At 36.2% G+C, this 72,089-nt stretch overlaps 1 long non-coding RNA gene across 1 annotated transcript; it reads left to right on the forward strand.

Moving 5' to 3' along the window:
* The first annotated feature begins 7,498 nt into the window (after positions 1 to 7,498).
* LOC138833445 (uncharacterized) lies at positions 7,499 to 46,734 on the forward strand. Its single transcript, XR_011373916.1, has 4 exons — positions 7,499 to 7,541; positions 11,407 to 11,454; positions 44,648 to 44,725; positions 46,677 to 46,734. It is a non-coding gene; the product is annotated as an uncharacterized lncRNA (long non-coding RNA).
* Positions 46,735 to 72,089: the final 25,355 nt, after the last annotated feature.

Below are 72,089 nucleotides of genomic sequence, written 5' to 3' on the forward strand. Positions count from 1 at the left end.
TCAAAACTTTATGCTAATAAGTTTGAGAACTTGACAGAAATGGACCTTTTCCTAGCAAATATTGACATGGCAAAACTAAACCAAGGTGAGTTAAACAGGCTTAACAGGCCCATATCAAGCATTGAAATAGAAACAGCAATAAGAGACCTTCCAACTATGTAAAGTCAAGGACCAGATGGTTTTACAGCGGAAATCTTCAAGGACTTCGAAGCAGAGCTCACACCAATACTCCTCCAACTCTTCAATGAAATTGAAATAGAAAGTTCACAACGGAACACATTCTATGAAGCCATCATCACCCTGATCCCAAAACCAGGCAGGCACTCATCAAAGAAAGGGAACTATAGACCCATTTCTTTGATGAACATTGATGCAAAACTTCTCAACAAAATTTTGGCCAACCGACTCCAACAATTCATCCAAAAAGTCAAACACCATGATCAAACAGGATTCATTTCGGGAATGCAAAGCTGGTTCAATATACCCAAATCAATTAATATTATTCATCACATCACCAGGAGCAAGAATAAGAACCACATGGTTATCTCAATATATGCAGAAAAAGCATTCGACAAGATCCAACACCCATTAGGATGAAGGTTTTGGAAAAATTAGGAATCCATAGAACATTCCTCAATAGAATGAAGGCTGTATATGACAAACCTACAGCCAGCATTATACTTAATGGTGAAAAATTAAAGCCATTTCCTCTCAACTCAGGAACAAGACAAGGATGTCCACTCTCTCCACTTCTCTTCAATCTAGTATTAGAATGGCTAGCTAAAGCAATGACAAGATCCAGACATAAAGGGGATCCAAATAGGGAAAGAAGAAATAAAACTATCCCTCTTTGCAGATGACATGATCTTGTATCTAAAGAATCCCATAGACTCCAGTCCCAAATGACTCAAGCTGATTCAAAACTTTGGCAAAGTAGCAGGTTATAAAATTAACCTCCAATATCAATGGCTTTTCTGTATGCCAACAATGAGAAACGTGTGGCTGAAATTAGGAAAGCAATTCCATTTGTAATAGCCCCACAAAAAATAAAATACCTCGATATTAACTTAACCAAAGAAGTGAAGGACCTCTATGATGAAAAATTTAAAATCCTGAAAAAGAAAATCAACACAGAACTTAAAAAATGGCAAAACCTCCCATGCTTCTAGATTGGAATATTAACATCGTGAAAATGGCCATATTTCCCAAAGCTATCTACAAATTCAACGTGACACCTATCAAAATCCCACCCTCATTCTTCAAGGAAATAGAAGAGGCAATCCAAAAATTCATAAGGAACAATAAAAGACCCCAAATAGCAAAAACGCTCCTCAACGCTAAGAACACTACTGGAGGAATATCAATACCAAATTTCAAACTCTACTATAAAGCCCTAGTAATCAAAACAGCTTGGTATTGGCACAAGAACAGACCTCAGGACCAATGGAATAGAATTGAAAACCCAGAAATGAACCTACAGACCTATAGCCATCTAATCTTAGATAAGGGTGCTAAAAAAATAGAAAGGAACAAAGACAACCTCTTCAGTAAATGGTGATGGCAAAATTGGTTATCTACTTGTAGAAAACTAAAGCTAGATCCTTATATATAGCCCTGCACCAGAAACAACTCCAAATGGATCAAAAACCTCGAAGTCAAAGCAGACACTCTGAAAACATTATGGGATGGAATAGCAGAAACCCTAGGTCTCCTTGTCTCACGCCAAAATTTTCTGAATAGAGACCCGGAAACACAACAAATCAAAGAAAGGTTTGAAAAATGGGATTGCATAAAGTTGCAGAGCTTCTGCATGGCATAGGACATAGCTAGCAAGATTAATAGAAAGCCACGGATTGGGAGAAAATCTTTAATAGCCATACAAAGGACAAGAGTCTCATATCTAAAATATACTTGGAACTCAAAAAATTAAACCCCCAACAACAAATCCTCAAAGAAACAACTGCCCAATAAATAACTCGGAGAAAGACTTAATGAGAAACTTCTCTGAAGAAGAAAGAAGGATGGCCAATAGACACATGAAGAAATGCTCAACATCCTTAGCCATAAAAGAAATGCAAATCAAAACAACATTGAGATACCACCTCATTCCAGTTAGGATGGCAAAAATCAAGAACTCTATCAACAACAGATGCTGGAGGGGATGTGGACAGAAGGGAACCTTACTTCATTGTTGGTGGGAATGTAAACTTGTTCAACCACTTTGGAAAGCATTATGGAGGTTCCTCAAAATACTTCACATAAAGCTCCCCTATGACCCAGCAATCCCACTTTTCAGCATTTACCCAAATGCTTACAAAGAAGACCGCACTAAAGCTTCCAGCTCAACTATGCTTATTGCAGCATTATTTACCATAGCTAAGATATGGAACCAACCCAGATGCCCCTCAATTAATGAATGGATCTTGAAAATGTGGTATATATACACAATGGAATTCTATGCCTCCATCAGAAAGAATGACATTGCCCCATTTGTTAGGAAATGGATAAACTTGGAAAAAATTATATCAAGTGAAGTAAGCCAGGCCCAAAGAAACACAGGCTCCATGGTTTCCCTTATTTGCAATATTTAGTATTTGTATGAGTCAAGCGGAAAAGGTCAGATAATGTAATGTTAGGAAAATGAACCCTTAGATATGTATTTTAATGTTTTTTTTTTTCTCTCATGCATGTGTTTCTAACGCATTTATAAGATTATTTCTTTGTTGGTTTGTATGCCCTTCCCCACAGTATAACCCCTGCTTTCACTATATTTTATGTCCGTATAATTTGTGGAGGAGATGGGGAAAAACAAGTCGTTTAAGGATACAGGTGGACCTGTTGTAACAATGAGAAGTACAAGTTATCATGTCCAAAACGAGCTTTACAATGTCGGTTTTGGGGGAGAAGAAGGATTGGGATTGGGGAGGGAGGGGGGAGGCTGGGAAAGGATGTCTAGGGTAAACAAAGGAGGAGGCTGCAATATTTGGTATGAAATGTACGCATTATCCTGCCCATGTAATTGTAACCCCTCCATACAATATGTTCACAAATAAAATAAATAAAATTTAAATAAAAATAAAAAAATAAAAAGGTGCGTTTGCTATTTTGTTCAGTCCTGGGGCTTTAAATCAGGCCCTGTACCAGGCCTGACATTATAGTCTTCAAGGATGGTGAGCTTCCCCTTCCCCCTCAGTGCAAAAGAGCTATCGAAACCTGAGTTCAAATCCCGTCACTCACAAAAATATTCATCCTGATGTCAGAAGCCAGTTGTTTTAAATGTTTTCATCTCCTGTGTAAGTCCTGAGTCTCAACTAGGAAGGGGAATTCATAGGCAACCCTATAACCATGGGAACAGGTTGTCCTCCATGTCAGCACAGTTAAACCTGTCACCTTACTTAGTAAAATACACAATACCTCCATAAAGTAGAAACAAAATAAGGAGAAATTCACCGAACACAAGATGTTGTACACACACTATGTCAATATAGATCGTATGTTTAAATTATGAATTCATGACTGTAGTGGACCACCCTGGTGATCACTGTCAGATCCTGGGAATGGCCTAGCTCATTAGTAGCTCACAGGTTAGTGTGTTCACCTTGACCTATTGGCCAATTGGTTCTACTAGGCCCTGAGTTAAGATCCCAGCACTACCAACAAGTGAATCGTGGAGTAAGAAGCGAAGTGTAAAACTTGTTTTCCTTTTCTCTGAATATCCTTGGTGATCCTGAGAATCCTGGAATGATGGAGAACATTTCTATAAATCTATATGCTCTGTGAAAGGATGTCATCAATGTAATACATGGAAGGGGTTTCATCATAGTACAATCAATGGTAAATAAATGAATATAACAAAAGATACAAGAACAACCACACCAAACATGTATGGTTGAACATCTATAGGTAAGTAAATATCCTATCTTTACAATGTATATAAATAGTATGTTTCCAGGGCTGGGGCTTGAATTCAGTACTAGTGAACAGGCCTGACTTTTTTATCTTCATCCCCATTGCTGCAGGTTTACCCAGATCCTGAGTTCGAATCCAAAGCCTGGAAGAATAAACAGCATGAATTGCAAGCCAGGGAGCTAATTTTTTTATTTTACTTTTCTCAATACGGCGCTTGAACTCAGGTTATGGCAACTCTGCCTCAGCTTTGATAACCCTAGGCTGGGGTACAGCCACTAGATCTATAGCTCCTCCTGGGATCCTAGACCCCCAGGCCTTGCAGGGAAATCAATGCACAAAAATGGCCATTTTACGTTTTCTTCCTTTGCATGGTGACCATCATGGGTCTGAATGACACTGTTGCAAAGGGTACTTCACCTTGCATTGCTGAAGGCTGCCAGACTATCAGGATTAACAATGGAATGTTGTCAATGTCAGGGTTGAATGAATTGATCATGGATGATGCTTTATAAAATTAGACAGCATCATTTCAGGAGGCTGATTGATTTGATTTAATATTTATGAAGCATTGAAAGAATATTATTACTTAAAGGAATGCAATAAATTTAGGACATTGATTTCATTAATAGTTTAAGAATGGAAACAATTTATTAATTACATTACATTAATTACATTAACTACATTGAGGCACAATTAATACCCAGGAATTGGTAAGAATGTAGTTTATATAACATCTTTGACACTCTATAAAGATATATATTTATTAGCGTACTGCCATCTGCATGTCAATCTTTTCTTATTTTGGTAACCCCTGGGGCTTGATCTGAGGTCCTGGGAACACCCTATCAGCTCAATTTGCCCCAGGATGGCATGCTAACACTCACCCATTCATGAATTGGGCCTTGTAGGCTTGTAGGCCTTGAGTTAAGATGCCAGCACTACCTAAAATGAATCGTGGAGGAAGAAGATGATGGTGACACATGTTTTCCTTTTCTCTGAAAGTTCTGGGTGTAAGGTATGAAGTGGAATACATATGCAGACCTATATCCTGTGTAATCAATGTAATCAATGTTTTATGTTCCATAATAGTCAATAAAATAAATGGTCAATACATGAATAAAACAAAAAATAAAATAACTATACTGAATGCAATATGGAGTCAACCAATGTATATAAATATAAATCATATATGTAAATTCTACATGAATAGGATATTTTCTAGTGGTGAGGATCTATTTTAGGCATAAGGAACAGACCGGAATTTCTTGATTTCAAGGAGGCCAGCTTCCCATTCCCACACAGTGCAACAGAGTTACTAAGACCATGAATTTCAAACCCAGACCTGGCAGAAAAATGGCACCTTTGTAGTATGTGAGGCCCAATTCTTATGTATTTTATTATGTCTAAATTTTATGAATGTGATTGTTTAAATGCTTAATAAAGAATTAACTAAAATCGATCAGTGTCCTATAATATATTGTATATAATTTTATCCTAGAATCATTCAAGAACTGCCCATTCAATCAGGACATACATCACATTCCATTGGTATTCATATGGAAAGGAATGAGTTCCTTAGAATCTCCTGCCATTTGGAGGTGGCAGGACCAGGATTCCAACTGTGGGCTCCAGCTCCCAACACTTCAACCTGGGGATAGGGTACGCACCGGTCTGTCCAAGAATATCAGCAAGACCAATGATTAGGCAGGCACCAGTGGCTCTCAACAGTCCTCCTTGATTCTTACAAGGCTATAATGGGAGGATCATGGTCAAAGTCATCCTAGGAAGGAAAGTCCTTGAGACCTCTGTCCAACTTCAGTTCCAACAAAGCCAGAAGCCCAGGGCTCCAGTGTGGAAGGCGAGCCTTGAGCAAAAGCAGCTCACAGACTGTTCCCAGATCCTGAGTTCAAGGTCCGGGTCTGGTAACAAACAGACATACACAACAATCTGTGCAGCCATCCAGCTAAAGCAGGTCACCCTCTTGTCTCCAACTGAATTGGTCCCTGGGAAAAGGGCTGCGGGAGCTGCTGTCTTTTTGACTCCACCCATGCTGCTTGCATCACAGAAATCCAGCCACACCCCCATTATTTCATGGTTCTTTCTTACCAATGGGATACAAGAATGGTGACCACGCCCACATTCTGTGATGCCCAGTAGCACCTGGATTCCCTCTGTTAGTTTACAACATTACCAGCAGTTGAGGAAGGTAGAGGTGGCTGAGTGGTGAGGAAGAGACTCAAGCGACTTTGGATTATAGTAGGAAATTGAGAAGCCTGCCCACACCCTGGCTCCCTCCCCCCTTCCCCAGGTGCAGGATTTCAAACCTCAGGTAAAGGTGCCTACCAGCCCTCCTAAAGCACTGACCTGGTCCCTGGCCCTGGTTCTTTGCTCATGGCCCATCTGTTTGCTATGCCACTGCCATTGATGCTTGCCCCACCTGGAGCAGCCTCCAGCAGCTTTTCCCAGCAGCACAGGTGAGTGGCTGCCCCCAAATCACCACTACCCGAGGTCAGACACCCCTCTGGGGGCACCATGACCCCCTGCTTGTTTCCTCATGCTGGCTCTGAGGAGCCACCTTTCTGTCTTGTGCATTTCTGAAACAGAGACTCAATATATGATTCTGGTTGGACTGGATTGAGGTCCTCCTATCTGGGACAGGTATGCTCTACCGCTCCACCAGACCTGGTCCTCTGTAGTTGGGATGGTAGACATGTAGCACCATGCTCAGTCATCGATTTAGATGGATTATCCCAAACATTTAGTCCACAGCAGCCGATTCTTGACCACAGGTGAAGCTCTGGGTAGGGCCACAACCATCAGACCTCATTCTCTTCACAGGACAGTTTTGAGGAAACAAGGGATTTATACAGAGAGAATCTCTGGAGCATGACTTGGCATGGAGGGAGTGGCCTTTTGAGAAGGTTCTCGGCTATTCTGTTAGCAAATGACAGGAAGATACCTGAAAAGGGCTCAGGTGGGGTCAGTTATTAATCATGCAACAGGTGGGGATTTTGAAACAAAACATGGCTCTCTTTCATCATTACCCTATCCCCATGAGTAAGGGGATGCTTCACTGTGTTGAGTTTTGCATCTGGGGAAACCGAGGCACAGAGAAGTCAGGTGATCTCCTTATCATTTTAACTTCACAGGAAACTCGTCCTGACTTCATTACCATCCTCCCAAGGACAATGGGTGCTATTCAATCCACTTCTTGTGGTAGGAAGTCCACTTCTTGTCAGTTGTGGGGCTTGAACCCTAGGCATGGGCGCTGTTCCTGAGCTCCTCAGCAAAAGGCTAGTGCTCTACCACTTAAGCCCACAGCACCACTTCTGGTTTTCTGGTGGTTCTTTGGAAATAAGAGTCTCAGAGAGGTTCCGGCCGGGGCTGGCTATGAACCATGATCCTCATATATCAGCCTTCTGTGTAGTTAGGATTAGAGTTCTGAGCCACCGCCACCCGACTTAATTGTAATTCTGACTTTTCTCTCTCTTTTCACAAAAACTGGTTGAATGGGTTCTGGAGGAGGGGCCCAGCATTCCCATATGGCTGGAATCCAAGGTGACCCTCTCATTCTGGAGGTGGGCTCTGGGTCACGAGCTGTCTCGCTTAGCCTGTTGAAACAGCTCCCTGAGGTAAGACCCACTGGGCCCTGGCTAGACTGTGAAATTCATTGTCCATCCAGCCTTACTGGACTTATTATATTGTATTGCTTTCTGCATCATTTTCTAGCACCTGGACAAACTTATGATACATACTTACGGAATGAAAATGTAATGCCTTCTTAAGAAATTCTCTTAGGGCTTGGGAATGTGGCTTCATGGTATGGTGATTGCCTAGCATGAATGAAACCCTGGGTTCAATTCCTCTGTAACACATAAAAAAGAAAAACACTGAAAGGAATGCTGTGCCTCAAGTGGTAGAGTGCTAGCCTTGAGAAAAAAAAAAGCTCAGGAATAATTCCCTACCACAGAGTTTAAGCCCCTGAACTGGCAAAAAAATAGTAATTGGAAAATAAAGAAACCATACTTGAAATATATAATTGCTCCTTTCATACTGACACCTGACAATAGCCCCTAATTCATGTATTTTACTTATGTTAGGATACTGTGTTGAAAAAAGGTTTGTTCATTAAGTCACAGCAATTAATGCCAGGAATGTGCTTAGATGTTAGGTGAAGATTAATTCTGGAAATTCAACGATTCCAGGATTTTGTGTCATCACTGCTAATCACAAAGTGAAAATAGTCTAAGTGTGATTTTGAAAACTTTCTGGTCAGTTTTGGCACCAAAAAGGCAGAAGTTAATTAATAGTTGTGACAGAAAATAAGGAATAACTCCAGTTGGAAGGAAAAAATGATAGTAACTAAGTTTACCAGAAACTGGTCTAGAGAACCATTTTTGGTTACTGAAGATCTAGTTGTCAAGTAGGCTTTTCCTCATTGCCTTTAGCATTCTAAATCTCTTAGGCTAGTTCTTAATCTCTGCATGATAAATGTATCTCCTTCTATGCTGTTCTTTCATACCTTATCTCCTTTGTTTTCTAAAAATCTCATTCTTTCTACATTTCTCTATGAACATTTCCTGATACTAAATACACCTATACAGATGTCACAGGATGCTAATGTAAGGGTCCCATAGCTCATGAGTCATTAATGTAACAAAATGGAAAAGGAGGACATATTTACTGCTACCTCAATTTTTCTGAAAATCTACTATGTTATCATTTGGTTAAAAATTCCATTCTTTGTCTACACAGTGTCATTCAGTGCACATATATGCAAATATGAGCTGGGTGTTGGTGGTTTACACCTGTAATCCTAGCTACTCAGGAGGTTAAGACCAGAGGATTGTGGTTCAAAGCAAGCCTTGTCAGGAAAGTCCACGAGACCCTTATCTTCAATTAACCACCAGAAACCCGGAAGTGGTGCTGTAGCTAAAGTGGTAGTGCGCTCAACTTGAACTGAAGAGCTGAGGGACAGTGCCCAGGATCAGAATTCAAGCCACACAACCAACAAAAAGTGAAATATGACTTTAAGTTTTCCCAAAAGGAACGACAAGATCAATAATCTTCCCAAGCAAAAAAATTAATTCCAAAATGATTCAGTGCACCTACTTTTGCTGAGTTATGTTATAGAATCTTTGCTGGACATATTCTCTAAAAACAAATCGTTTAGGGATACAGGTGGACCCATTGCAACAATGAGATGTATAAGTCATTATGTTGAAAAACGAACTTTACAACTTTGGTGGGGGGGGAGGATAGGGTGAGGGGAGAGGGGGTATGGGAATGGAAGGGAAGGGGAAACAAAGAAGAGGCAACAATGCTTGATAAGAAATGTGCTCGTTATCTTGCCTGTGTAATTGTAACTCCTGTGTACGGTATTCTCACAATAAAAAAAAGTCAAATACTAGCTTTCCAATAAACATCTAATATTTCTTCTTTGAAGAGACGTCTATACAGTTGATGTCACTTAGCATTACTCCTATGTGGAACACGAAGTATGAGGCCACTCCCTTTCTAAATCATGCTTGCTAATCACGCAACTTTGTAGACAGTAGAATGGAAGCATAATTCTGTTTCCAATGCAAATCAGATATAAGAGCATGGACTTAATTGGAAAAAAAGTCCATCCTGAGAGAGCAGGGATTATACTAGCCATCAACTGGTGGATAAGATCACATTTATTTTCTTTCCTTTACTTATATATTTTTTGTTGGTGGTGGTCTTGGCACTTGAACACAGGGCTGGGATCTGTCCCTCTGCTATTCAGCTCAAGCCTAATGCTCTATACTTGAGCCACAGTGCCACTTTTAATTTTCTTGTAGTTAATTGGAAAAAGAGTCTCTGGGACTTTCCTGTCCAGGCTGGCTTTTAACCCTATCCGAAGATCTCACCACCACCAAGCTTAGGATCACATTTCTAACAGTGTACACTCAGCATATGTAATGTGCATGTTCATCTATCTTTATATAAATTCTTTTTTTTTAATTTAATTTTATTTTATTTGAGAACATACTGTACAGAGGGGCTACAATTACATGGGCAGGATAATGCATACATTTCTTACCAAGCATTGCAGCCTCCTCCTTTTTTTACCCTTCACCTCCCTTCCCCGCCTCCCCCCTCCCCCCACCCAATTATACCTCCCTCCCCCCCCACACCGACATTGTAAAGCTGGTTTTGACATGACATTTTGTACTTCTCATTGTTGCAACAGGTCCACCTGAATCCTTAAACGACTTGTTTGTCCCCATCTCCTCCACATGTTATACTGACATCAAATACAGTGAAAGCGGGGGTTACACTGTGGGGGAGGGACATACAAAGCAACAAAGAAAGAATCTTATAAATGCGTTAGAAACACATGCATGAAAGAAACGAAAACATTAAAATACATATTTAAGGGTTCATTTTCCTAACATCACATTATCTGACCTTTTCCGCTTGACTCATACCTATACTATATATTGCAAATAAGGGAAACCATGGGACCTATGCTTCTTTGGGCCTGGCTTACTTCACTTAATATAATTTTTTCCAAACCTTTCCATTTGTTAAAAATCTATGTTACACCTTAGCCTTTACACTCACAAAATATTTGTAATTTAAAATTTGATACTACTGGAGCAATACAACCTAAGAATGTAAAGTAGTCTGGGAAGTTCAGTTTGCATCCAGCCTGGGCAGAACAGTCTTTGAGAAACTATATATAATTAACCAGCCAAAAGTTGGATTGGAAGAATGGCTCAACTATTGGAATACCAGTCATGAGCAAGGTTGCTGAATAAGATGTTGAGGCTTTACATACATACATGCAATCATACACATATATACAGAGGCACTTATATGTGCACAAATACACATATGAAGCAACTCTCAGAATATGTGGAAAAGTTAGAAAACAATAGAAAATATGTCCTGAGTAAGACTAGAATCAATTGATAATTTTTAATGTTAGAAAATCCTCAAGTGAACTTTCTTCAAAAAAGTTTAAGAATACTACATAGATAGGGACCAGAGATAGTAAGAGAGTCAAGTATTCATTATTAAAGGGATCAGATCCATGGAGGAATGAATCAGAGACTCCTGCAGGTTCATCTGAAAATATTCATATCCTGTGTCAAATGTTAGAACATCTTTGAAGAGTACATGAACACTCTCAGCAGTGCAGTGGATAATATTACTGGAGAAGTTCAGAATTGCTAGTCTGTATCTAGATTAAATAAACCAAGAATATATGGAGGGGCAATGTGATACAAGGCTAGAATTCTAGCACTGAGATTAAGATAGGAGATTAGATAGTGGAATTACACAGTGATACCTTCCCTGGACCAGGTAGTATACTTTTGTCTTAATAAAATAAACCAAACAAGAAAGGAATACAAAGTTGGACGTTTGGGCTAATTTTGTCATTATGTTTTGAGAAGTCAAGTTTCCTATTGAAGTGCAACTCATATATAATCCTCAGTTGTGTTTTAAATGCACTCTTCATTACAGAACCTTAGATGCAAAATGGATCATGATTCCCATCCAAAATTTGAAAAAGTAAGTAATCATCACTCTGTTTGATTCCAAGGAAAGGATGAAGGATTACAAAAACTTAAGCCTGGGGAAATAGCAAAGTTAATCTAATTAAGGACTATGTAGATCTTGCTAAATTGGAGTTTAGATTTAAAATAAATACTTCGGTTTTGTTTGTAATTTCATATTCTATAATATACTTACAAAATTCTTTTTAAGTACAGTGTTTAATTGACAAATTTACAAATGTTTCTTGCATTCTATTTGCCTAGAATATTCTTTCATAAGAGTTATAATTAGAACTCAGCTAATAGATAATTACAACACTTCATGTATAAAATGATAATGTGAATAATGTAGAGAGAGTTGCCAACAAATGGATGATATTAATTTATAAATTTAGAAAAAGGGCAATGTTTTTTTTGGTCCGGTAGTGGGGCCTGATCTCTGGGCCTGGGTGCTATCCCTCAGCTCTTCAGCTCAAGGCTAGCCCTCTACCACTTGAGCCACAGCACCACTTCCGGTATTTTTCATTTCCCTTATGTGGTGCTGAGGAATTGAACCCAGGGCCTCAGGCATGCAAGGCAAGCGCTCTGCCACTGAGCCACCTTCCCAGCCCGAAAAAGGGCAATTTTTTGAGGCTTTGGTATAACATGGTATGAAGAGAATAATTGTGTGACATCTTCTTTCTTCTAACTGTATGTAACACAGGAAGAAATTTCCCTTAATTACTTCCTCTGTATACAGTGAGAAAAATGCTAGGTTTGGGATTTGTTTTTATTTTTGTTTTTGTTTTATTGGTTTGTCCTAGGGCTTGAACTCTGGGACTGGACACTCTCTCTGAGCCTGTTTATTCTCAAGGCGTGTGCCCTACTATTTCAACCTCAGCTCACTTGTGTCTGTCTTTTGCTGAGAAGTTTATTGGAGATAAGAATCTAGGGAACCTTCCTGCCTGAGTGGGCTTTTGTCAACATCTATTGCGTTGGGGTCCCTGGGTAAGGGTAACGAAATCACCAAGACATAAGGGATGCAGAGTGCAAACAGCAATTGCCACTGAATGCTGTGCTTTATTGTCAGTGGTATTTAAAGACAAGCAAGCATGATCTTTGCCAAGATTTGGTCAGAAGACATTCACACAAAAATTTCAACAGATACATTTTTACTTGACCTATGAGACAATGTCTTGGTATTTTATTATCTAACCTATTTTAGAGCAAGCTCAAACCACTTCTTCAAGATCAGGAAAATGCTTGACCAGCTGATTATCTATGCTTAAGCAAGCAGAAGAGCTACTTCCTCAGCTCCCAGGAGTCTGTGACATGTGTTTTGAGACAGGGAGAGAGAAAATTTTCCCTCTCTAGCCCGGCATCCAAGAGGTTTCTTAATACTCAAACACAGCCCTCGGATAATCCTGAGGCCAGAGCCTGCATCATTCTGCCCCTTTAACATAGACCCTGAGTCTTCACAACTTGATTCTTTTCTCTTTTTTTTTTTTAAAGAATAGCTTTCCACAGCGTTATCATAGACGCTTGCATTGGTTTCATAAAAATCAAATATAAGAGTACAAGTGCAAACAAAATAAAAACAATCATGATTCCCATACTACTAGTAGTATTTAAAATGCTATGTTGTATTTCTTTCGGATCCAACCCTTCCGATTGTTTAATAAATGCATCAGCAATATTAGAAGCATCATCATTTGTAAATTGTTTACCAAAAATATCATGTACATTAAATTATAACTGAGCAATCAATTGAGCAGCTGTAGAATTTCCAGATAAATACTACTGTATTACATTCTAATCATGTATAGATTTATTATATTTTATATTAGTAATGCAAAAGGTAGTAAAATTCCAATCACATTTTAATAATAACTGTTTTTCCACAACCAATAACATTTTTCCTAACCATCCCACTGTCTGTTTAAGAATATTAATCTGGGGCTGGGAAGGTGGCTCAGTGGTAGAGCGCTTGCCTTGCATGCTCGAGGCCCTGGGTTCGATTCCTCAGCACCACATAAGCAAAATGAAAAAAGCCGGAAGTGGCACTGTGGCTCAAGTGGTAGAGCGCTAGCCTTGAGCTGAAGAGCTGAGGGACAGTGCCCAGGCCCAGAGTTCAGGCCGCACGACCGGACCCAAAAAAAAAAAAAAAAGAATATTAATCTGTGTTTATATTAGAGCATCAATTTCTACCTGTGAGACCCACAATTCATGTGAATCCCAGTGCCATTCTTCCACAAAGTGCTTAGTTTGTAAGGAAGTGTATAGGGCAATTCCAGACACTGCAGCAACAGTGGTAATAGCAATTAAGTTTAAGATCACATATAATGGCTCCAATCATACGCTTTGTACGTTTTAGTAGTTTGGTAAAAAAATTCACTAACAACACTATCCAAAGGATTTTGGGACCATTCTCTTCCTAATTTAACAGGTAGCCAAATATGAGTTCTTTGTTGTAATATCATAGTACTATTACTGTCATTAAAATTAAGAGAGGAATTAATGCAAGAATACAGGCGACAAGCTACAGCAATAAGACAAGATGCAGAAAGAAAGGGGATCCAAATAGGGAAAGAAGTAAAAAAACTCTCCCTCTTTGCAGATGACATGATCTTGTATTTAAAGAATCCCATAGACTCCAGTCCCAAATGACACAAGCTGATTCAAAACTTTGGCAAAGTAGCAGGTTATAAAGTTAACCCCCCAAAATCAATGGCTTTTCTGTATGCCAACAATGAGAAAAGTGTGGCTGAAATTAGGAAAGCAACTCCATTTGTAATAGCCCCATAAAAAATAAAATACCTAGGAATTAACTTAACCAAAGAAGTGAAGGACCTCTATGATGAAAACTTTAAAATCTTGAAAAAGGAAATCAACACAGAACTTAAAAAATGGCAAAACCTCCCATGCTCCTGGATTAGAAAGATTAACATCGTGATAATGGCAATACTTCCCAAGGCTATCTACAAATTCAATGCACTAACTATCAAAATTCCACCCTCATTCTTCAAGGAAATAGAAGAGGCAATCCAAAAATTCATATGGAACAAAAAAAGACCCCGAATAGCAAAAACGCTCCTCAACGGAAAGAACACTTCTGGAGGAATATCAATACCAAATTTCAAACTCTACTATAAAGCCATAGTAATCAAAACAGCTTGGTATTGGCATAAGAACAGACCTCAGGACCAATGGAATAGAATTGGAATCCCAGAAATGAACCTACAGACCTATAGCCATCTAATCTTAGATAAGGGAGCTAAAACAATAGAATGGAAGAAAGACAGCCCTTCAGTAAATGGTGCTGGCAAAATTGGTTAACTACATGTAGAAAACTAAAGCTAGATCCTTATATATCACCCTGCACCAGAATCAACTCCAAATGGATCAAAGAACTTGAAGTCAAAGCAGACACTCTGAAAACATTACAGGACGGAATAGGAGAAACCCTAGGTCTCCCTGGCTCAGGCTGAAATTTTCTTAATAAAGACCTGGAAACACAACAAATCAAAGAAAGTTTGGACAAATGGAATTGCATAAAGTTGAGGAGCTTCTGCAGAGCAAATGACATAGCTAGCAAGGTCAATAGAAAGCCCACGGATTGGGAGAAGATCTTTACTAGCCATAGAACGGACAAGGGTCTCATATCTAAAATATACTTGGAACTCAAAAAATTAAACCACCCAACAACAAATCCTCAAAGAAACAACTGCCCAATAAATAAGTGGGCGAAAGACTTAAAGAGAAACTTCTCTGAAGAAGAAAGAAGGATGGCCAATAGACACATGAAGAAATGTTCAACATCCTTAGCCATAAAAGAAATGCAAATCAAAACAACATTGAGATATCACCTCACTCCAGTTAGAACGGCAAAAAATCAAGAACTCTAACAACAACAGATGCTGGAGGGGATGTGGACAGAAAGGAACCTTACTTCATTGTTGGTGGGAATGTAAACTTGTTCAACCACTTTGGAAATCAGTATGGAGGTTCCTCAAAATACTTCACATAAAGCTCCCCTATGACCCAGCAATCCCACTTTTGGGCATTTACCCAAATGTTTACAAACAAGACCACACTAAAGCTACCAGCACAACTATGCTTGTTGCAGCATTATTTACCATAGCTAAGATATGGAACCAACCCAGATTCCCCTCAGTAGATGAATGGATCAAGAAAATGTGGTATATATACACAATGGAATTCTATGCCTCCATCAGAAAGAATGACATTGCCCCATTTGTTATGAAATGGATAAACTTGGAAAAAATTATATTAAGTGAAGTAAGCCAGGCCCAAAGAAACATAGGTCCGATGGTTTCCCTTATTTGCAATATCTAGTATATTTATGAGTCAAGCAGATAATGTGATGTCAGGAAAATGAACCCTTATATATGTATTTTAATTTTTTTTTCTTTCATGCATGTGTTTCTAATGCATTTAGAAGATTATCTCTTTGTTGCTTTGTATGTCCCTCCCCCACAGTATAACCCCTGCTTTCACTATATTTGATGTCAGTATAACTTGTGGAGGAGATGGGGAAAACCCAGTTTTTTAAGGATACAGGTGGACCTGTTGCAACAATGAGAAGTACAAGTTGTCATGTCCAAAATGAGCTTTACAACATCGGTGCAGGGGGGGGGGGGAGAGGGGAAAGAGAAGGATTAGGATGGGGGGGAGGGGAGGCTGGGAAGTGATGTGAAGGGTAAACAAAGGAGGAGGCTGCAATGCTTGGTAAGAAATATATGCATTATCCTGCTCATGCAATTGTAACCCCTCTGTACAGTATGTTCACAAATAAAATAAAATAAAATTATAAAAAAAAGAATACAGGCGACAATTAAAACAAAAAATAGTAGGAGAAAATGTAAAATTTACCACTAAAAATACATAAGGCAGAGGTACACAAGCAGTAACATCATAAGATTTGTACAAAGTAAAATTATAAGTGGATGCAGAGTTCGACGTCCCTGAAAACTATCCATTTGATAGCATCACGGGTTTCAGCACTGCTCTGACCTTCCAAATTGAGTCTGAAAACAGTGAGTACAGCCATGAAACCCAGCATGCATCTGCAATGCCTCCATCTCCCTAGGCCATCAGTCAATCTCCAGTAAGTGATCCATTAATGGCTTCCAGCATCCTAGTAACATTTGATAAATCACATCTGGTACTATTCCATTCTGAACATGTGTTAATAAACTGTCCAAAAGGTCCCTAATTAATAAAATTATTGAACACTTTTCCAAATGTCCCTCTACACTCTTGCCACACAAAAGGCTGATATTATAAATCAATATAAGTAAAATCAGGACACATAGGTAAGGATAACTTGCCATCAAAGGTGACACTTTCCCAGCTACTATTTATGGACCAAGTAGTTAATCGCTTCAGCTGTGTTCTAGAATTGGAAGTGCATTTCCCAGGTAAAACCCAATGTTGCCAATTCATAACTAAACATGGAGGAGGCCCCAGACAAACAGGCAAGGGATGAGTATAGTAAGTTAAATTTAAAAAGCTACCATCATCCTTATTGCAAAATATCAAATTATTCCAAGGAGAGATTAAACAGCAGGAACATTATAGATGGTTATATCCATGTCTCCCCAAACAACAGGTTCCAATAAAGGAGGGTTAGGAACAAAAGCCCGAATAACTTACATTAGCATTAGCATGGACAGGGTTTACAGCAAGCAGGGCACACATGGCCAGAACAAGTTCTCAGCCACGACAGGTTTACCAGTGCATTGTAACATCTTTTGTCCTTCTCCAGTCAACTTTTTTACCTGTCCCCAGGTGGGCAGTGGGGATTTCTTCTTCCTCAACTGGTGGGGGATTCCTTGCAGGATATGGGGCTGTCCTCACTGGGCCGCGTCTGTATCCATTGTGCAGGAAGACAGTATTGTTTGCCATCCTGTGTAGACACAAAACTCTATCCTCATCCCTTATGTAATGTTCCTAGTTGCCATTCTGCTTTCAATGTAATCTTAATCTATGTGGGAGCATTTAAATAAGGTTTTTGTGATATTTGTTCAAAATGGCGCTCAGCTCTAGGTAAAATATCTCCTTGTGGTAAGTTAAAAACGTTAAGAACAAAAAGAGCTTGATGTAAAATTATTTTAGGATTTTGCATGGAAACCCACAAAATATCCATACCTTAATCCAACCTTTTCCTCCTTTTTAATTTTTTGATTTGTTGTTTTAGTGTGCAATGAACTCGTTCAATAATGCATTGTCTTGGGAGTTATATTCTATTCCGGTAATATGTACCACATCATAAAGTTCACAAAATCTTTTAAATTTGATACTTTTATAGGCTGATCCAATATCAGTCTTTATTTGGCAGGCACTCCCATAATGGCAAAAACTTCCAATAAGTGTTCTATTACATGGTTAACAGTTTCTCCCGTAAGGGCAAAAGCCCAAATTTGGAATAAGTATCTATTGTAACATGTATAAAGGAAAAATGGCCAAAGGCTTGTACATGGATTATGTCCATTTGCCAGAGCTCCTTAGGTTGTAATCCTGAGGATTTACTCCAGCAGGTACAACTCTCAAATGCATTGGTCTGCAGATGGGGCACCTTTTTATAATTTGTTTACCTTGAGAATAAGGTATTTTATAATGCATATGTAAATGGCAAGCATTTGTATGTAAATGAGCATGATCTTGTTTAGCAGAAGCAAAACTAATTTATCAACCTGATTATCGCCATATACAAGGTACCCAGGTAACGAAGAGTGAGCCCTAATGTGAGTTAGCACTTTGGCCTTATGTTGTTGCAGTAATGCTTGTAATTGTTTAAATAATTGGTTTAGCTGGGGTTTAGATGAATAAGGAACAGCAGTGACTATATTAGTCACAACCCCTACAGCATAGGCAGAATCAGTAACAATATTAACATCTCCCACAAAATCTTGTAACACCTTAATAATAGCAAAAAGTTCATTTTGTTGAACTGATGCTAAAGTAGTTGTTTGAACCCAATATGTATTTGTTGTCCAATAAACACTTTTTGTTTTGGAGCCATCTGTAAAAACAGTAAGAGCAGTGGAAATAGGGACCTTGGTAATTATATTATTAAATACAAATTGTTGTTTAAGCAAGCAATTCCACAATCTACCTTTGGGAAAATGATAGGAAAATTGCCCAGTAAATTTTACTAATGTAATTTATAGCATTTCAGACATGTTTAACAAATATTTTACTTGGTCTTTTGGCAAAGGAAGGATAATTTCAAATAAATCATACCCTGATAGGGTGAATACCCATTGCCTGGCCTGTTGAATAATAATTGCCAACTGTTGTTCATAAGGCATATTTTTTTGTAAATCTATGCAGTGTATAAATCCATTCTAATGGTATCTCATTTTGTCCTATAATTCCTTTTGGGTGTTTCCATGTATCTAAAATATATAAATTTATGAGTTGATTTAGCGTTACTGGATGTAAAACCATTTATTTTATTCTCTGTTCTACAAATTGTACTTCTCTTTCAGCTTCCTTAGTTAAAGTTCTTTTGCTATGTAAATCAGGCTCCCCTTGTAACAATGAAAACAAATTATGTAATTGATAAGTAGGAATTCTTTTTTTTAATATTATTTTATTTTATTTGAGAACATACTGTACAGAGGGGCTACAATTACATGGGCAGGATAGATAAGTAGGAATTCTTAAGGCCAGTTCCATCCAATTAATATCTCATAGGAACTTTTGAAAATCATTTAACATATGTAATTGATCACGTCATAAAGATATTTTTTGAGGTGCGACTGTTTGTCTACAGACAACATATCCTAAATATTTTACCAACATGTCTTTTTGTATTTTTTCAGGTGCTATTATTAATCCAAATTCTTTAAATATAGATGGTAAGCACTGTAACACCATTTCTAATTCTGTCATATTTGGTCCTGCAACTAAAATATCATTCATATAATGAAAAATATAAATGTGAGGCCATTTTTGTCTAACAGATTTTAAGGCCTTATCAACATATATCTTATCAACATATAACACATAGTTGGAAAATTCACCATTCCTTGGGGCAACACCTTCCATTGGAAGCACTGATAAGGGCCTTGATGATTTATTTGTGGTAAAGAAAAGGCAAGTCTGTTACAATTTTTTTTTTTTTGTCGGTCGTGGGGCTTGAACTCTGGGCCTGGGCGCTGTCCCTCAGCTCTTCAGCTCAAGGCGAGCACTCTACCACTTGAGCTACAGCGCCACTTCTGTATTTCTGGTGGTTTATTGGAGATAGGAGTCTCACGGTCTCTCCTGCCCGGGCTGGCTTTGAACCGCGATCCTCAGATCTCAGCCTCCTGAGTAGCTAGGATTACAGGCATGAGCCACCAGCGCCCGGCTGTTACAATTTTTTACATGTACAGGAATGGAAAAAAAGCAATCTTGTAAATCTATTACTATTATTGGCCAATTTTTAGGAAGCATTGCAGGCGATGGTAAACCAGGTTGTAAAGCCCCCATAGGGTACATGGATGCCTTTACTCCTCGTAAATCAGTCCGCAATCTCCATTTCCCTGACTTCTTTTTAATAACAAATATTGGAGAATTCCATGGTGACATAGAGGGCTCAATATGTCCGTTGGTTAACTGTTCTTCAACTAATTGATAAGCTGCTTCTAATTTTTCTTTCGATAAAGGCCATTACTCAATCCAAAGAGGTTCCTCAGATTTCCATAATATCATTATGGGCTCCATCTAAAAATGTTAAAATTGAATATGAGCTCCCCATTGTTCCAGTACATCTCTACCAATTATGTTAACTGGAACTTCCATAATATAAGGTTTAAGGACAGCTGTCTGTCTATCTTCTGAGGTTATAGTAACATACAACACTGCTTGTCCTATAAAATTTACAAGAGTATTGTTAACTCCTTTAATATTACAGGAGATTATTTTATATAATAAATGATTAGGCCATTCATGAGTGTTAATAATTGTAATATCTGAGCCAGTATCTATTAGTCCTGTCAATATCTTTTCCTGAATATTAATCTTAATCTTAGGTGCATTTTAGTAATATGAGTAGTCCAAACACATTTTTGTTGGTTAATACTTCCAAATCCCCCAATGTGGGGTTTAAATGACTTTCCAATAGATATCTATGGTAATAACAAAATTTGAGCAATTCGTTCTCCCTTTTTAAAGGAATTATCTGCAGAAGCTGACATTAAAATTTTTATTTCCCCAATATAGTCAGCATCAATAATTCCTAAATGTACTAAAACTCCTTTTGTATTAAGACTGGATCTACCGGTCAATAGGCCAAATGTTGCTTCAGGTAAAGGCCCATAAATTCTGGTAGGAATTTTTTGTGGCTTATCACCACCTTTCAAAATAAAATCTTTTAAGGCTGGTATGTCCACTGCGGTGCTGTGGGCTGTGGCAGGGACGAGGGAAAAGTTGGTTGGCTGCCCTCGGTTATTAATCCTGGACTCCGGGGCTAGCCCGATGGAGAGTTTCCCTGCATAGGGTAAGCATATTTTATAGGAATTCCTTTATTGTCTCTTTTTGCTCTACACTCCCTTTCTCAGTGCTTCCCCTTTTCACACTTAGGGCAAATTCCACGTCTTCTCTTGTTAACATCAGTAGCCTTTTTAAAATTTTTCTTTATATGTCCCATTTGACCACATCCAAAACACTTTAGATTAGAGGGCTTGTTTGCATAGCATGCCAGGTAGTGGCCATAGTTTCAGCAAACACCTGCATAGGCCTGGATTCAGATGTAAAGTCTTTGCAGGCCCTTAAATATGTATTCACATCCCCAGATTCTTTAATAGGCAATAGGGCTCATCTACAGTCCTCATTAGTATTCTCATAAGCCAACACGCGCAGCAGTTGTTGCCATGCAGCCTCTCCCACAACAGTACGTTCCAAGGTCAATTTCAATCGTGATAAAAATTCAACATAGGGTTTACTAGGTTTTTGAATTACTTTAGTCCAAGAGACATAATGCTCTCCTACCGGTGGAATCCTTTCCCATGCCTCAATACCTATGTCTCTTAACTGCTCATGGATTTCTTCAGGAGAGTTTACTTTTATATGAGCATCCGCATATTGTTCTGTTCGACCTAACATGGGAAAGGTGTGGATTACTGCTCTGTGCATTTTGTCTAGCCCTTTTTGTACATAACTCAGTAAACCACATTTGCCATTGTAGGTGTTTAGGTTTCTTAAGCAAGGCTCTACAAAGCATCTTCCAATCCATGGGAGCAAAATTATTGTAATGTCGGGCAAGCCCATTAAGCAATTCCTTAACATAATGAGACTGAGGACCATACAACTGCCTTCTTAAGTTTACCAATATCATAAACAGCAACACTTTCATATCTGGCTGGTTGAGCTATACCATTCATAGGGGGTGGTTGAATTACAGGATAAGAAAAAATAGGCATTTCATCATCAAACTCACTGTCTGAGCCCTCTGTTTTGGGAGGGAGTGATGCTTTAAATATTGCATCAGCCAGTTGAGGAGCCGAAGGCTGCTTTACTTTCACTTTCTCAGGTTCTCCATTCACTCTGCTAATTTCCAACTCCATATGTTGTAATCTTGATAAAATCAATTCCATTTGCTCAGACATTTTATTTATACTTTCAGTTTATTCTTTTTCAGCCTTTAGCTCTTGTTTTTTCTCTGTTAATTGCAATGCATCCTTATCTATTGCATCTTTAACCTCAGAGTCCAATTGTAAATCTACAAAAGAAGGGGGGAACTCTTTCTTTACATCTGCTATTAATCTTTCCTCATTCAAAGCTTTAAAAAGGGTATGTAAAATAGCCCAAATGGACAAAAATATAATAGCAATCTTTTCCCATTCTCGAACAGCTCTTTCTACATTATTCTTTACTCGGAGAACCAAGGATTCCATTCCCTAACTACATTAATACACATTTCTATGTCATAAGAAGACATATTTACAGCATAAGCAGCAAGTAAATGATTAAGCATATGTAAGTACAGAGTAGATTTAACTTGTCCCATCACCCTGTAATTAAAAGTACTTTCCTGAATATCCTTTCCTGAATTCAACAATGCAGGGTCCCTGTTTGGGCGCCAATTGTAACAAGCAAGCATGCTCTTTGCCAAGATGTGGTCAGAAGACATTCAAACAAATATTTCAACAGATACATTTTTACTTGACTTTTGAGATAATGTCTTGGAATATTATTATCTAAACTATTTTAGAGCAAGATCAAACCACTTCTCCAATCTCAGGAAAATGCTTAACCAGGTGTTCATCTATCCTTAAGCAAGCAGAAGAGCCACTTCCTCAGCTCCCAGGAGTCTGTGACATGTGTTTTGAGGTAGGGAGAGAGAACATTTTCCCTCTCTAGCCCGCAATGCCAAGAGCTTTCCTCATACTCAAACACAGTTTTCAGATAATCCTGAGGCCAGAGCCTGCATCATTCTGCCCCTTCAACATAGACGCTGAGTCTTCACAGTCTTTGAACTGCAATCTTCCAATCTTTGCATCCTGATTATCTATGATAGTTAAAAAAGTATAAATATAAATAATATTTGTAAGAATACCAGTGAAGGAAAAATGATACAACCCTATTTATAGTGGTGTTCTTTTCAGAATATATTGGGCATCACATTAGCAGAGGTACAGTGTATTTTCACAATGGACATAAGCTATTTTTGATGTAAATTAAGGGAATTTTGAGGTGCACCCTACAAGTTGGAAACTGGTGCGCTAGGATCACTTTATGGCATAAATTTTGTGATTGATGGTCATAGAAATAATAGCTTAATCTGATAAACAACTGCTTAATCTTGAAGAATTAATTATAAGATGCTTCATAGTTTTATCCCATATCAGAATGTGGCTCTTTTCCTGTTCACATTTCAGTCTGTAACACCCCATTGGAAACTGCATCTACTGCAGAATTAAATAACATGCAAACAGGTTCAGAATTTGAAAATGAGTATTTATTACTCATAAGAATTTTGAAGAACACATACATTCTGTCTTCTTAACAACTTATTTACTTTTAAAAGTTATGGGATTTCATAGAATTAAACTGTTTTCTGTTTTAGTATTACAAAGTACTATATTTATTTTATTTTCAAAATATTGTGAAAAAAAATTTTTTTTTAATTGTATTTTATTTTATTTGAGAACATACTGTACAGGGGGGCTAAAATTACATGGGCAGGATAATGCATACATTTCTTACCAAGCATTGCAGCCTCCTCCTTTGTTTACCCTTCACTTCCCTTCCCCTCCTCCCCCCTCCCCCCACCCAATTTTACCCCCCTCCCCCCACCCAATTATACCCCCCTCCCCCCCCACACCGACATTGTAAAGCTGGTTTTGACATGACATTTTGTACTTCTCATTGTTGCAACAGGTCCACCTGAATCCTTAAACGACTTTTTGTCCCGATCTCCTCCACATGTTATACTGACATCAAATATAGTGAAAGCGGGGGTTACACTGTGGGGGAGGGACATACAAAGCAACAAAGAAAGAATCTTATAAATGCGTTAGAAACACATTCATGAAAGAAACGAAAACATTAAAATACATATTTAAGGGTTCATTTTCCTAACATCACATTATCTGACCTTTTCCGCTTGACTCATACCTATACTAGATATTGCAAATAAGGGAAACCATGGGACCTATGCTTCTTTGGGCTTGGCTTACTTCATTTAATATAATTTTTTCCAAACCTTTCCATTTCCTAACAAATGGGGAAATGTCATTCTTTCTGATGGAGGCATAGAATTCCATTGTGTATATATACCACATTTTCTTGATCCATTCATCTACTGAGGGGCATCTGGGTTGGTTCCATATCTTAGCTATGGTAAATAATGCTGGGATAAACATAGTTGTGCTGGTAGCTTTAGTGTGGTCTTGTTTGTAAACATTTGGGTAAATGCCCAAAAGTGGGATTGCTGGATCATAGGGGAGATCTATGTGAAGTCTTCTGAGGAACCTCCATACTGTTTTCCAAAGTGGTTGAACAAGTTTACATTCCCACCAACAATGAAGTAAGGTTCCTTTCTGTCCACATCCCCTCCAGCATCTGTTGTTGTTAGAGTTCTTGATTTTTGCTGTTCTAACTGGAGTGAGGTGATATCTCAATGTTGTTTTGATTTGCATTTCTTTTATGGCTGGGGATGTTGAACATTTCTTCATGTGTCTATTGGCCATCCTTGTTTCTTCTTCAGAGAAGCTTCTCTTTAAGTCTTTCGCCCACTTATTTATTGGGCAGTTGATTCTTTGAGGATTTGTTGTTGGGTGGTTTAATTTTAGATATGAGACCCTTGTCCGTTGTATGGCTAGTAAAGATCTTCTCCCAATCGGTGGGCTTTCTATTGATCTTGCCAGCTATGTCATTTGCCCTGCAGAAGCTCTGCAATCTTATGCAATCCCATTTGTCCAACCTTTCTTTGATTTGTTGTGCTTCCGGGTCTCTATTCAGAAAATTTCGACCTGAACCAAGGAGACCTAGGGTTTCTCCTATTCCATCCTGTAATGTTTTCAGAGTGTCTGCTTTGAGTTCAAGGTCTTTGATCCATTTGGAGTTGATTCTGGTACAGTTTTCTACATGTAGTTAACCAATTTTGCCAGCACCATTTACTGAAGAGGCTGTCTTTCTTCCATTCTATTGTGTTAGCTTCCTTATCGAAGATTAGATGGCTATAGGTCTGTAGGTTAATTTCTGGGTTTTCAATTCTATTCCATTGGTCCTGAGGTCTGTTCTTATGCCAATACCAAGCTGTTTTGATTACTATGGCTTTATAGTAGAGTTTGAAATTTGGTATTGATATTCCTCCAGCAGTGTTCTTTCCGTTGAGGAGCGTTTTTGTTATTCGGGGTCTTTTATTGTTCCATATGAATTTTTGGATTGCCTCCTCTATTTCCTTGAAGAATGAGGGTGGAATTTTGATAGTTAGTGCATTGAATTTGTAGATAGCCTTGGGAAGTATTGCCATTTTCACGATGTTAATCTTGCCAATCCAGGAGCATGGGAGGTTTTGCCATTTTTTAAGTTCTGTGTTGATTTCCTTTTTCAAGATTTTAAAGTTTTCATCATAGAGGTCCTTCACTTCTTTGGTTAATTTAATTCCTAGGTTTTTTATTTTTTGTGGGGCTATTACAAATGGAGTTGCTTTCCTAATTTCAGCCACACTTTTCTCATTGTTGGCATATAGAAAAGCCATTGATTTTTGGGGGTTAATTTTATAACCTGCTACTTTGCCAAAGTTTTGAATCAGCTTGAGTAATTTGGGAGTGGAGTCTATGGGATTCTTTAAATACAAGATCATGTCATCTGCAAAGAGGGAGAGTTTTATTTCTTCTTTCCCTATTTGGATCCCCTTTATGTCTGCATCTTGTCTTATTGCTGTAGCTAGGCATTCTAATACTAGATTGAAGAGAAGTGGAGAGAGTGGGCATCCTTGTCTTGTTCCTGAGTTAAGAGGAAATGGCTTTAGTTTTTAACCATTGAGTATAATGCTGGCTGTAGGTTTGTCATATACAGCCTTTATTTTATTGAGGAATGTTCCATGGATTCCTAATTTTTCCAGAACCTTCATCATAAAGGGGTGTTGGATCTTGTCAAATGCTTTTTCTGCATCTATTGAGATAACCATGTGGTTCTTATTCTTGCTCCTGTTGATGTGATGAATAATATTAATTGATTTGCATATATTGAACCAGCTTTGCATCCCTGAAATGAATCCTGTTTGATCATGGTGTATGATTTTTTGGATGAATTGTTGAAGTCGATTGGCCCAAATTTTGTTGAGAAGTTTTGCATCAATGTTCATCAAAGAAATGGGTCTATAGTTCTCTTTCTTTGATGAGTCCCTGCCTGGTTTTGGGATGAGGGTTATGATGGCTTCATAGAATGTGTTCGGTAGTGAGCTTTCTCTTTCAATTGCATTGAAGAGTTGGAGGAGTATTGGTGTGAGCTCTGCTTTGAAGGCCTTGTAAAATTCCGCTGTAAAACCATCTGGTCCTGGACTTTTCTTAGCTGGGAGGTCTCTTATTGCTGTTTCTATTTCGATGCTTGATATGGGCCTGTTAAGCTGGTTTAACTCATCTTGGTTTAGTTTTGGCATGTCAATATTTGCTAGGAAAAGGTCCATTTCTGTGAAGTTCTCAAACTTATTAGCATAAAGTTTTGAGAAGTATCCCCTAATAATGTTCTGAATCTTGGTTGTTTCTGTGGTAATGTTTCCATTCTCATCTCTGAGTTTATTAATTTGGGTGTGTTCTCTCCTTTTTCTGATAAGGTTTGCTAAGGGTCTGTCAATTTTGTTAAGTTTTTCGAAGAACCAACTCTTTGTTTTGTTGATTCTTTCTATAGTTTTTTTGGATTCTAATTCATTTAATTCTGATTTAATTTTGATTATTTCTTTCCGTCGACTGGATTGTGGTTTATCTTGCTGCTCTTTTTCAAGGAGGTTTAGATGTTTCATTAAATTGTTAGTTTCAGATCTCTCCAATTTGTTGATGTAGGAGCTCAGAGCTATAAACTTGCCTCTGAGTACTGCCTTTGCTGTGTCCCAGAGGAGCTGGTAATTTGTGTGTTCATTTTTGTTGAATAGCATGAACATTTGAATTTCCTTTCTAATCTCTTCCATGACCCACTCATGATTCAGCAGTGTGTTGTTCAGCCTCCATGTGATACCGGACTTTCTTTGGTGGCTTTTGGTGTTGAGATCTAATTTTATTCCCTTGTGGTCAGAGAGAATGCAAGGTATAACTTCAATGTTTCTGAATTTAGACAAGTTTGCTTTGTGGCCTAAAATGTGGTCTATTTTAGAAAACGTTCCATGTGCTGCTGAGAAGAACGTGTATTCTGTTGCTGCTGGGTGAAATGTTCGGTAAATATCTGTTAAGTCTAGTTGATCTATGCAGCTGTTTAGATCTGCAGTTTCTCTGTTGAGTTTTGCCGAGTTGATCTATCTAGTGGGGAGAGTGGTGTGTTAAAATCCCCAACAATTAATGTCTTTGGATCTATATGGGATTTGAGGGAAAGTAGTGTTTCTTTGATAAATTTGGTTATTCCATTGTTTGGCGAATAGATATTTAGAATTGTAATATCCTCCTGAAGGAGAGATCCTTTAATTAGTATGTAGCGACCTTCTTTATCTCTTCTCACGAATTTTAGTTTGAAGTCTATTTTATCTGATATTAGGATTGCAACTCCCGCCTGTTTATGAGGGCCGTTTGCTTGGTAGATTTTGTTCCAGCCTTTAACTTTGAAAATATGTTTGTTTTTACAGGCAAGATGTGACTCCTGCAGGCAGCAGATAGAAGGGTCTTGTTTTTTAATCCAATTAGACAGTCTATGTCGCTTAATTGGAGAGTTCAATCCTTTAACGTTAAGAGATAGGACTGAGAGGTATTTGGGGGTTCCTGCCATGTTATCCACCTTCTTGGGGGCTGTGAAAACTGGGTTCTTCCTAAGGTTCTTGGATTCTCAGTTTGGGTGCAGTTTCTTGGCCTTTGTTGGTTTTCTATGTGTAGGACATCTTTAAGAATCTTTTGCAGGGCTGGTTTGGTGGAGATGTATTGTTTCAATTTTTCTTTGCTATGGAAGGTTTTTATTTGGCCTTCAGTTATGAAGGAGAGTTTAGCTGGGTACAGTATTTTTGTTTGATAGTTGTTTGTTTTTAGGGCATGGCATACGTCATTCCAGGCTCTTCGTGCTTTGATTGTCTCTGCTGAGAAATCTGAGGTAATTCTAATTGGTTTCCCTTTATAGGTGATTACCCTTTTCTCCTTGACAGCTTTAAGGATCTTTTCCTTGGTGTGGGTTGATCCTGTCTGGATTATAATGTGACGGTGGGATGTCCTATTCTGGTCTGGTCTATTTGGGGTTCTAAAAGCTTCTTGTATCTGAATAGGCCTATCTTTTTGTATGTTTGGGAAGTTCTCTGCTAGGATCCTGTTAAACAAATTTCCTAGACCATTAACTTCTGTTTCTAGGTGCTCCTCTACACCCATTATCCTTAGATTGGGCCTTCTGATGGTGTCTTCCAGGTGTTGGATAGACTTATCATATTTCTTGGACTTGTCTTGGATGGTTGTATGTTCTTTCTCTGTAATATCTATGCTGTCTTCAATCCCTGAGATTCGATCTTCTGCATGGTCTAACCTGCTGTCGAGACTCTCTACTTTGTTTTTTACCTCTTTTCCTTCTAATTGGTCAGCTTTGATGGTTTCAAGTTCTTTGTTGAAGCTCTGTTTTAGGTCTTGTATGATTTTCTTTACTTCCTTAATTTGGTGTTCAGTGTTTGTTCTCAAATCACTTAGGTGATTGGTTATGGTTTCTTTGGACTCCCATTCCTTCTGTTGGGTTCCATTCAGCATTCCCTTTGTGGTCTCCCTGACTTCCTTCAGCTCTTTGTTAATGGATTCCATGAATGTCTTTAGTGATCTTTGTGTATTCTCTACCTGGTCTCTTAATTCGTGAATTACTCTTTGATTAGTTTCCTCCCTTCTGTGGGATTCCTGCAGTTCTCTTTGAGTGTTCTCTGCCTGCTCACGCCATTCCTCCCTTTCTCTTTGAGTATTCTCAAGTTGTTCACGCAAATCCTGTATCAGTTTTTGAGAAGCTTCCTCACGCTTATGATATTCCTGTATAAACTTCTGGGATGCCTCCTCTCTCTCCCTATCACGCTCATACAGAGTCCTTTGTACATTGTCAAACTTCTCATTTATCATGTTTGCTATTAGTGTTTGTAGAGCTATTTGGGAACTCTCCTTTGGATTATTCTTTATCTGTTCTAATCCCTGATTATCAAGGTTGGGAATTGAGATACCCGAATTTGCCATTTTTCTTGTGTTTTTCCGGCTTACTCGGCCCATTTGAGATAAAGATTGCACCAGTTTTGTGCTAGAACACTATCTTAAGGCAACCATCAACCAAAGTTTGCATTTGTACAGTCAATAGTCTACAGATACAATCTAGTTCAACAGATACATCTATTCAACATCAAACGACTATATGTTAAAGGACTTTGAACCGCAGAAAAGAATTTGGAAAACCAGAAATTATTAGGATTAGGGAGAGATGTGGGTAAAAAATAGGAGTAGATTGGTGTGGGGAGGCACAGGGAGAGTTAACTATGTCCTAATCACAGTGCAGGAAATGAGTTGGGTAGGATGCAAGTAGAGAGAGAGAGAGAAAGAAGAGATGGAAAGGGGAATAAAGAGAGACCAGAAAAAGAATAGAAACGTAAAAATTAATGTTATTATAGAGGTTAAAAGACCGTCTATTTAGAGTGGAATGTGAATATGTTCAGAGAAGGGGAGGGACATAGAGGAGATGTGAAAAGCTTTAAGGATGGGAACGGGAGAAGAAATGATCAGAAGTTCAGTAGAGCTAGATAAAAAACAAAAAGATAATTAAGAAAGAAAGAAAAAGAGAAAGAAGACAAGAAAAGAAAGGAAAACTCTTATTCACATATTCCTAAAATAAAAATTATAAGATGAGAAAAAAAAAAAGGTTACTGGAAAACAATTATTTTTTCAGAAGAGGCAAAAATTAAAGATTAATAAAAGTTTTAGAAGGGAAAAAATTTATATATATATATATATAAGGTAACAAAAAACAAAAAACAAGCAAAAAAAAGAAAAGAAGAAGAAGAAGAAAAAAAGAAAAAAAAGAAAAAGAAAAAAAAAAGAAAAAAAGAAAAAAAAGTCTTTTGATTTTTTTTTGGGGGGGGGGAGGAGTAGGAAGAATCCTGTATCTCCCTTTTGTCTGCAACCAGTCTCTTGTTGGAGTCTCTGGTCAGCTTGATGTCCTGTGGCTTGATTGGTTTCTTAAGTCAGTTGGTTGGAAGAGGCAGAAAAATGCTCTGCTTTACCCAAGATTTTGAGATCCCCCTCCCAGGTTAGTTTTCTGGGAGGGTGGTCTGCTTTGAGAGTCACAAAAGAGGGGGATGTGGTGATGAGGCTAGGTTCTGGGTAGAGTTGAGGCCTTTCAATAAACAGTAGCTTTTCCCTGGGGCTATTTTGTGATAAAGCTCACAGTGCCCAGCCTGGAGCCATTCTCAGGCTTTCTGTTTTTCAATTGATTGTCGAGGCTGCTAGAGGGAGGGGCAGCCTCTGGCTCTGCTTACCCAGTGAAGTAAGGCACTCCGATGGCTGGCGCCTGAGCTGGGTGGCTTTTCCCTGGATGGAGCTGAGTCTGGCAGGTCACTTCGCCGTTAAGTTCTTGTGACCTGCTAAATGACTCATTTTATTCCAAGGCCTGAGCTGGAGCTAGCAGCTCCTCCGAACTTTGTCGGTATCCAAGATGGAGATCACCGGTGCTGGGGGGGGAGGGGTGGCCTTCCCTCCTCTGCTCCCTGAAAAGGAGTGAGGATGTCGGGCTTGTACTCAGGCCGAGTCTTGGATCCTGGGTCGTCTCTGGTCTGCAAACAGCAGGATGAAGATGTTCGCTCCTTGTCGGTTCTTGTTGGTGTTGAGTAGAATCCGCTCGTCCGCTGCGTCTGGCTCCTTCATCCCCGACTCTCTGTGTCTCAGGTATGTCTCCGCGGTGGTGGTCGCCGCCGCCGCGGCCCCGCCACCGGAGCAGCAGCTGCTGCGTTTCCTTGGCTTCCCCTCTCTTGTCTAACTCTCTGTCCTGTGATGACACACTTGGTGTGATTCTCTGGCTTAGGATTGTTCACTGGAACTCTAAAACTCCTTTCTATGCGAGAGCTTGTTCAGATTCCAGCTTCTCCTCCGCCATCTTCCCGGAACTCCGTGAAAAAATTTTGTAGTTGGATATCGTTCAAGTTGATGACCCTTTGATAAAGAAGAGGTAATTAATTCAAATTAGATGCCAATAAGACTGATTTTTTAAAAGTTACTACATAAAGAATAATATTTACTATACCAAAACAGTGAAATTTTATTTCATCAGCTTATTTTTTTTATTTTAATGTGAAAATGATGTGCACTGTGGTTACAGCCATTGTAAGGTAGTGAGTACATAACTTTTCAAATTTGTTATCCCTTCACTCAATTTTCTAAGTTTTTCTTTCACCCTAATAACCCTCCCAAGTTGTAATGTACATTTGCAACTTATTGTCTTGTGAGAATTGCTATTGCATTGGTTTGCTGTTTGTCCTTTGACTCGCCATTGTTTTTGTTCCTGTTCCCTTCCTTATTAAGGTAAATGTATACACAATATACAGGGTACCAACATCAAACACAGCAGGGGATAAACCATAGGGGAAAATCTCAAAGAAACTAGAAATCACATAGTACATAAAAAAACAACTGCAAATAAATATCTGTTTCCATATCTTGGAATTCATTTTGTTCAGCATCAGCTTATGTGGTCAAATATACGCAATACAAACCCACTGGAAAATAGTAGTTTCATGGACACTATATCATTAAAACAACATGTTAACTGTTTTTGATGGTAAAGGTGGGATTAAGATTGGTGAATTCATGATTCTGATAAAGGAATTTAAAAAGAGTTAAAAATTTTTGACAGGTAAATTTTAATTGTTCAAACATTTTAACAACTTAGCCTATTAAGAAAATTTAAAATTGTCTGAGAAAATAGGCTTTAATGCAAAGAAATCCATGGAGACTTAGCTGAGAGGGAACAATGTGGGTGAATATGGCTCATTTTCACACTAAACAAACAAACCTCACAAACCTTGCTGTAAATCCTGTAGGTTCCCTTGAGAATTGTCCTTACCCAGGAAATATACTCTCACTGTGTGAAACAAAGTTGTAGTGGAATTTAAATTCAAAGTTCTTTAAAAAAAAAGTCATCAAAATTTGTGAATTGACATTTAATTACCAAACAATAATTCTCTGAAAAAGAAGGAAATATAATTCAAAATCACTTGACTTTATTAAAACTATGAGAAAAGATTAGTGAAGACAGATGAGAGAAACCATAGGGTACTGTTTTCTCTCCAGTGGTGTAATGGGTTCTTGATCTTGATTCTTCCATTCTATCTTCATAAGCTATAAAGCCACAGCTCAGGACTGGAGTAAACAGTTCAGACAAAGAATACTCACAGAATGGGGGTTAGATACCTCAGATCCACATAAGCAAAAAGAAAAAAGCCGGAAGTGTAGCTGTGGCTCAAGTGGTAGAGCGCTAGCCTTGAGCTGAAGAGCTAAGGGACAACGCCCAGACCCAGAGTTCAGGCACCATGACCAGACCAAAAAAAAAGAAATACTCACAGAAGAAAATATGTGCAGTAGATGTAGGTGATTTATAACATTAGACAATCTATTTAAAACTGTTCAAAATTCTCCCCTACCTTAAACTGCCCTCTTTGAACAGCTTTGTTTGCTTTTCCCAAGATTGCCCTTCATTTACTGCTTAAAATTTTGTGAGGTCATATACATACTTTCTAGAGATTGCTGTTTGGTTGTGCTTTTTGTGTGTTTTTGTTTGTAGTTGTGTTTTTAACTGAAGTTCAATAGGTTGTGCAATTGTGTTACAATTAAATATGTCCATCTAATTGTCCAATGCTCCTGGATCAGAGTCACTCCTTCTATCATTCTCAACCAACATTTTCTTCAAGATTTATTTCAGATTTACCACTTCTTTTATTATATGTGTACATTGAGTATTGTAGCTGTACTTGCCCCTTGTTCCATTTTTCATTCATTCTATGTCTTTACTATTATTTTTTTCTGGTTTCAACTTCCTGATAGTTATTCTGTTAAATTGTCTGTTAATACTTTGAAACGTTTATATATATTCCATGGTGTTTCAATCCTGCATATACTTGAACTGATGTCAGCATATACTTCCATAATTCATTCATCTGTAATAACAATTTGCAAGACTGGAGACGTGAAGGACCTAAACATGATTTTATTCTCATATTTTTGGAAGATTAATCTTTAGTCAACAAGAAAGTTTAAAAATTGCTTAGAATTTATAGCTAACTACCAGTTTTTATAAATGGCTTTGTGCAATGGTCTGTGATTATTTGATTTTACATGGGATAATATTTTCTACTACCTATAAGTTTTGGAAAAAGAAGAAAACTAAAATTTACTACTTAGAGGAATATGATAGAAATAGAAGATAGATTTTATGTTTGTCACATCTCTGATCAGTACCCATATTCAAGACTTACAGTCATATTTATTACTATGTTAGACAGATAGGGAAAATATATGATAAGGCAACACATGATAAGGCAACTATTAGTGACTTTTTAAAATGTACCTTCTTATGTGATGAAATTTACTTTATTAGCTAATATTTGGGTTTGAAATATGGGAGGCTGATCTATTTAACACATTTCTGGAAGGCACCTACTGAACAACGCAAATGGTGGGAGATACTATTTCCACACTTTAATGAATGGTTGAACTTATTTGGCATTAGTGCTCGGTAAATAAATCAACTCTATTGTAACTTGATTCCTACACTTGAGAAACTTTTAATATCACTATCATCTACTTGTCAAGTGTTATTTTGGTGAATATGATTCTAAAAAGTTTATTTGAAAAGGAACATACTTTCAGGAGATTAAATGTAAGTTACATTGGTTTGAGAATGACAACATTTTTATACTACAGAACCAAGTTTTACTGAAGTGCCAGTGTTTTGAAGCACTAGGGTCTTCTCAATGTTTTTCTAAATTATACTTGACATCGAAGTCAAGTTTCCTAGCCTTGGTAGAACAATTATGGATCTATCATTCCAGGAATTTTTTTGGCCTACTTATGCTGGGCTGAAATCTTTCATTCATCAATAGGAGAGAGGTATTAAAAAAAAATCTTGTGACATTTGTGATTTTGTTTACTCATATGGGCTTGTCATCTGTAAATTGAAAGTTTGAACTACAATACTTTCTCTCATATCTTGTGGTTTCCTCTTTCATTTTAAGTTGCCTTACATTTCACAATTGCTTACTGCTAATTACTGCAAGGAATTGGAGCCCTGAAATATTATAGGAAATGAGAAATTGAGATGGGACTTCAATTACTTTCTGTTAGCATGTTGCATGGGCCAAGGTGAGAAGACTTGCCATTGTTATCTGATGATGCAGATAACTGGGATCTGGTATCCTCAGACCCGTGGGTACTGCAGAAGAATAATAGCTTTTAGGCATCATATGGAGAAAAACACTTTGGGACCAGCGAGTTATTACAATAAACACAGCAGCAGTGTAAAATCTCTTCTAGATTAGAGGAAAACAATACTGTTTTTTTTTTTACTATGTGAATTCAGAAGATCAAGAACACTTAGAAGGTATCACAAGCTTATACCAAAGACAATGAATTGATAATTTTTACATTCGAATATATATTCTAAACCTAATTATTTATGTTCCAATCTATTTATGGGAATAAATTTCAATTTATTTGTCAATTTATAAATTAATTCTAGTTAGATTCACTGTGTGAAATTTAAGATCAGCACATATAAATATAAAATATATAAGTAGATATAATATAAGAAATTGTTATGCATTGTTCTGTGTGGTTAGTGTATCAAAGGCAACTCTGTTTTAAAGTATTATCCCATTATTTCTACCTCAGTTTTTGGTAGAGTTAGACCTAAAGCTTTACCATTTGTAAATTTAAAGCCTGGAGGCAAGAGGAAACACTTTGATTAAAACATTACCCATTTAAGGCCTAATATCGAGGAGAAATATATAGACTTCTCCAGGAGCTATGGAAATATTTGGTGATAGAAAGTCATTAGTGTAAGTTCCTGCCTGGTTGTATGGTAGACAGGCCAGGACATTAAGTAAACATGCATATGAACAACTTTTTCATCTTCTTGGCTTTAGCTACTTTTGAAATTATAGGTATAATGAACAATTACATTTTTTTGTTGTTGTGGTTTTTTTGGGTCCAGTCGTGGGGCCTGAACTCTGGGCCTGGGCCCTGTCCCTCAGCTCTTCAGCTCAAGGCTAGCACTCTACCACTTGAGCCACAGCACAACTTCTGGATTTTTTCTTTTTGCTTATGTGACCTGCCAGAATCAGCTCGACCCAGGGAAAAGTAATCCAACTCAGGCGCAAGCCCCAGGAGTGGCTTTCTTCACTGGGTAAGCAGAGCCAGAGGCTGCCCCTCCCTTTAGCAGCCTTGACAATCAATTGAAATTCAGTAAACATAAATCCAGAGAGTGGATCCAGGCTGGGCTCTGTGAGTTTCTTACAAACTAGCTCCCAGGAAAAGCTACTGTTTGCTGAAAGGCCTCAACTCTACCCAGAACCTAGCCTCATCACAGCATCTCCAAACTTGAGGAAAAAGCCATCTCCCTCTTTTGTGATAATCAAAGCATATCCCTCCCATTGAACTAAACTGAGAGGAGGATCACAAAATCCTGGGTAAAGCAGAGCATTTTTCTGCCTGTTCAACCAAACTGACTTAAGAAACCAACCAAGCCACAGGAAAATCAAACACCACAAGCGGACCAGAGACTCAAACAAAAGGCTGTTTATAGACACAAGGGAGATACAGGATTTTTCCCACCACTCCCAAAATAAAGAACTATTTTTTTTCCTTTTTTTGTACATTTTATAAAAATTTTTTTCTAAAACTTTTTTTTTAATTTTTAATTTTTACCTTTTTTAAAATAAAATGTTTCCTAGTAACATTTTTCCCTCTTATTATTTTTTTAGAGGTATATGTGTGTATGCGTTTTTCTTTCTTTCTTTTTCTTTTAAATTTTTTTTTGTTTTTTGTTTTGCTCTATTGAATTTCTGATCTTTTTTCTTTCTTTCTTATTCTTTTCCCCTTTTCTTTTCTTTCATTCTCTTTTATATGAGTTAATTGTTTTTCTGCACATCCTCAGACATGCCCACAGTTGATTATTAGACCATATCCTTTATTGTGTACACACTTAATCCAAGAATTGATTATTCAGTTCAAAACCTCTTAGACTTAAATTCCTTAATGGCAGTATTACCTCTTTATACCTATATAATATTTTCAGTATTTTTATTTTTAAGTTTTTCACATCTCCTTTATATCCCTCCCCTTCTGCATTATATGCATGTGCTTCTCTGAATATTTCGTTTTGAATCTGCATAATATTTTTAATTTTTACTTTTCTATTTTTTCTGGTCTCTTATTTTTCCCCTTGCTCTTTCTTCTTCTTCTTTTATCTCTACTTTCAACCTATCCCACCTATTTCCTGCTTTGAGATTAGGACTTAGTTAAGTTAACTCTCCCTGTGCCTTCCTATTTTTTACCCATATCTCTCCCTAACCCTAATAATTTCTGGTTTGTCAAATTCATATTTGTGGTTGTTAGCCCATTTGACGTTGAATAGATGTACCTATTGAACGAAATTGTATCTGCAGACTATTGACTGTGCAAATACAGACTTTGGTTGATGCTTGTCTTAAGTTAGTGTTCTAGCACTAAACTGGTGTTATTTTCATCCCAAATGGGCCGAGTAAGCCAGAAAAAGACAAGAAAAATGGCAAGTCCTGGGTATCTCAACTCCCACTCATGATAATCAGGGGACAGAACAGATAATGAATAATCCAGAGGAGAGTTCCCAATTAGCTCTACAAACAGTGCTGGCAAACATGATAAATGAAAAGATTGAAAATATACAAAGGAGTCTGTATGAGCATGATAGAGAGAGAGAGAGAGAGAGAGAGAGAGAGAGAGAGAGAGAGAGAGAGAGAGAGAGAGAGAGAGAGAGAGAGGATACAAACAAAAGTTCAATGGAGGCAAACAAAAGGTCAATACAGGAAAAGATTGAAAACCTACAAAGGACTCTGTATGAGTGTGATAGGGAGAGAGAGGAGGCAAACCAAAGGTTTATACAGGAATATTCTGAGCTTAGGAAGCTACTCAAAAACTGATACAGGATTTGGGTGTACAGCTTGAGAATACTTAAAGAAAAAGGCAGGAATGGCATGAGCAGGCTGAGAACACTCAAAGAGAACTACAGGAATGGCGTGAACATGAGGAAGCTAAGCAAAGAGTAATACAGGAATTGAGAGTATACACAATGATCACTAAAGGTATACATGGAATCCATTAATAAACAGCTGAAGAAAGTCAGGGAGACCACAAAGGGAATACTGAATGGAACCCAACCGAAGAAAAGGGAATTTAAGCAAACCATGAACATTCAACTAAGTGATTTGAGAATGAACACTGAACACCAAATTAAGGAAGTAAAAAAGTTCATACAACATCAAAAACAAAGCTTCAACAAAGAATTTGAAGCCATCAAAGCTGACCAATTAGAAGGAAAAGAAATTTTAAAATAGAAAGTCTTGACAGCAGTTTAGACCATGCAGAAGATCGAAACTCGGGGATTGAAGACAGCCTAGATATTATAGAGAAAGAACATACAGCCATCCAAGTCAAGTCCAAGAAATATGATAGATCTATCCAACACTTGGAAGACACAATCAGAAGGCCTAATCTGAGGATTATGGGTGTAGCGGAACACCTAGAAACAGAAGTTAATGGTCAAGGAAATTTGTTTAACAGGCTCCTACAAGAGAACTTCCCAACATGCAAAAGGATAGGCCTATTCAGATACAAGAAGCTTTTAGAACTACAAATAGACCAGACAAGAATAGGACATCCCACCGTCACATTATAATCCACATAGGATGAATTGAGAACAAGGGAAAGGTCCTTAAACATGTCAAGGAGAAAAGATCAATCACCTATAAAAGGAAACAAATTAGAATCACCTCAGATTTCTCAGCAGAGACAATCAAAGCAAGAAGAGACTGGAATGATGTATGCCATGCCCTAAAGACAAACAACTACCACCCAAGAATACTGTATCCACCTAAACTCTCCTTCATAACTGAAGGCCAAAAAAAATCCTTCCATAGCAAAGAAAAATTGAAACAGTACATCTCTACCAAAACAGCCCTACAAAAGATTCTTAAAGATGTCCTACACATAGAAAACCAACAAGACCACAATAAAGGCCTAGAAACTGCACCCAAACTGAGAATCCAAGAACCTTAGGAAGAACCCAGTTTTTGTAGACCCCAACAAGGTGGATAACACGGCAGGAACTCCCAAATACCTCTCAGTCCTATCTCTCAACATTAACGGTCTTAATTCTCCAATTAAGCGACATAGACTGTCTAGTAGGACTAAAAAGCAAGATCCTTCTATATGCTGCCTTCAGGAGTCACATCCTGCCAGTAAAAACAAACACATTTTCAATGTTAAAGGTTGGAAAAAAAATCTACCAAGCAAACGGCCCCCATAAACAGGCGGGAGTTGCAATCCTAATATCAGATAAAATAGACTTCCAATGAAAATTCATGAGAAGACATAAAGAAGGTTGCTACATACTAATTAAGGAATCTCTCCTTCAGGAGGATATTACAATTTTAAATATCTACTCGCCAAACAAGGGAGCATCCAAATTTATCCAAGAAACACTAGTTTCCCTCAAATCCCATAGAGTCCAAAGACATTAATTGTTGTGGATTTAACACACTATTCTCCCCACTAGATAGATCAACTCGGCAAAAACTCAACAGAGAAACCCAGATCTAAACAACTTCATAGATCAACTAGATTTAACAGATATCTACCGAATATTTCACCCATCAGCATCAGAATACACATTTTTCTCAGCAACACATGAACAGTTTCTAAAATAGACCACGTTTTAGGCCACAATGCAAACTTGTCCAAATTCAGAAACATTGAAGTGATACCGTGCATTCTCTCTGACCACAAGGGATTAAAATTAGAACTCAACACCAAAAGCCACCAAAGAAAGTCCTGTAACACATGGAGGCTGAACAACACACTGCTGAATCATGAGTGGGTCATGGAAGAGATTAGACAGGAAATTCAAATGTTCATGCTATCCAACAAAAATGAGCACACAAATTACCAGCTCCTCTGGGACAAAGCAAAGGCAGTACTTATAGGCAAGTTTATAGCTCTGAGATCTTACATCAACAAATTGGAGAGATCTGAAAGTAACAATTTAATGAGACATCTGAACCTCCTTGAAAAAGAGCAGCAAGATATACCCCAATGTAATAGATGGAAAGAAATAATTATTTCAATTAATTCATTTTAATTAAAATTAAATCAGAAATAAATGAATTAGAATACAAAAAAACTATAGAAAACATCAACAAAAGAAAGACTTGGTTGTTCGAAAAAATTAACAAAATTGACAGGCCCTTCGCAAATCTTATCAGAAAATGAAGAGAACACACCCAAATAAAACTCAGAGATGAGAATAGAAACATCACCACAGAAACAACCAAGATTCAGAACATTATAAGGGAATATTTCGCAAAACGTTATGCTAATAAGTTTGAGAACGTGGCAGAAATGGACCTTTTCCTAGCAAATATTGACATGCCAAAACTAAACCAAGATTAGTTAAACCATCTTGAGAGGCCCATTTCAAGCATTGAAATAGAAACTGCAATAGAGACCTCTCAGCTAAGAAAAGTCCAGGTCCAGTTGGTTTAGAGCAGAGTTCCACAAGGCCTTTAAAAGAAGAACTCACACAAATACTACTCCAACTCTTCAATGAAATTGAAAGAGAAAGTTCACTACCCAACACATTCTATGAAGCCATCATAACTCTCATCCCAAAATCAGGAAAGGACTCATCAAAGAAAGAGAACTATAGGCCCATTTCTTTCATGAACATTGATGCAAAACTTCTCAAAATTTTGGCCAATCGTCTTCAGAAAATCCTACACCACAATCTAACAGGATTCATTTCAGGGATGCAAAGCTGGGTCAATATTCGCAAATCAATTAATATAATTCATCACATCAACAGGAGCATGGATAAGAACCACATGGTTATCTCAATAGATGCAGAAAGAGCATTCGACTAGATCCAAAACCCCTTTCTGATGAAGGTTCTGGAAAAATTAGGAATCCATGGAACATTCCTCAATAGAATAAAGTCTATATATGACAAAACTACAGGCACCATTATACTTAATGGTGAAAATCTAAAGTCATTCCTCTTAACTCTGGAACAAGACAAGGATGTCCACTATCACCACTTCTCTTCAATCTAGTAATAGAATTCCTATCTACAGCACTAAGACAAGATGCAAACATAAAAGTGATCCAAATAGGGAAAAAAGAAATAAAACTCTCCCTCTTTGCAGATGACATGATCTTGTATTTAAAGAATACGATAGACTCGACTCCCAAATTACTAAAGTTGATTCCAAACTTTGGCAAAGTACTGGGGTATAAAATTAAACCCCCAAATCAATGGCTTTTCTGTATGGCAATAATGAGTAAAGTGTTGCTGAAATTAGGAAAGCAACTCCATTTGTAATAGCCCCACAAAAAATAAAATACCTAGGAATTAACTTAACCAAAGAAGTGAAGGTCATTTATGATCAAAACTGTAAAAACTTGAAAAAGGATATAAAAACAGAACTAAGAAAATGGCGAAAATGCCCATGATCCTGGATTGGCAAGATTAACATCGTGAAAATGGCAATACTTCCCAAGGCTATCTACAAATTCAAAGCGATGCCAATCAAAATCCAACCTCATTCTTCAAGGAAATAGAAGAGGCAATCCAAAAATTCATATGGAACAATAAAAGACCCCAAATAGCAAAAACGCTCCTCAACGGAAAGAACACTGCTAGTGAATATCAATACCAAATTTCAAACTCTATTATAAAGCCATAGTAATCAAAACAGCATGATAGTAGCACAAGAACAGACCTCAGGACCTATAGCCATCTAATGATAAGGGAGCTAAAAAGATAGAATGCAAGATAGTCTTTTCAGTAAATGGTGCTTGCAAAATTGGTTAACTACTTGTATAAAACCAAAGCTAGATTCTTATATATCACCGTGCACCAGAAGCAACTCCAAATGGATCAAAGACCTTGGAGTCAAAGCAGACACTCTGAAAACATTACAGGATGGAATAGGAGAAACCCTAGGTCTCCTTGGCGCAGGCCAAAATTTTCTTAATAGAGATCCAGAAACACAACAAATCAAAGAAGGTTTGGACAAATGGGATTGCATGAAGCTGCAGAGCTTCTCTATGGCAAAGGACATAGCTAGCAAGATCAATAGAAATCCCACAGATTGGGGGAAGATCTTCACTAACCATACAATGGACAAGGGTCTCATATCTAAAATATACTTGGAGCTCAAAAAATCAAACCCCCCAACAACAAATCCTCAAAGAAACAACTGCCCAATAAATAAGTGGGCTAAAGACTTAAAGAGAAACTTCTCTGAAGAAGAAAGAAGGATGGCCAATAGACACATGAGGGAATGCACAACCTCCCGAGCCATAAAAGAAATGCAAATCAAAACAACATTGAGATACCACATCATCCCAGTTAGAATGGCAAAAATCAAGAACTCTAACAACAGATGCTGGAGGGGATGTTGATGGGAGTGTAAACTTGTTCACCCACTTTGGAAAGTAGTATGGAAGTTCCTGAAAAGACTCCACATAGAGCTCCCCTCTTACCGAGCAATCCCACTTTTGGGCATTTACCCAAATGTTTACAAACAAGACCACACTAAAGCTGCCAGCACAACTATGTTTATTGAAGCATTATTTACTATAACTACCTTATGGAACCAACCCAGATGCCCCTCACTAGAAGAATGGATCAAGAAAATGTGGTATATATACACAATAGAATTCTCTGTCTCCATCAGAAAGAATGACATTGCCCCATTTGTTAGGAAATGGAAAGACTTGGAAAAAATTATATTAAGTAAGCCAAGCCCAAAGAAACATAGGTCCCATGGTGTTCCTTACTTGCCATATCTAGTATATGTCTGAGTCAAGCAGAAAAGGTCAAATAAGGTGATGTTAGGGAAATGAACCCTAAGATATGTATTCAAATGTTCTTTTTCTTTCATGTGATTGTTTCTAATGCATTTATAAGATTATTTCTTTGTTGCTTTGTATGTCCCTCCCCCACAGTATAACCCCTGCTTTCACTGTATTTGATGTCGGTATAATTTGTAGAGGGGAAGGGGAAAAACAAGTCCTTTAAATAAGAATACAGGTGGACCCGTTGCAACAATGACAAGTACAAGTTGTTATGTCAAAAATGAACTTTACAACTTTGGTAGGGGGGCAGGGAGGGCTGGATGGGAAGGAGGGGGAAGGATGGGAAGGGATGGGAAGGTGGAATAAAAGTGTTTTTTTTCATGTTGTTGTTTCTAACACATTTATATCATGATTTGTTTGTTGCTTTCTATGTCCCTTCCCCAGAGTATAACCCCTGGTTTCACTGTATTTGATGTTGGGATAAGTTGTGGAGGGGAAGGGAAAAAAACAAATAATTTAAATAGGGATACAGGTGGACCCTTGCAACAACGATATGTACAAGTCATTATGTTGAAACATGAACTTTACAACTTTGGCCTGGTGGAGGGGAGGCCGGGGTAAGGAGTAGGGGGAGAGTAGGCGGAGGTGAGGGGTTGGCGGTGCGAGATGGGAAGAGATGGGAAGGAAACAAAGAGGAGGCAACAATTCTTGCTAAAAAATGTACTCATTATCTTGCCCAAGTAACTGTAACTCCTTTGTATGGTATTTTCACAATAAAAAAATCGTAATTGTTAAAAAATAAATAAAATAAAAAAATAAAAAACAAATAATATAAGGACCTAGGAAAAAGGAATCTTAAAGTTTTACTTTATGGAATGTAATCTGAAAGGACACATTTATGAATGAACCTATATATTGTAAATCAATGTAGACTTCAACATATTATATATAGAAGACAATGAAATATATTATGGACTTTATACAAACATAGATACTTTTTTTAGACAAGCACCAGGAATATCTTTAGTTTCTATACTATTCATTTCAACCATAAGTTAAAATTTAAAAAAATCTCAACCTCTGCAGCAATCATTATAGATGCATACAAACAACTCTTGAATACATTTTGATATCAAATCTGGCAATTCACGTGGAAGAATACAATGGAATCCATGAATTTTTAAATTAAGATATTGCTGTTGCTTTGTATATGAAAATATGTTGTAGGGACACAAAGGATGGACTGGCACTTTTGAAATTTAAGAAACTTAACCAAACTCCTACGTAGGAGAACAATTTGTAGAGCCATCCACAATTTCAAAGAGGTAGTGATACATACTTATCCTTTTGGCAATATCAAATGAAGTTTCTTCCAAGTTGTTCTTCAGACCCGGTTTGATATAATGTTTCAACAGAAGGAGATACAGCATATCTTTGCTATTTCTATTCCCAGCAGCAAAATGCAAGGGTGTCAAGAGACCTTTAGTTTGGGGATTGGTATCTTCATCATAATGAAGTAAGAAAGAATCCATTCTGGTGTTATTCCACGTATAAGCACTGTGCAGGGGTGCCAAGCCATTCAGAGTTATTGCATGAATATCTGCCTTGAGGTACCAACTCATGGACAATGTCTAAATGTCCACTCTAGGCTTCCCGATGAAAAGGGGTATACTTACCTCATCCCTAGTATACATATGAGTGGCCTTTTGGGAAAGTAGTCTCGGAACTCTAGTAAGTCGATTAATTTCGGCCTCCCAAAGAAGAAATTTGCATGGATTCTTCTCCATTATTTTCTTGCAATTGATACCATTCTTCACGTTTTCATCTTGTTCCTTGTCTTCATCAGAATTGCCTAACCAGAGACTTTGAGTAATAGTGGGAATGAGGTGTCCATGTATTTCCCCAGTAGCTCACGTTGGTTGACATGGTCAGAAAATCCGGTGAATTTTCTGCATATGTTTTTTCACCATGATTTATTTTCTCTTTTTCCATTTTTACTATTCTAAATTATTCTAACTGGATAGTAGTGAATTGATAAAGAGCAGAGGAAAGATTTCCTCCGTATTCAAATGCACAGACTGAAAATGAGGACCAGTGGTGTCTACATGTGCAGCTTATTCTAGGAAGGAGAAAATAGGAAACAATGCCTTCTATGTATATGACTTGGGAAATACTATGATATAGTGTAAGAGAACTTACTTTTCAATATATGAGCTTTAAGAGCTTTCTAATAGATCCATTATTTATTGGTACCCAACATTAGAAAAAAAATGTATAATACAGTAGTAAAATAGAAGTCCTTTGCATGACTATTTAAATTCCTTGTTTTTTTAAAGACACTTGTTTTCATCTAAAAAAGTTGGCCTATCTACTGTTTTCAAGTGATTTTGATGATTGAAGATGCTTAATGAGAAGTCAAAATGTATTAGTATTCCTTTGATATCAATTAAATTTCATTTTTTCTTCTTGGAGAATATAATGATCGAAGCAATATTTCAGAATCAGCAAGTAATAGTTCAGCATCATGTTTCCAATGCAAGTGGATCACCAGTAAGTAATCCTCGATACCATTTTCCTGAAAGTTTTTTTTCACAGATACAATCTGCCTGCCTTCTCTAGCAGCTTTCCTAGCCTGGACCTTTTCTTTCATTGTGCAGGAAAAGTGTGATTCAACTGATTTCAGTCATATTTGTTCCTAGAGTTATCAAGGATTTAGATTCTTTTTTAAAAAAAAACATTACTTGTGGGGCCTGAACTCTGGGCTTTGGCACTGTCCTTGAGCTCTTCAAATCAAAGCAAGCGCTCTACTAGTTGAACCACAGAATCACTTCTGTGGTTCTGTTTATGTGGTGCTGATATGGGAAATGATAGAGCAGAAAGTGAAATGATGCAACCAAAAATATAAAAGCAAAATAAATTAGGACAATTATGGAGCAACCATATTGTCTATGAAAATCATGAGAGAGAGGAAGAGAGATACAGATGTGCAATGACCTAGCTATCCACAAAATCAATGCTTCTGATCTATTTATAAAGCAGTTTTATTGTTTTATTTGTTAAAAGAGATGGAAATAGAATTTATGTATTTACTTGAAATTAGCACATACATTTTTAGTCACCTACATAAAGAGACATAGCTTTGACTAAATTACAGACAAGAATCTTAATCCTTGGGCTGGGAAGGTGATAAGTGGTAGAGTGTTTTTCTTGTAGCTTACTACAGTGCGGACACTACTTTCCAAAAAGGCCACTCATGAATACTAGGGATGAGGATGAGTATACCCCTCTTCATCAGGAAGCCTAGAGCGGACACTTAGACATTGTCCATGAGTTAGTAGCTCAAGGCAGATATTTATGCGATAAATCTGAATGGCTGGACACCCCTGCACAGTGCTTATATGTGAAACATATTGCAGCACACACACACACACACACACACACACACACACACACACACACACACACACACACACACATCATCATCATCATCATCATCATCATCAGATTTCTTCTTAAGTATTTTTGTGTATGATCTTAAGAAGAAATTTACATTACTAACTTGATTTTCTGAGAGAAGAGTATACTCAGTGTACATCTTGCTTCTATACTCTCAATATTTAATTGCTATCGAAGTATATGCAATAGATAAGTATAGGAAAAAGTAGGAGCCACACTGGTGGTTCATGTCATTATTCCTAGCTAATCAGAAAGATGAAATCTGATGATTGTGGTTTGAAACCAGACCAAGAAAAATAGTCCATTAGATTCTGGTTTGAAAGTAACCAGCAAAAGCTAGAAATGGAGCTGTCTTACAAGCAGTAAAATGCTAGCCTTGAGAAAACTAAAACAAAAAAATAACAAATTCTGGGACAGAGCTAGGCCTTGAGTTCAAGCTCTAGTATTAGTATTTAACTAATGAAGGAATGAATTAGTTAATTAATTACCTAAAATAAAATAAGTGGTCACATGTGGAGGGGCAGGTAAAATGTAACAACCCTGGTGACTGGAATATGTATTATTTTGTAATAAGACAAATTATAATTTGTCCTAATCACTAATATTTTATTTGAACTTTTTTGTACAATAAACTCTGAATTTGGCATGCGTGTATATGTGTACATGTGCACAAATATGTGTTTAAGTGTGTGTGTGTGTGTGTGTGTGTGTGTGTGTGTGTGTGTGTGTGTGTGTGCTGTTGCAATGTTGCTTGCAAATATGAACAGGGTGAGGCTGAAAAGAGCTGTGTTAAAATGTTTTTTAAAATGTTTTTTTATTTATCAGTGTTCTGTCCTGTCATTTCAGTGGAAACACCCTTCTGTACATTTTATTTGTTAATAACATCATCATAATCAAAGCAATTACAACATTAAGTTAGATAAAAGAGATCATTTTCAGCGTTTAGTATGTGTTAGGTAAAAAGATACACATATAATTGGGTAGTAAGTTATGACTGTCAGTTCAAGATATGTATTTGACCTCTTAAATTGATTATATTTTTAAGAAATACTCATGGAGTGATTTTGACCGACTTGAACAAATAAGTATTACTCTCTGGTTATTTCTGTGAAACTCAAGGTAGGTAAACTCCGGATTTCTGTTAAAAATAACTTTCTTTGTAAGATCGTATCTATTCACACTAAGATAATAAAATCCGTATTTTTAAGGTTTGAATATCCCATCATATTGACTGAAAATCAGTATTGTGGCTATGCGTGTTAGATATATATTTCAAAAACAAAAACAAAAACATGTGTCACCTCCAGATTGTGGATGCATTTGAAGTTTGTACATACAAAGGTTTCTTCATTAATAGTTCTTTTGTGGGAGTAACTATCACAACTTTAACAAATAAGGCTTTTCGAATATCTTTTCCAATATAAATAACATCCCAGAGCGAGTTTTGCAATTTCTGAAAAACATTTAAATATTTTACTATTATTTTAGTTCATTGACTATACAGCTAAAGACATTTCTGAAATAAATATTGTTAAGATCTGAAAATGTAAGTGGGTATATAGGCTTTTCATGCATCATTTCATGAAAAGCCAGTTTTTATGAAACTAAAAGAAATAGAATAAAAGAATGTAAGTGAATTGGGTAACCTAATTATTAGTATAATTTTGTTTTCTATTAGCACAGTCCTTTGAATGTAGATGATGCAGTTAAATTATTTTTTGTCTCACTGTGCTTGGTATTTTTAGATTATTTGTAGTTATAAGAATGAATTTGTAGTATAAATAAAGGTCTTTTAAAATGATTAGGATTAATCTTGTGTTTTGCATTCTACTCCCATGAAAATGAGTTATGATCAAGTGTTAATAGTTTATAATTGAATCTTCAGCATCATAAGAAATTTTGAAAAATTTGGTAGTATTGATGTCTTTTTTGCGGGGGCGTTCGGTAGTGGGGCCTGAACTCTGGGCATTATCCCTCAGCTCTTCAGGTCAATTCTAGCACTCTACCACTTGAGCCACAGCGTCATTTCCAGCTTTTTTCTTTTTGCTTTTGTGGTGCTGAGGAATCGAACCCAGGGCCTCATTCATGAAAGGCAAGCGCTCTACCACTAAGCCACCTTCCCAGCCCTTCATGTCTTTTTAAACCAATAGTATTCACAAAATGGAGAGTCTTTAATTCATACTTAGGCCTTGATGTCTATGATTTTAAACCTCTCATTCCTAACATTAATGATAGGTCAGAGTGCATTTTTGGTTATAGGAAAGATAAAATATTTATCTAGGGTCAAAGGTGATTTTTATATCAGTCTTGCTTTAATAGCATTTTAAAGTAGTACCTTTCTCTCAAAATGTTAGGTATAAAAAGCAATCAAAATACTTCTAATGGTAAACAACTTAGTTGAGCTACAATGTGGAAATGATTGGTCCATAAGACCTGCAGTCTGTTTCCATCAGGAATTATGGAGGTCATTCTTTCAGTAAGACAGTGTTAAATAGAGATAGGGTCCCCAGGCAGTTCAGTGTTTAGTGAAGGGTTAAAATATGATTTCTACTATTTTGAGCTAGAAATCAAGAATGTTATACTTTAGCAGTTCTTTTCACCAGGGAGGTATGCATTGATTATGAACTTTGAGTATTCATATTACAGTTCCCTATTTTCTAAGATAAAGTAAAATATTATGAGTGTACACAATAATTCTGGGAAATTTTTCCTAGAATTTGTAGACTAAGTGCTGGTATTTTAGTCATAAAATAGAATGAGGATAATTGATACAGTGGGAGATGAACCTCAGGCTAACACCATGTCTGCAATGTTGTACTAGTAATTCCAACTCTGAAGACTTCAATATAATCATCTGAGAATTAAAAATGTAAGGAGCTCCACTTCATGCAATTATTGTGAGGATTAAATTATATACCATAGGTAAAGTACTTGGAAAAACAATCAATTAGCATTTGGCACATTCTACCTGTTATTTTATCATGTGATGAAATCAAGCATTTTTACTGTGATTTTATATGTGCAATGTGATGTATTGATATGCATTGCATTGATCACTTTTCTGTCACTATGAGGAAAATACCTGCAAAGAAAATTTCTGAGGAGGAAACTATTATAATGACTCATGGCTTAAGAGAATTCAGTTTAAGATCAAATGTATCCATTGTTTTTAATCATGTTTTTATTATCTTAACTAGTTGTACACGGGAATTTCCATTCAATAAATGAGTTTTTTAAGTATAATGGATCTTTATATAACTTTTCCTACCCTTCCAAACCTCACCCCACTTTAATTTTTTCTAGTTTCATATTATTTCCATTGAATATAATGTCTTCACTGTTACTCCATAACTCTTTTTATTCCTTCCATTTGACTTCCCCTCACATCTTCCAAGTGATTGTTTCTTGGTATTCAATTTTTTGGATTAAAATTCAATTTTATAAGAAATTACACCTTTTAAATATTGCTCTGAAAAATGAAAGCTTTGGTTAATATTGTTGTTTAACTTGCATATAATTCTGGCTTCCAAATACGAGACAGAACATGGGTCCTTTGTGTGTCTGGATCTGACTTCATTTACTTAACATATTTTTAGATCTATCCATTTCTTTGCAAATAATGTAACAGTCCTCATAATGGATAGGTGCAATACAATTGTGTATATATGACACACTTTCTCCAATCATCCTTCTGCCAAAGGGCATCTTGGCTATGGTGAATAGTGCAGTAATGAAGATGATTGTGAAAGTGATTTTACTGTAACCTTTTAGAAGAATTCATCATTATCTTTCTGGGAGCAATCCTATAGCCAGTTTTCTAGAATAAGCACATCCTTCCCTTCATCTCCATCACAACGTATTGCAAATCCTCAAAAACAAACTACCCCATACAGGTCTCAATAAGCTAAAACCACACTGTGCCCATATTATTTCAATACATTTTTAATAATTACATAAATTTAGTGAGAACGTTCTATGTACTTTCCTAATGTGGGAATGAGAGACATAAAAACAGTGTAAAAGTAAGAAATATGCATTTTAATTAGCTATTATCATATTTAAAATCTTTTTCAGCTCTAACTCATAGCCTCACTTACTATTCTTTTAATCTTTATTTGATTACTTCATCTAGCCCCTAAATTATAACAGGTGAGTTAAATAAAAACAAAAAGTGTGGTTTGATTTTGACACGCATGTACGAGGATGTACAATATGGGTAAATAGATGGATTGGAATTAATAGCAATTATCCATTTTGTTAAAGTAGAGATGGTTTTCCCAAACTGATTCATATTTCATTCAACAAAAAGAAACATGTAACAATTCCCTTTGTTTTCCTCCTCATTAACTTTTGTTTCCATTTTATTTTATAATGAAGGATGATTTCATATATGTATTACACAGGTTACAATGATAATTATAACTTCTGTAACTATACAATTTACTAAATTATTAAAAACATCGATGGCTCATGCCTGGAATCCTGGTTACTCGGGAGGCTGAGATCTGATGAACATGGTTTAAAACCATCCTGGGCAGGAAAGTACATGAGCCTCTTATCTCCAAACAACCAACAGAAAATCAGAATTGGAACTGTGGCTCAAAGTAATAAAGTGGTAGCCTTGAGAGAAAAAGCTCAGGGACATCACCCAAGCTCTTAGTTCAAGAACTACAATCTACCCAAAAAAATTATTTAATTTACACCTGTGTAAGTAGAGTATTTCCATCACCCAAATGTACATCCATGCTCATTTGCAAGGTAACTCTGTTTTGTCTGAAGTATCAATAAATATTATCACTTAAGTAGAAAGCATTGGAACATAGGTTCATTCTGTCTCTCTCATGGATTTTTCTCGACTCAAATACTCAAGTGTTACAATTATTCCAATTATTTAAAATCATGGCTTTTATCTTTAATACCCCTAATATTACAGTTTGAATTCAGTGTCTTGTGCTCCCTAAATAGGTGTTCTTACCACTTTGTCATGTGCCCAGCCCTAAATTATCAAGATTATTTTTCAGATAGAAACTGGCTTCCTACTTGTGTATGATCTTGGCCACAGTCCACTTTATGTTATTCTTCCTGCAATTTAGAATAATAAGTGCATGGTATTATGTACAGATCTTTCTGTCTAGTCTGGGCTTTAGCCACTGTTCTCACAACAGTGCACTCCCATGTAGTCAGGATTTTCAAAAGTTTGTCATAGCTGATTTTTTTTAAATCTTTTCATTTCCTGCAGGTTCTTGAGTACTGAATTAATTTGTGTTTTCTTGTGTTGTTTTGTTTCATTTGAATGTATGTATTGATTTGTTCCTTACTTTTCCTTTTGTTTATTTCCCTCAAGTTCTTACCTAAAGTGCTGTGAAACCAATTCTTCTTTCTCAAAATAGGGTGAACATTATTTATTCCAAAGCAATTTCAGTAACATTTAAACACCTTCATATCTATGAATGGTATACAAATGCTAAACGCTGAGAAGGGTGTTTTTACTTTCACGGTAGTCTTTGTCATACACAGATCATGAAATATATGAAGATAATATAACTACAGATGCATGCCAAGAGGAGAAAACCCTATTATTAATTGTTTGACAGAAGCTTCCCTTCTAGTGAAAGAAATATATTACTTGATGCAGGAGTTCACAAAATCATATTGCTAGGAGGAACCTAAACAATCATCTAATACTGTAGACTTGAGAGTGATGACTTGACTACCTGAATAATTTACTTTTGGGTCAAATAAAAGCAGGCTTCCAAAATGAGAGTAGATTTTAGAGAAACATGATGAATTTTATGTAAATAGGTCCTTAGCTGATTTTGTTAATTTGTGACCTAATACAGGGAAATAAAGTACAGCAAGGTAAAAATTAAAGAACTTCACATTGAAATACTCATTTGTGTGTGTGTGTTCATGCGATTGTGAGTATGCAAACTCATATGTGCATGTGCTCATGCATGCATTCATCATTCTTGAGGCTTGATAGTGGCTGGGATATATTCCTCAGCTTCTGTGCCCAAGGATAGTGGTCTACCACTTCAGCCACTTCTGTTTTTATTTTTAGATAATCGCTTGTATTTTCATGATTGGACTGGCTTTGAACAGTGGTCATCAGATCTCAGACTCCCTAGTTGCTAGCTAAGCTTATTCAGCCTCTGAGTACCTAGTTAAAATTCTGGGTGTCCTCTATGCTTCACTGCTCTTTTATTCATTTCCTGAGGTAATCACAAGCCTAAGTTATATATATATATATATATATATATATATATATATATATATATATATATATATATATATGTCTAATTGCTTTAAAAATAGTTACTGCTTGGTACCAGGGGTTCCCATCTATACTCTTACCTACTTAGGAGGCTTGAGAATAGAACCCAGGCCAAAAGTTTAGTGGAATTCCTTCTCAATCTACAGCTGGGTGCATTGGATCATTTCCAACATCCTTAACTATCTAGTTACTAACATTGGAAGGACTGCGGATCCAGGCCAGTCAAGGTAGCAGGCTAGACAAGTTGGTGTTCATGTCAGATTCCATTGATGATGGGAAGGCTAAAAGGACAGATCAGGTGCATGTTCTTGTGGAAAGAAAATCCCTATCCTAAAATTAACCACTGATATGACGCTGGCCTAGAAAGAAAAATATATTCCACCTTGAAATACCCACAATTTCCCACAACCAAATTAAGTATATACATGAACAATCAAAAACTTAGTACAATCTGTTCTTTAATATCAGCTTTATCTGATTATCATATGATGTGACAGAATAGTTTCTTCATTAAACTTATGATAATTTAAAAATCCTAGAAAATTCTTTCACACTTATTAAGTGCAAATGAATGGCAAATTGCCTCATTTCTTACATATTTGACTACCACTATAAATTCGTCTTATGATTATTATTAATAGTAATATATTCTGATTTATTACTTTACTTTGTAATAGTTTTTAAACTTTTTGCTTTTCTGCTAAAGTTGAAGTATTTAAATAGTATCATCAAAGTATATTCCTTGCATATTTAGGGAAGATTTTTAGAAAGTTTTTAACCAATGGCTTCTAAGAATTCTTAATTGGTATATATATATATATATATATATATATATATATATATATATATATATATATATATATATATATATATATACCTATATATAGGTTTATTTTAAATTTCAATTAATTTTATTGTAATGGTAATGTACAAAGGAGTTAAAGTTACATAAATGAGGTAATGAATACATTTCTTAGGGAAGGAACATTGTTATATCTTCCATCGATATTTTTGTACACTCAAAACAAGAACCACTGATACTTTTGCTGTTGCTATTGATCAATGGGTTGATATACAGAGGGTTTACACTTAATTAAGTCAACTAAAGAGTACACTTCATTTTATTTTCTAAATTTCATATTTTGTGCTTAAATGTTTTCATTTGTTTCTTTAGGATAATTCATTTTTTTCAGAGTTGTAGAATTAGTTTATTTATTTTTGCATGATTTTTACACATGTAAATTATTCAGACATGTATTTTGCTTTTATAATATTTAACATGTGACTATTTAAAAATTGTTTTCTTAATTTTTATAATGTTAATGATGTTAAATAAATTTATTTTCTTATACTTATGAACATATTTGTCCAGGTAACAAATACTTACTGTATTTTCAAGAAGCACATACTTTATTAAGAAAGGCTTCATTACTTGGTCACTTTTTGGAAATATTTTTACTTGAATTAAAAAAAATGTTTGAGCTCGGCATGTTGATTTGTGGAATCCATTTTCTAGCTATGGTGGGAAGTGTAAATAGAGTTTGTAATTCGGGAGATACTGAGAAACTCTGTGACCTTATTATAAAACTATTCATAGTGAACTGATTAGAGATATAGCCATCGCTAGTGTTATATACAGCACCTCGCTATCATATTCTAAATCTTGAGTTAAAATACAAGTAACATCAATCTTTTTTCAAAATAAAAGGACACGTTTCAAAATGTTTATTATTTAAAACTTATTTGCAAAGGTTCTCATTTCTTGTATTAATTTTCAATTTACTTAAGCTATTAAAATCCAAGCATACTGTGATTATTTTATTTCTACTAAACTTTTAAATAGTACAAGCAATATTATGATATCATATAACATACTTTTACTATTTATTATAATTTCCTCTGTTTAATATGATAAAATCTATATTCCAAATATGTGTATGTGGTGTGTATGTGTGTGTTTATATGGTTTTTGTGTGTGTGCACTTTCTGTGTACTTTGTAATGTTTGGGAGGTCACACCATTGCTTTACACATGCTAGGCCAATGTTTTACCACTGAGCTATACTGCCTAGTTATAATCAAAATAGTGTTTTAAATCATGACTTTGAAACTTTCATTCCTAGTATGTTTTTTCAAAATAATATATGATAAAACGTGATCCATATTCTATCCACGCTAGCAATATTTAGTTACTTAGAATATTCCCACTGCCTTTCCACTTCCAAACTCTTGTGTTTGTTATTGATAAAGGTTTTACTTTGCTTCTTTTCTCTCTTCATTTTTTTTCCTTTAAAGTTTAGCTACTCTTTCTCTTATTTCTTTGAGAATTAATTATCATATTCTTATTACAATATCCTTACATTGTTACAGGTATATACAATCCTCTATTTTTTATTTTATTTTTCCATTTTCACTGACTTTTGGTCCAAACTATTAGATGGATTAAAAAGAAACTTGACTTAGGACAATTACTCTTCTCCTTCTCTTCTCTGAAATCTTTCTGTTTTTTGAAACACAATAGCAATGTCATATAGCTCCTACATGGTCCATCATTCTTTCCCCTCTCACTCTCCTCTGTTGTATAGCTCAAGTTGTTATCATTCAGATTTATTATGCTACAGCATTATCTAAATCTTAACTCATTCCTAAATTAATTTTAGTTATTTCAAGTATTCTCTAAAGACATTTCTCGATATATAATATCTGGGGTCTTGTGTTTTTACAAGGTACAAAATATGAGTGACTATCAAACATCTAGATATCTCTGTAGAATATTGGTCCACCTGCTCAATAAACTTGTATGTAAATTCAAGGAATACAGGTCAGTCAGAACAATCATGTAAAATGATGTAGCTTCAGCCTTCATTCTAGCTTTGAAACTTATTACCATGTTTACTAGTGAAGACAAAATAGTTCTACTATAAGAGCAGATACATAGAAGATTGTAACAGATTTGTCAAAAATAAATTCTTAGTTTTATGGTCAATAAATTTTGAAAACTATCCTATAACTTTATGAAATAAAAATAAAATCTTAAATGGTGTATTGGCACTATTGTCTCTTGAGATTTAAAGAATGATCTTAGACTACTACCTCAATACTTTTTTGTTTTGTTTTGTTTTTTGTCATTCATGAGGCTTCAACTCTGGGCTTAGGCGCTGTCTGTGTGCTCTTCTGCTCAACGCGCGTGCCCTACCGCTTGAGTCACAGCACCAGATCTGGTTTTCTAGTGGTTTATTGGATATAAGAGTCTCATGGATGTTCCTGCCACGGCTGGCTTTAAACTGTGATCCTCAGATCTCAGACTCCTCAGTAGTTAGGGTAACAGATATGAGCCTCAGGCACACGTCCTACCTCCATCCTTACACAAAAATTTAAAATAAAAAATGATTATCAAACTAAATGTGAGATGTGAAAACCTATAAAATATAAATATAAAAATTCATGACATTACATCAGTAAACGTTTCTAAAACTTGGACATGGAAAGCATTAGTGGCTAAAGATAAGCAAGAATAAACTGGATTATATCAATTGATAGCATTTCATAATTCAAAGGACCCTATAACCGAAGTGAAAACATATCCAACAGATACAGGGAACATATGTGTTAATGCTCCAATGTTAATGCTACAATGATTCTGAATCTTAAGTATTTTTATATCTTCTAATTCTATATAAATTTTTTCCTGAATAAGATATTTCTTTGAAGAACATATGCAAATTAATAGTCAATAGAAGGAGCATATAAAATAAGTTCCTCTTTAGTATCTAAGAAAAAAGACAAAGAAAACTCACTAGTCTGAACCTAATATAAAAAGATGACACAAAATATAGTAATGCATTTGTGGAGAAAATGATAAGCTCTACATAGGAGAATGATTTGTATAATAGTTCGATCATTTTAGCAAGCAAGATTTCAATTCTTCAAAAGGTCAAAGAGAATTGTATATGATCTAGCCATTACACTTCTATGTATGTATTAAAGAGAAGTAAAAATCTTGTTTGGACAGGGAATGTAGTTCATTGACAGTGTACTTGAGTAATATGTGTGAGACCCTGGAAATAATCCCCAAAAACAAATTTGAAAAGACACACTATAGAGGATGTATGCTGGATAAATTCCTGTAAGTGAATTTTATATCTATTTTAATGTCTGTTCTAAAATTTACAGCATTTCTATTTGAAGAAATGCAAGTTTGTGAAAATTAGGCTTGGAAAACCTATTATTGTATAATTTACTTCCAAAGCACTAAATCTATACAATAAAAGGAGATTAAATATTGCATGTAAATTTCATGGCAACAAAAACAAAACAATTGTTAAAATACTTCACATAAATTGCAGAATACCTAAAAGATGTTTTCAATATTGACTAAAAATTCTTTGTAAACTACAGCATTTAAAACAAATATGTGATTTTGTGTATTTTGAGTGTTTTTGGTCCGTTTTTTTTTTGAGTTCATACAGAGATAACTCAATCAAAAAGTGTATGTGATAACTGTAATATCTAGGAGTTATGCATCACATATAAGTAATTGATAACCTTTTCCGCAAGAAACTTTTAGCAAATGACAGAAGACCCAAATCTATGCATCTGCATTCTATGAAAGTCATATGTTACTTACTCAATTCAATTGCTTTTCTCTACTTTGCTAGGAAAAAAATTATTCTCAAGGTAAGAGCCAATAGCAATGAAAAGAAACAAAATACATAATCATCTTTATTTATTTGTGAAAATAACAAATGAAATAAAACAATTCCACTTAAGCGACTCCAATATTAGTACCTATGAAGATGTTCCTGAATATCAATATCCAATGAATTTTTGGAATTTTAATTTCTACCAACATATTAAAACTAGAACAAGAAAACAAATATAGCCTTGGAGCCAACCAGCACTGGACTAATTTTTTTAATTGTTTTGAAATTACAAAAGGATTGATACCATTAAGAAAATGATTTTTTTGGAAATCAATTAAAAGTGTTTATTACTTATTATAACTCAAATACCAAACAAGAGTATTTTTATACAATCATTACAAATATCATTTTATTACTATAGTAAAATAGAATAAAAGACCAGTCCCAATAAATTATCATTATTCTTAATTCTTAATTATTACCTTAATATCTTAAACAAACTAAATAGTCATGTCTTTAACATAAACATAAATATTCTATACTTTTTACCTAACATTTTCCAGGGGCATGTATTCATGTTTCTAAGAAATGTTCACAGCAGTTAAATGGTGCTTTTGTGAAATTAATGTGATATATTTTGTTGTTGTTGTTTGCAAGGCCTGGGCATTATTCCTAAGCCTTTTTATGCTCAAAGCCAGCATTCTACAACTTGAGGCACAGAGGTAATTCCGGTTTTTAGTGGTTAATTGGAGATCAGAATCTAACAAGTACTTCTTTAGTGGGGGGATCCAGTAGTGGGGCCTGGGGGCTGTCCCTCAGCTCTTCAGTTCAAGGCTAGTGCTCGACCACTTGAGATACAGAGCCACTTCCAGCTTTTTTTCTTTTTGCTTATGTGGTGCTGAGGAATCTTACCCAGGGCTTCATGCATGCAAGGCAAGGGCTCTACCACTAAGCCACCTTCCCAGCCCCCTAACAAGTACTTTCCTGTCTGAACTAGTTTCGAACACAATTCTAAGATCTCATTACCCAGAACAGCTTAAATTATAGGCACGAGTCCCTGGCGCTTGGTTGGATGTATTTTTTAAATTTTAATTATGTTTTAAGATTTTTGTTTCACTATAATATACATCGTTCTACACATAAATTCATATATATGTATATATTTCTGATGACAAATAATCTCTAAAAATGTATGTCTTTCTACATAATATATATATATATATATATGTTGCTGAATACAGACTTACTCTAAAACTTTTATGCTATTTTTTTACCTTTTTCATTTCAAAGACATACAGTCTATTGTTCCAAAAGTTTCCTAGAATAGAATAATTAATATTTCAATAGAATGTAGAATCTATTACTTTCAAGGTAATTTTAGATATACACATGATATTGCAGTAACATTTATACTATATTACTTGAAATAATTCTGTTCACACTCTTAAATCTTTGTGTGTAGTGATGGGGAGAGAGGAAGTTATTTCATACTGGTTAGGAATTTGCAATGCTTCCAAAATCTATTCCATAATTTGATATAAGCATGTAGTCAATCTACCTGTTATGGTTTAGTATTTTTGTTTCTTTATTTGTGCAAATTTTTAATATGCATGCGTGCACAGTGGTAACATTAAAAATATCAATCCAGATTTTGTGGGTATTTATATTTCTCTTGGGAAAACTAATGAGCTCCAAGAAAATGTCCATAAGGAGCCTTCTAATTCCAATATCACGGTTTGTCTTACAATGCTTTAAATTCTACACACTCTAATGTGGACATAGGGTCATATTGTGGAACTTTTCTCCTCAGAGAGTTAGTACTACACTATTGCTTAACATGGACATTGTACCTTCATACATAGACAGGGCATGTGCAAAGAAGAAGTGGTAGTTGAACAATTTTCTTATCAGTTTTTACAGATGAAATGGAAATAGAGCAAATATGAGCTCAAAAGGAATGTGCAAAGAAGACAAGGGCACAAAATAGAATGTGCCAAGAAATGCTGAAGTATAATTTCAAATAATGTGCTCAGGTGTGAGGGTGTGTTCAAAGTACAAATTCAGACAATGTACTTGGATATCTTGGGGAAAAACCTGCTTTAACCTATTCTGGGATAATTGTACAAGTACAAGCCCTTAACTCTGACTTTAATCAGCCACAACATCATCAACCAGGGACTATTTTCCAACTGCAAAGTGAGAAAAAAAGGGCTCATCACAGTTAGTGTTCAGGTTAAAGCAATGGCAATCACATAACTTTTCTATAATTCTTCAATTGTTTTGGAGCATTAAAATAGGAAAAAGCCAAGTAATTATTTTGCATGAACCTAAATTAAGTAGGATGTATTCTATTGGTCTCTAACTTGAAAGTTATACATTATGTCTTTTTATACTCTATCATGGGACAATGATATGCGGTCAGTCATTTTCTTCTCTTCCCCTTCTTTTGCCCTTCCACTTACATAATTGTTATTTAAAGAGACATACTTAAGCTTGCATTTCTAAATTCTTCAAAATTATCTGAACTACTTTATACTTCTGGAAGCCTTCTATATCTTTCTCAAGGGAAATATTTTTGTCACTACCATTTTTATTCTCTATGATATTGGATATCTTCCTGCCTAATTCAGTGCAAGATATACACGAGACTCATCCAGATATCTCAAAACTCGTACCACCATGAAAATCCTATCTTAATTAGAAATCATGCTTTTAGAATGTCTGGGGAAGTGGCTTCTCTCATTTTTGAATGACACTAAGTGATAGTTATATGCAGTCATGTTTTAAACCAATATGCCACTCAGTAGATGAACGAATTGACAAAATGTGGTTTATGTATGCACTGGAAAGACTTGGAAAAATCCTATGAAGTAAAATAAGCAAGACACAAAGAAACAGATTCCGTGGTTTCCTCATTTGTAATAAGTTAGAAATGTCTAGGATAGTCTTAGCAGTTGAGCAAAATTGCTCAATAACTATGTTTTTATGACCATATAAGATGATGATGAGCAAAATGACCTCCTGGATATGGGAACAGAATTTTCTGTTTGTGGTTGTTGTTTTTAATGTACTATGTGATTTCTTTTTTCTTTTGTGTTTTCTCTTTGGTTTATCCCCTGTTATATTTGATTTCAGTATCCTGTGTATTGTAGATACATTTATCTTAATTTGGCAAGGGAGGACGCACAATGAAATGGCGAGACAAAGAACAAAGGCCAAACCAATGCAATAGCAATACTCAAAAACAACATGTTGGAAATTTACATTACAACTTATGAGCTGTATAGGGGTGAAGGAAAACTGTGAGAAAAATGAGGGAGCAGGTAAAAAGTTCAACATGTTATGTATTCAAACCTTACAATTACTGCAACCCCTTCTATATAACACCTTGATAATAAAATTATATTAAAAATGAGCTGCATAAAATATAATTTCACTGTATTGGTATAGTAAATATTATTCCATGTGTATTACCTTTTTAAGAAATGAACAATTTGAATTAATTACCCCTTTATCAGAGGGTCATCATCTTAAATATTATGAAACTATACAATATTTTCAGAATTTACTTGCCATTATTTTGAAAAAAACATTATTTTAGTATTGTCTCATACTAAAACAGAAATAGTTCCATTCTATGGAAACTCTTAACTTTTCAAACTGAATAATTGTTAAGAGGGCAGAGTATATGTGTTCTTCAAGATTCCTATTATTACTAACTACTCATTTTCAAATTCTGAACATGCCATACTAGAGACATTCAAAAGAGTACCTGTTTGCATTTTATTTAATTCTGCAATAGGTGCAGTTTTCAATGTGGCATTACATATTTAAATTCAACAGAAAAAATAGCCACAGTCTGGTAGAAGGTAAAACTAAGAAGTATCTATATTAATTCCTCTAGAGTAAACATTTGTTCATCAAAGTAAGCCATTATTTCTATGACCATCAATCCCAAGTTTTCTGCCATAAAGTCATCCTAGCTCAACAATTTCCAACTTGTAATGTGCACCTTAAAATTCCTTAATTTCACAACAGGACAAGCATATAATTATTGTGAAAAAATACTACACTTCTGCTAATATGATGCCCTTCGTATTGTAGAAAGAACACTACACTAAACTTTGCTGCATCATTTTCCACCAGTGTTATTCTTTTTTTTTTTTTCGGTCTTGGGGCTTGAACTCTGGGCCTGGGCACTGTCCCTCAGCTCTTCAGCTCAAGGCGAGCGCTCTATCACTTGAGCCACAGCGCCACTTCCGGTTTTCTGGTGGTTTACTGGAGATAGGAGTCTTATGGTCACTCCTGCTCAGGCTGGCTTTGAACCACGATCCTCAGATCTTAGCCTCCTGATCAGCTAGGATTACAGGCATGAGCCACAAGCGCCCGGCTCCAGTGTTATTCTTGAGATCAGAACACTTGCAAATATTATTTACAGTTATATATTTTATCTATCATAGACATTCAGGAGATCTGAATGTCTGAATATTAAGATATGAAGACCCTGGTTCAAATTCCACCCAGGAAGGAAGGTTCCTTAGATTCTTACCTCCAATAAACTGCTCACGAAAAGTGGCACTGAGGTTCAAGTGGTAGAGCAGTAGCCTTGAGCAAAAGCAGGCTCAGAGACAGTGCCCAGGCCTAGAAGTTAAGCCCTAGGACAAAGCAAACAACAAAACAAAAACAAACCCTAACCCTAACATTTTTCTCATTGTATACAGAGGTACATAATTAAGGAAATTTCTTCCTGTGTTATGTATAGAAAAAAAAGATGTAGAAAAAAAAGATGTCACACAATTACTCTCTTCATATCATGTTACAGCAAAGTCTCAAAAAATTGCTCTTTTGCTAAATTCATAAATTAATAGCATCAAATTGTTGGCAACTTTATCTAGATTATTCACATTATCATGTTACTTATGAACTGTTGAAATTAACTATTAACTAAATTCTAATTATACCTCACTTGACGAATATTTTAGGCAAATAGAATGCCAGAATCATTTGTGAATTTGTAAATTAAACCTTCTACTTAAAAACAATTTTATAGTATCTAATAGAATATTAAATTACAAACAAAAATATTTATTTCAAATCTCAATTCTTATTTAGTCAGGTCTACAAAGTCCTACATTAAATGAACTTTCCTGTTTCTCTAGGCTTAAACTTCTGTAATCCTTCATCATTTCTTTGGAATCTAACAGAATGATTATTGCTCTTTCAAATTCTTGGTTGGGAATCATGTGCTCTTTTGCATCTAGTAATGTTCTGTAATGAAAACGATATTTAAACACAACTGAGTTTAAATATATGAGTTGCAGTTCAATAGGAAACTTGACTTCTCAAAACGTAATGACAAAATTAGCCCAAACTTCCAACTGTGTGTTTCTTTCTGACTTAATTTTTATTCCTTTCTTGGTTTGTTTTATTGAGATAAAATTATACTACCTAGTCCAGTGAAAGTATCACTATGTCATTCCATTCTCTAATTACCTGTTTAAGTCTGAGTGATAGAATTCCTGGCTTGTATCACATTGTCTTACCATAGTTTGTTGGTTTATTTAATCTAGATACAGACTAGAAATTCTGAACTGCTCCAATAATATTTTCCGCTAGACTGATGGCTCAGACTGTTCATGTACTATTTTCAAAGATGTTCTAACATTTGACACAGGATATGAACATTTTCAGATACACCTGAAGGGGTCTGTGATTCATTTCTTCCTGGATCCGATCCCTTTATTAATGATGACTTGATTTTCTTACTATTTTTGTTCCCACCTACGTAATATTCTCAAGCTTTTTGGGGAAATTTCACTTGAAGACTGTCTAGTATTAAAAATTATCACTTGATTTTAGTCTTACTTAGGACATATTTTCTAACTTTTCTACAGAATCTGAGAGTTGTTCCAAATGTGTGTTTTATCATATAAGTGCCTCTGTGTATATGTGCGTATTTGTATGTATGTATGTATGCAAAAACCTCATGCTCTTCTTCAGCAATCTTGCTCATAACTAGTACTCCATCACTTGAGCCATTCTTCTAATGCATCTTTTGGCTGGTTAATTATAGTGTCTCAAAGACTGTTTTGCCCAAGCTGGATGCAAAATGAACTTCCCAGACTCCTTTGCATTCTTAAGTTTTATTTCTCCAGGGGTATCAACTTTTGAACTACAACCATTTTTGTGAGTGTAAAATCTCAGCTGTAGCCCAGATTTTTAACTCAAGTTCATATAAAGATAAATGAACATACACATTACGTATGCTGAGTGTACACTGTTTTCACATTTCTATGTGATCCTAAGAAGGGTTCAAGTGGCTCACACCTGTAATCCTAGCTAATTAGCAGGCTGAGATCTGAGGATTGCAGTTCAAATCCAGCATGAGTAGGAAAGTTTCTGAGGCATTTATCTCTAATTAACCACAAGAAAACTGGAAGTGGTGTGAGTCTCAAAGGTATAGAAAAAGTTTTGAGCTGAAGAATAGAGGGATAGTGCCCAGGCCCGGAGTTCAGGCCCCACTACCATCAAAAAAAAAGAAAGAAAGAGAAGAAAAAAAGAAATGTGATCTTAGCCACTAGTTTATTGCTAGTATAATTCCTGCTTTCTCGACATGGACTTTTTTCCAGTTAAGTCCATGGTCTTATCTCTGACTTGATTGGAACCAGAATTATTCTTCCATTCTACTTTTTACAAATCTGCATGATTAGCTATCATGATTTAGAGCTAGTAGAAGAAAGAGAGTGGTCTCACCCTTCATGTTCCACTTAGTAGTAATGCTTTCTCTATGTCACTCCCATAGATCTACATACTGGCCTTGGCTTTATTATTTCAACGTTGTCTTATTTTCAGAGTCTTCTATCGAGTATTGAACCATTATACTTAAATACAGAACTTCTCTTCCTCCTATACCTATTGTTTCTCCTTCTGTTAACTTATGTACACTTGGGTAATAATGCACAACACAAACACTGACCAAAAAAAACGTTTCCGAGAACCTTCTTCCCACTTAAAATTTGTCTTAATTTACAGAGCACTTAGGAAATTTGAACTTAATGTGCTCCAGGATAATGTTTTTTTTTCATGTTTTTTTATTGTGAAAAGGGTGGACAAAGGGGTTAGAGTTACATAAGTTAATGACTACATTATCTAAGGAGCATTGTAACCTCCTCTTTTGTCTTTCCCCTGCCATCCCTTTTCTCCCCACCACACCAACTCTCCCCTCCTATCCCCAAGTTGTAAAGTTCCTTTCAACATAGTGTCTTGTTCATCTCATTGTTACAACAGGTCATACTGTATCCTTGATTTACCATTTTATTTCCCTTCCCCTCCCCACATTAGAAAAATGCGTATGCACGATGCAGTTAACCGATATCAAACAGTGGAAACGGGTTATACCATGGAGGAAGAAAATAGAAGAGAAACAAAAAAATCACATAACACATGTTAGATACATTAAAAACAAAAGTAAAAGGGCTGGGATGTAGCTCAGTGGCAAAGCGCTTGCCTAGCAAGTGCAACGTCCTGGGTTCGATCCCCAGTACCAAAAAAGAAAAGACAAAAAAAAATACAGTTAACCATGGGACCTATGTTTCTTTGGGCCTGGCGTACTTCACTTAATATAATTTTTTCCAAACCTTTCCATTTCCTAACAAACGGGGAAATGTCATTCTTTCTGATGGAGGCATAGAATTCCATTGTGTATATATACCACATTTTCTTGATCCATTCATCTACTGAGGGGAATCTGGGTTGGTTCCATATTTTAGCTATGGTAAATAATGCTGCAATAAACATAGTTGTGCTGGTAGCTTTAGTGTGGTCTTGTTTGTAAACATTTGGGTAAATGCCCAAAAGTGGGATTGCTGGATCATAGGGGAGATCTATGTGAAGTCTTTTGAGGAACCTCCATACTGCTTTCCAAAGTGGTTGAACAAGTTTACATTCCCACCAACAATGAAGTAAGGTTCCTTTCTGTCCACATCCCCTCCAGCATCTGTTGTTGTTAGAGTTCTTGATTTTTGCTGTTCTAACTGGAGTGAGGTGATATCTCAATGTTGTTTTGATTTGCATTTCTTTTATGGCTAGGGATGTTGAACATTTCTTCATGTGTCTATTGGCCATCCTTCTTTCTTCTTCAAAGAAGCTTCTCTTTACGTCTTTCACCCACTTATTTATTGGGCAGTTGTTTCTTTGCCGATTTGTTGTTGGGTGGTTTAATTTTTTGAGTTCCAAGTATATTTTAGATATGAGACCCTTGTCCGTTGTATGGATAGTAAAGATCTTCTCCCAATCCGTGTGCTTTCTATTGATCTTGCTAGCTATGTCATTTGCCCTGCAGAAGCTCTGCAACCTTATGCAATCCCATTTGTCCAACCTTTCTTTGATTTGTTGTGTTTCCGGGTCTCTATTCAGAAAATTTCAGCCTGAAACAAGGAGACCTAGGGTTTCTCCTATTCCATCCTGTAATGTTTTTAGAGTGTCTGCTTTGAGTTCAAGGTCTTTGATCCATTTGGAGTTGATTCTGGTGTAGGGTGATATATAAGGATCTAGCTTTAGTTTTCTACATGTAGTTAACCAATTTTGCCAGCACCATTTACTGAAGAGGCTGTCTTTCTTCCATTCTATTGTTTTAGCTTCCTTATCGAAGATTAGATGGCTATAGGTCTGTAGGTTCATTTCTGGGTTTTCAATTCTATTCCATTTGTCCTGAGGTCTGTTCTCATGCCAATACCAAGCTGTTTTGATTACTATGGCTTTATAATAGAGTTTGAAATTTGGTATTGATATTCCTCCAGCAGTGTTCTTTCCGTTGAGGAGCGTTTTTGCTATTCGGGGTCTTTTATTGTTCCATATGAATTTTTGGATTGCCTCTGCTATTTCCTTGAAGAATGAGGGTGGAATTTTGATAGGTATCGCGTTGAATTTGTAGATAGCCTTGGGAAGTATTGCCATAAAGGTCAGATAATGTAATGTTAGGAAAATGAACCCTTAAATATGTATTTTAATGTTTTCGTTTCTTTCATGCATGTGTTTCTAACGCATTTATAAGATTATTTCTTTGTTGCTTTGTATGTCCCTCCCCCACAGTGTAACCCCCGCTTTCAGTATATTTGATGTCAGTATAACATGTGGAGGAGATGGGGACAAACAAGTCGTTTAAGGATTCAGGTGGACCTGTTGCAACAATGAGAAGTACAAAATGTCATGTCAAAACCAGCTTTACAATGTCGGTGTGTGGGGGGAGGGTGGTATGATTGGGTGGGGGGGAAGGGGGAGGCTGGGAAGGGAGGTGAAGGTTAAGCAAAGGAGGAGGCTGCAATGCTTGGTAAGAAATGTATGCATTATCCTGCCCATGTAATTGTAACCCCTCTGTACAGTATGTTCTCAAATAAAATAAAATAAATACAGTTAAAAACAATAGTAAAAAAGAAAAAAAAAAAACAAGTTGTGTCCCTATTTTGGGGCTCATTTCACTTAACATAGTCTTATATGGCCATATGAACATGGATAATGTTTTTTTTTTTTTTTTTTTTTTTTTTTGTCGGTCGTGGGGCTTGAACTCTGGGCCTGGGCGCTGTCCCTCAGCTCGTCAGCTCAAGGCGAGCACTCTACCACTTGAGCTACAGCGCCACTTCCGGTTTTCTGGTGGTTTATTGGAGATAGGAGTCTCACGGTCTCTCCTGCCCGGGCTGGCTTTGAACCGCGATCCTCAGATCTCAGCCTCCTGAGTAGCTAGGATTACAGGCGTGAGCCACCAGCGCCCGGCTGGATAATGTTTTATAAATCATTTAAATTCCATATTTTCTCGTTACTAAGTTGTCTCTGACACACGTGTTACCTCATGCCCAAAGATGTCTTTGTGCTATTTCAATTAAGCCAGAAAACATTCATTTTTCCTGGAGCAGCACCGTAGATTGTTACTGGAACTAATTGGAAGGAACTGTTACAGGAAGTAGAAACTGAATCCAGGAAAGAAATTGAACATAGAGAATTGACAAAGTTCAACTTAATTTGTGTGATCCTTTTACTGTACAAGAAAATAATCCAAGGCTTGAAGGAATCACTGTCCCTGACTTTTTCGAGTGTGTTCTTTACTCATAAAACTTTCTGTAAACTTCTAGTTGAGAGTATTACAAAAGGAAACAATATGCCATTTGAAGGCAAGCATAGAAAAAATGGAAATAACATTGTTGTACAATCTTCTGCAAAGAAATAAAGACACGGAGGTTTTAAAAATGTCTTATGCATGGATATTTAACTCTTGAGATGATTCTCTTTTAAAAGTCAGATATCTATTCCATTATTCTGGTCCTCAGTTCACCATATCAATAAGGATTCCAATAAGGATCCAGTGAGTATGATCAGCAAAAGGAGCCTCTTTTCAAACCAGTGCTTTAAGGATGGTCCAAAAAAATATTTGGCTTTTTTTGTTTCATGTTTGTTTGTTTCGTTTGAGCTGCTTCTGGGGCTTGAACTCAGAGGCTAGACCCTGTCCCTGAACATTTGTCTTTCCTGCCCACCTGCCCCCAAAGCTAGTACACAACTGCTTGAGACAAAAGTCCACTTCCAGATTTTGGGGGTTTAATTAGAGATAAGAATTTGACAGATTCTCCTGCCTGGGTTGGCTTTGAACTGAGATAGTAAGAAAGCTAAGTGACACCAACTGTATGGACTTCTCTTTTGAACAAAGAAATATTAGATGAAGTTTATTATAAAGGTAATATTTGACAATTTTTAAAAGAAGAGAATACATCCAGCAAAGAAGCCATAACTTAAATAATTCAGCAAAAGTAGGTGAATCATATTGGAAACTTTTCTTCAGCTTGGGAAGATTACTATTGACTTCGTAGTTCCTTTTGGGGAAACTAAAATTATATTTGACTTTTTTTGTTGGTCGTGGGGCTTGAACTCTGATCCTGGGCACTGTTCCTCAGCTCTTGAGCTTAAATTGTGTGCTCTACCACTTTAGATATAGCACCACTTCCTGGTTTCTGGTGGCTAATTGGAGATAAGTGTCTCATGTACTTTCCTGACCAGGTTAGCTTTGAACCACAATCCTCTGGTCTCAACCTCTTGAGTAGCTAGGATGACAGGCGTAAGCTACCAGCACCCGGCTCATATTTGCATTTATGTGCACTTAATGACACTGTAGACAAAAAATGAAAATTTGAATCAAATGATGACATTTTAGCTTTTCAGAAAATTTGAGGTAGCAATTAATATGTCTTCCTTTCCCATGCTGTTAAATTAATGAGTCATGAGCTATTGGACTCTTACTTTAGCATCCTCTGATGTCTGCGATGGTGGACTTAGTATAAATAATTGTTAGTAAAGAAATATAGAAAGCCTGATATTTTTAGAAAGCAATGGAGATCAGATAGGAAAGAACAACATAGAATGACATATAATTTATCACACAGAGATTAAGAATTAGCCTAAGTGATATAGAATGCTAAAGGTAATGAAGAATAAGCTTGGTTGATAACTAGTTCTTCAATAACAAATTATGGTTCCCTAGAACAGTTTCTGGTATAATTTAGTTATTATTATTGTAAGGTCCACTCCTGGATGGCTAACAGACTCCACCCTTCTCTCAGCAAAATCTCCACCCAGTACCTGCGTTACCTAGGCAACTGGGACACCTGGAAGTGGTCACATCTGCATCCGCTGAGGTCATACCTGAATTTGATGTGGCCACACCTTTCTGCGCCCATATGCTAGATAAGGCCTACCACAGGCCCAGACGTCCTCTCTCTGCTCTTTTGTAGCTCTTTCTCAGCTCTTTCCTTCTCTTCTCTTTCCTAGCTCTCTCTTTCCCATCTCTTTCCGAGATGCTCTCTTTTCTAGCTCTTTTTTTCTCTTTTGTAGCTCTTTTTTCTTTCCCAGCTCTCTCTCTTTCCCAGCTCTTTCTCTTTCCCAGATCTCCCAGCTCTCTTTCCCAGGCCTTTCCCCACCGCGTGGAAGACCAAGATGGCCTGGTGCCAGCCAGAACGAAGAATAAACTTACTCCTTACCTGAATACCATGTTCATGGTGCTGTTCTTACTCAGCTACCTCTTTTTAAAAAAAATGTAACAATTGTCATTTATTTCTTTGATCTGGATTATTCCTTCACTTCTATCACAACTATTAATTAGCTGGAGCCTTTTTGGTGCAATAACTGACCAAAAAGATTTATAATTCTCACTTAGACTACCCTACACATTGTGATTAGCAGTGAGCACTCAAAAGCCTGGAATCTTTGAATTTCCAGGATTAATATTCACCTGATATCTAAGCACATTCCTGACATTAATTGCTGTGACTTACTAACAAAACCTTTTTTTTAAATCAACACAGCCTTCTAATATAGGTAAAATACATGAATTAAGAACGATTGTTAAGTCATAATTGGAAGGAGCAATTATATATTCAAATATAGGTTCTTTATTTGGCATTTACTAGGTAAATGCATTTTTTGCCAGTCCTGGGGCTTGAACTCAGGGCCAGGGAACTCTTCCTGAGATTTTTCTCTTTTTATTTTGCTTAACGCTTGCACTCTACCACTTGAAGCACAGCACCACTTCCTTTTCTGTTTTTGTGGTACTGAGGAATTGAAGCCAGGGTTTCATGCATTCTAAGCAATCACTGTACCATGAAGCCACATTCCCAGAGCTCTAAATGAATTTATTAATATGGCATTACTTTTTCATTCAATTACTATGTACTATAATTTAGGCTTGGTGGTAGAAAAGGAAGTGGAAAACAATACTAAGTCCAGTAAGGCTGACATTCCTATCACATCCCTACAGAAGTACAGTGTGAAGACCTGCAGGACTCATAGGGATGTTGCATGTTATATTATTATATAAAAAAAACATAAAAAGTCATCCCCGACATCCATAACATTCTGCTTCCACTTTCAAGTTCAAGAGTCAAAAATCGAAGCCTTTTTAATTGATTGGGTGTATTTCCTAGGAAGGAAGAAGGAGGATGTGGAAGATGATGTTGGAAAAATATGTATATTGGCTCCCAGTCCACATTTTTTGCAATTTTAAAACGTGCTACTGACGAACTCTCACATCTACTTGAATATGCTGTCTGCACAAAATGCAGATAAATGAATACATTTATTCTGGTGGATAGTCACATATATTAACGAAATCCAGTTCTCGAAAAAGTTACCAGTATAAATTATTGTCTATAAAATGGTTTCATCTCCTAGCAGAACAAAATGTAGTATTGAATTCTTTGAGATTTTATGCTGCTTCAGTACTAAGATGTTCTCTAATTCCAGTAACATGGAGCATAAAAGACATGATTTGAAGATCTCAGTAATTTTAGGAACAAAGGTACTTAATACTTTCCTTCCTGCAGAGACATGTGATGGCAAGTATGACTGATTGTATTATAGTTCTCTTCTTTTTCCTCTTTATCTCAAGTGTTGCATATCTTGGCATATTAGATTGTCCTGCATCAGCTTCCTGTAGGTGAGATTTACCTCTACTCTGCAATGTCAAGATTGGTCATGTGACTTACTTCGGCTTACAAAAATGAACCAGAAGTGGTGAAAGGCTATTTCTAGGGGAAGATTTCTATCCCATTGTTTGTGTCTAAGAGCTAACTTTTTTTTCCCTTAGCTATAAAAATAGCATATTTCCAGAGGGAATCTTTTTTCAACTTATATACTGGAAGAATATAGCATGTAAAATGAGGCAAAACTCAAACACAGAAAGAATTAAGCGAATATTAGAATGTGATACTAATGTTAATTTCTTACCATTCTTGTATGACTACAGCACATCAGAATTTAAGAAATACTAAACAAGTACTAAAAAAAGATAACACTTCCTGTTTGATACTATTACATTTTTTAAACAAATAAGCATTCTCTATGTGATCACTTGAGGGGTTAACTTTTTCTATAAATGTATTTAATCACTCTAGAGCACTGTATATAACATCCACAATCATTATCAAGAACTTGTGATTGAGATGAGGAAGAACAAAATATCTAGAGTTCTCATTTCTCTTTTCCTCTTCTCCTTTTTCTACTGAGAATTTTTATCCTTTCTCCAAATTCTCCTTTTAATAAAGAAAGAATGACACATGTGGATATCAAGCAAAAGGCTTCAAAGCCAGAATTTCATTCTTTCAGAAATAGATGAAATAAATCAGAGTGGCTCAAGGAAGAAGCAAAGCATGATTTTTCCCCTTTCTGGCTTCAACAATAGAGTCTGAACACGACTCTAAACATCTAATAAACAATTTGCCTTGGCTAATTTTTTAAAAATATTGTTTTTTAATAAATAATAATTTTAACAATTAAAAAATTTTAAATATATAGTAATTTGTTGTTTGCTTTTGGTAGGCATAAAATAAGACTGCATTAACATTGTGTGAGTTGAGAGGCTAAATTTTATAAGAATCCAAACAAAATGAAAAATATATGATGTTAAGATAAATAGCTTTTAGGTACATTTTCAATATGACATATACACAGGGACATCTTTTTTCTTCTTTTCCTCTCCACATTTCAATAAGCAGTTCATGTAATTCAAATAGCTGTGTTTCTTTCAGAAATAGATTACACATGAACAAGTTAAAAGACGAGAACCAGTATTGGTAGTGCATTCTTTAAAAATAGCAGTCACATAACTATTAACCATAATTCCAAAATAACAACAATCAAATGCTCTTGAAAAGAGAAGATTGTAAGCAGAATATTCAAAAAGTGATAGTGCTAGAACTGCTTCAGGAGCTGCTGTCTGACATTTAAGATTGCTAGTACATGACAATAAGGATTAAATGCTTTCAGGAACCCAATTTTTTCTAGTTATATTTTACTAAAGAAATATGTTGTTCAAAATTAATGAAAGGGTAACAGGTTATAACCTGTAGAAAGAATGCTTACACACTCATTGTGGTAGGCAGTAAAATACCTTCCCAAAATATCTATAGTCCCGAAATATCTAATCCATAAAATGTTGATTTACATTTTATATATAAGGTTGTAAAATAATCACCTTTCATTACCCAAGGAACACAAATTTGAATAATTATCAGATGGGCAAAGTATACTCAAAAGTCCAAGCTGTAGTTCGAAAGGGACATCATTAGGTAAGAATCATCAGAATGATGTAAAGATGCTACATTACAAGATAAAGGAAAAGACAAGAACACAGATTCTGAAGTTTCTGGAAAGCAGAACAGGAAATAAATGCTTTTTCCACTAGAATCACTTGAAAAATATTTTAGCTCTGTAGGGGGCTCAATTTTAATCCAGTGAGACTTATTTTAGATTTCTGTCCTTTAGAAATGTAAATGATAAATATGGATTATTCAAGCCAATTATCTTATAGAAATATTTTACATCAGATTTGTTGTGGTAAGCTAACTCAACTACAACCTTTTCCTGATGCAACTACAAGGATACCACACGTCCTAGTTTCTGAGAATAAGAAAAAGTTGCCACCAGCTTTGAACACATGTATGATATACATACTACTAAGGGCCTTGCATTAATGAAGTCTTGAATTCCTAAATAATATTTAAACAAGA

The sequence above is a fragment of the Dipodomys merriami genome, unplaced genomic scaffold (genome assembly GCF_024711535.1).
Source record: "Dipodomys merriami isolate MVZ:Mamm:240054 unplaced genomic scaffold, mDipMer1.0.p SCAF_208, whole genome shotgun sequence".
Taxonomy (NCBI): Eukaryota; Metazoa; Chordata; class Mammalia; order Rodentia; family Heteromyidae; genus Dipodomys; species Dipodomys merriami.